This window comes from Talpa europaea, assembly GCF_964194135.1.
Source record: "Talpa europaea genome assembly, chromosome: 3".
In the NCBI taxonomy this organism is placed as follows: Eukaryota; Metazoa; Chordata; class Mammalia; order Eulipotyphla; family Talpidae; genus Talpa; species Talpa europaea.
This window is the reverse complement of record NC_140069.1, coordinates 108,665,823-108,737,911: the sequence shown is the minus strand read 5'-3', so window position 1 is coordinate 108,737,911 and position 72,089 is coordinate 108,665,823. Positions and strand designations below refer to the sequence as shown.

Genomic DNA, 72,089 nt, shown 5'->3' with positions numbered 1-72,089 from the left:
TTGTCAAATCACCTGCTATGTCAATGTCCAATATTTGTCTTTGGTATTCTAACATGCTTTGCAAAACATAATTCCCTTGAATTTCTTTGATTTTGTTGTAAATGGCAACATTTTATCTTTTCTAATGGCAGAACAGTATTTGTTATGTGGATATACCACATCTGCTTGATCCAGTCCTCAATAAGTGGGCAATTAGGCTGATTCCATGTTTTAGCCATTGTAAATAATGCTACTAACATTATAGAACATATAAATTTTTGATAGTTTCGTGTTCTTTGGATCCATGCCCCATAGTGGGGTTTCTGGATCATACAGTATTTCCATTTTTAATATATTAACATAAATCCAGGTCACTTTCTGAAGTGGCTGCACCAGTTTCCCACCAGCAGTGTATTGGGTTCCTCTTTCTCTATCCTTTTTAACACCTGTTGAAATCTTTTAAATCTGTGTCATTCTCAAAGGTGTGAGATCATACCTCATTGTGATCTTGACCTGCATCTCCCTTAGTAATAGCCATTTTTCCATGTATTTATTGGCATTTTCCCATGTATTTATTGGCCTCATGGATATTATCATTGGTGAATTGTCTGCTCAGATCTGCTGCCCATTTATTAATTGAATTGTTTGGGTTTCTTATTAAAAATTGTAATTATTATTACGATTCTTAATTATTCAGATTACTATTTTGTTCCTTTATGCCTTGGATATTAACACTTTATCACGATTTAAGTATTGATATATCTGTGGATTTACTTCTATTATTTTTTATTCCGTTCCATTGAGCCATGTGGCTATTTATGCAAGCATCATATTGCTTTAATTACTGTTGCCTTATAGTATAAAGTCAGTAGCATGGTTCCTCCATTTCTCTCATTTTTTCTCAGTATTGCTTTTGCTGTTTAAGTCCTTTTATGGTTCCATATAAATTTTAATAAATCTTGTTCAATTTTTTGAAGACTATTGTTGGTATTTTAACGTTGGTTGCACTAAACTTATATATCACTTTTGCCATAATAGTCATTTTTACTATATTGATTTCCCCATCCATGAGCATGGAATATATGTCCATCTTCTTATGTCATGATCTAAATCCTTTCAGAAAGTCTTATAATTTTCATTGCATAAGTCCTTTACTCTTTGATTAAACTGACTCTTAAGTATCTGAATCTTTTTGAAGCAATTATGAATGGAATTATTTCTTCATTTCTTTTTCTTGTTTATTGCTTGCATATGAAATATAATGGAATAAATTTTATTTACTTCAATTCATATAAAAAGAGGCTTAAGCCTTTCTTGCTTCCTATAACCATTTAGTTGTTCTCACACATATCCCTCATTTGTCTTCCATGCCTTAAGCCAACTCCTTATAATTGTGCAGCCTGAGTTCCAGTCTACATCAGCCTATGATTGATTATCAAAGGGACACAGGACCCAATTTAAATAGTGCCAAGTGACCAAGCTGGGATAATTTGAGCAACAAAGCAAAAAGTATTATTAGGTTATAACTCAAAGTATGCAATAAATGTCCATGCATCCATACTGACATTTTACATCATTGAAAAAGTTAGTATCTCCTATGTAAAATAATTCCAAATAACTTCTGTAGATAGTCCATCCTCAAGAAGGAGAATAACTCCCCACTCCTAAGTATAGTGACTTCTTTGTAAAGAGTATTGGGGGAGGGAAGGATGTTGGCAATTGGGTAACTTTACAGGAAGAAGCCTGACAGACAACCTCAGTCAAGGATCAAGATTCACACTAACAGCAGGAAATCATGTGGACAGCATGTATCTTTGCTATGATATAATGAAACTAGCACTTTAATTCTATGGTCTTCCTCCCCAAAATCCATGAACCAAGTATAATCATGACGGAAATTTTAAAAATTCTAATAGAGGGGCTTCCTCCAAAATATCTGACTGGTAATCCTCAAAACAGTCAAGAACACGAAGAGCAAGAAAAGATAGAGAAACTGTCACAACCAAGAAGAAACTAAGAAGACATGACAACTAAAAATAATAAGCTATCCTGAAACAGAAAAAAAAATTCAGAAAACATTAAAGACATCCCATTAAAATATGGATGTTAGATAGCAATATTGCATCAATATTGATCCATTAATTCTAACAAATATATTACATTAATAAGAAAGGATACTGAATGTGGTATATACAGAGACTCTGAATCATTTCCATTTTTCTGTAAATCTAAAACAGTCTAAAAAAGAACATCTATTTTTTTATAAGATAGTTTTTTGGCTATAACTAAGTTGGGCTCTTCCTCACTGTCAATTTAAAGTGTAGCTTTATTACCTTAGTATCAGGTATCTAATTGTCCCCTAATAATTTACAAATGTTTATATTAGAACATGAAATCTTCTAACTTATATAGTGGCTTGGTCAGTGACCTGATAGAATGAAACAATTAGAGGAACAGAAAGTCCTTGGGCATTGAGGCCTGCCTTCTTTGTTACTCTTGGAACTCTGCTGCCATATAAACAGGTTCAGGTCAGAAAACTGAAGTGACAGCATGGAGAACTGAGTCACACCAACCATCACCCTATCAACTAGACATGAGAATGAGCCCATCCCATCCCAGCTGGCCATCCAACTCACCTCGGTTGCTTGAATAAAGTCAGATGAAACAAAAAGAACTTTTTGCTGCCAGCCTCAACTACCAACCCATTCAGTAGTGAACTAATAATCACTTTTAAGACATTTAAAGCTGGAGTGTTTATTACACAACAAAGGCTAACTGAAATACCCCTCCAATACTTTATCCCACCCAAGTCATATTTACAACTTTGTTTTCCAGAATTCTCCTATATTCCTCTCATATTGCATGGCTTTTTACTACCTAGAAATGTTTTGCATTTTTCTGAATATTTCCTCATGAAATTTGCCTTTGCTGGAAATGCTTTCTCTTACATCTCTACCTAAGGAAAAGTCACTCATCTACCCCTTCTACAGAAAGTTTCACATATAAATATTAAAAGAGGGAGAAAACTTGATTCAGAAGAGCTCCTTTTAGAAAGAGCACAGTATGTGCTTCATAAATGTATTGGGGTGGGGCCTCCCCAGTGGCGTAGTGGTTAAGTGCTGGGTTGCGAAGCTGCCCACAGCCTTTGCAGCGCCGGTTCAATCCCCGGCCACCAGAGGAGGGTCCCACATGGTGCGCAGACCTCTCCTGCCACCCGCTGCTCCCCTCAGCAGTGTACTTCAGTCCTTCTGCCTGTTCTGCTCCCTGCTCTGGCTCTGGTGAATTCTCTCAACCTCCCGCGCTTCTGACTGTACCCAGTGCTTGTATAAATAAATAAATCTTTAAAAAAATAAAAAATAAATGTGTTGGGGTGAAAGTCTGAACAGCACTGTATGAATTAAGCTATCTATGAACTAAGAGGATATAATTTACCTCTCATATGTCACAGTCAGGGCATAATCAGGTAAGGACATGTATGGGTGCACCACTATGTCAGTTCACCTTGTTGCTCCACTATTTCTTGTTCCCTTTATCTCTACACCCCAAGATGACTCATTACCACCACATCCACATTCCAGACAGAAGGAAGAGGGAAAAGTGAGAAGGAAGGCAACCTTATTCCTTTAGGAAGAAAAACCCCTAAAAGTTGTACACATCAGTTCTGTTTATATAACATATTGGCCAGAGTAATAGTCATGCAACTATACCTGGCTGCAGAGGAGGCTAAAAAAAAAAAAAAAAATGCAATTATCACTATGACACTCAATTTTTCAACTATCCTGAAACCTTTAACTTTTCTATAAAGCCTCTAAATTCTTAGAATGAATAGTCCCATAGAAGAGATGATTCTGCAAGGTAAAACAGAGGATAAGCCTGGATGCAAGAAGTAAAGAAAAAGAGAGTCATGGTAGTGTAAAAATCCTGAAAGCCTGCAGAAGACTACAGAAAACTTCAAATGTAAATAGACTTTGAAGGCAATTTCACATTGATTTCATGATAATAAGTGAGAACCATCTCAGTTTCTCTTAAAATTCACAAGTTTTAAACAAATAAGCATGCTAGGAGCAGCATTTAGCATAGTTGAAAAAGACATGGCTTTTGAAAAAAGTCTGCGTAGAATTCCTAATTTTGCTACTTATAGCAACCATAAAGTCAGCAAGTTGACAGCTTTTAGATAGGTTTAGCATAGTGTTAGTTTTAGCTATGGAAACAGACATGAAGCATGAATCACTTCCTTAATTGAAATGTAGGCTAAATGTAACATTCACAGATTGTAAAAAATTTCACCTTAATTTCTTCTCAACTACATAGTATATACTGACACAGGACAAACTGGTCAGCTTCTGTTTTTCCAAAGGTCCAAATGGACTGTAATTTATAAAGTTAGTGGAGACAACAGAACAGATGGACAACTGTACACTTCTGACAGACGATAACATGCCTGATTACAAAACAATTTATTGCTGAAATCGGCCTCATCCCCAGCAGAAATGCTCACGGGGAGGGTCTATTTAGAACCAAATAAACACAGAGCAAGAGTCTTCAGGAAGCCCTGCGACCTACATGTGTCATTTTTTATAGAAAGTAATCTTTCAATGTTAACCAGATACAAGAAGGTTCTCTTAGGGCCTCCCTGGTGGTGCAAGGGGTTAAGCACCGCACTATGAAGCAATCCACAGCCTCTAGCAGTAAGAGTTCGATTCCCGGCTGCCCAGGGAGCAAACCACATGGCAAGGCAGACCTCTCCTGTCTCGCCTGCTTCTCCCCTCAGCAGTTTTTTTAAGACAGTCTGTCTGGTCTGTTCCTTGCTCTGTCTCTGGTGAATCCTCTTACCCCCCGCATCTCTGGCCTGTACCCCAGCTCTTGTATGCATAAATAAATAAATCTTAAAAAAAAAATTAAAAAAGAACATTCTCTTAGAAGAAATGCCTTGTTGAACAAGATAGTTCTGTCCTTCCTATGCAAGTTGTAGAACAACAGTTCAAACTCTCTAATCAACTACTAAGTTCAGAGCATCACTCCATCCTAACTGAGCTTCATAGGTGGGTACTTCAGTTTTTCGCCCAGATATTCAGGGAGCCTTTGCATCACTAATTACTGACATGCAGAATTGAGGTAATTTTTATGAATCTCTCACATTATTAGTAATATAATAAATAAGAATATCTAGTCTGCTCAGGCAATGTTCCTTCTGCACACACCATGGCTTGCCAGTGCTTATGTCAGTTATATTTGAAAATATGTTGAAAGTAATATGTAACAATTTTTTCATCTTCTAACATAAAATTTCCAAAAAATCCTAATCTTTTTAATGCCTTCATCTCCTGTGACAGGGTTCAAATTCTCTGAATTTTATCCTATTCCCACTTCTGGTTTCACCTTTCTAGTGCTGGAAAGAACTCAGATGGATACTCCAGTCTTTCTGGACTCAGGGACATCTCTGTAGTCTTTGGAATACCCTCAGCTGAGTTGTCTCCTGAAAAATACTTCCCAGATTATAAAAAAAGTGACTTCCAGCTACATGTTTCCTTCAACATTCATAACCTGTGGTACAAGGCTGTAAATTGGAATTACTGTCCTAGTTATTCATTTCAAACTTCCCAAATTCCAGAATCCATCAAAAAAAAAAAAAAAAGTGCGACATGAACTATAACATACATATTTTGTGCAACTTTCACTAATTATGTAAAACCAAATACCACTAATATAAAGCTGTATGTCAAATATCTTTTAGTATAATAATGCTTTTCACTATTAATTGGTCACTGTTCCTTCCTAGGTTTTCTTTTATCTGTTACCCTCCCCACCTATAAAGGCAATTTTGAGTCTGCTGTACACTGCATGAGAGGAAAAAACACACACAGGCGAGAACAAAGTAAAACTAAATTTTTTAATGTTCCTATAAATTTATATGAAACAATATTGATTCCAGAGTTTTTGATCTTTAAGAATCAAGAACGATAGAAAAAATGGGCATTAAGGGTTCTAAAACCTTTCATCTAAAAACTAAGAAAAGTGCCTAGACCTCCTAGATTAGTTTATATCATGAAGCAAACCATCAGGAGAATGCTTGTAAGAGTAGTTTTCTCAACCAAAGGAAAGGAAAATTTTTATAAGTTAACAAGTGTTAGCAGGTAACTGAGACAGAACCATCTGCTGCTCCCTTCTTAGAGCAAATCCTAAGAGAGAAAGGAATTAATAAACAAAATGTGGATAAGTATGTAGGAATTTCAGAGAGGAGACTTTTTCTGGTTTTCCAGAGTTTAGACCATAATATTCCATGTTCTGCTTAGCTAGTGCTAGAAAAAAATTACTCCAAAACATTAACAATGTTAAACAAAAATCATTTTATTTCTGCTCAGAGTTTCTGTGCATCGGGACTGGTGAAATGCAGGGAAAAGCAGTTCCAGTTTTCAGGTCTCTCATATCTCTGCAATCAGATAATAGCTTGAGTTTAACAATTAATGGAGGATGTCCATAAATTCTTTCGATATTGTAGCCTATCTCCATCCCCTTAAATGTAGGTTGGTCTTAGTGACATACTTCTACTGAATAAAATAAAAGTGACATATAAACCTGAAATTTCTGTGAAAGTAGGTCATAGAAGATACTGCTGCTTCCATTTTGCTCTCACTTGAATCACTTGCCCTTGGGGAATATTGTTGCCATATTGTGAGGACAGCCCATGGAAAGACCCACAAGACAGGAATTGATTTAATATATTAGAATGAAGCCTTTGGCTAACAGCCATGTGAGTGCCATCTTAGAACTAGTTCTAATGGTCTTAAGTCAAGCTGGGAAAGCTTGACTTAAGATGCAGCTCTGGATGCAACCTCTTGAGAGTACCGTAAGCAAATCATCCAGCTAACCACTCCTGAATTCTTGACTCATGGAAACTATAATAAATGTTTGCTTTTTAAACCACAACATCAGGATTATTTGTTATATAACAGTAGATGAATAATATGGAAGGTAGACTAGAGCAAGCTGAAGACTCTTTAGTCATCCCTCTTTTTCATATGGCTTTAGGGCCTTTCCATGTGGTTTTTCTGAATGGGCTTCATTGGGATTCCTCCAATATGGCATCTAGACTTGAATGGCTTAAATGGCAGCTGCTTACTTGGTGACTAATCAAGCTTTTATGACCAATCTTCAGAACTCACAAAACACAACTTCCTACATACTTAATTGATTAAAGCCATGAAAGTTGACTAGTTTCAAAGGGAGGAGCCATATTGCTCCACTCCTCTCGTATTGATGAGGGGAGTGTCAAAGTTACGCTGCATGAAGAACATGTTAGATGGGAAATGCCATTGTACCTATCTCTGGAAAACACAATAATCTGCACTGCAGTCTTCCACATTTAAGGCAAGTGCCACATCCAATATGACATCTGAATAGTAGATTGGCAGGGTTATAAATTGAAGAGTCATAGCGTATTACAAGCAAATAAAGCCATTGGAATGGATGGTATCTCTTAGAAAGACAAAATGAAAAAGAGATAGTAGGTCACCATTAAGAACCCTGAAATTTAAATGCCAGGCTAGCTAAGGTATTTAGAGAGGTAGGAGGAATTCTAGAGTAACTGATCATAAGATAGGGGGTAGGGGAGAGAATTCAAAGAAAGAAGAGGTGCTCATTTCTAGAGTAATTGATTCTAAAAATTAAAGTCTTAATATTGTTTCTTAGATTTAGCAATATGGAGGTCATTAATAATTTCTATTGACATTAGAGGCTAAAACTAGACAGTAGTTTTTGAAAATACAGATGAGGGTGTAAAGCATAGTCCTAGAAGAGGAGATAAAAAGAAAGGATTAACTTTGAATGAGGGAAGGGACATCTTTAGGATTGGAGGAAAGGACTTTAAGATAAGCACATAAGAGTGGGTTCACACTATTGAGGGAGTTTCTGCTTAAAAGTCTCTAGAAAAGTCATTAGTTAAAAGAAAGAAAAAATGGTCATTATGGTCTGGAGAGCACTTTAAAGGCTTGTCACCAAGCAATGGTAGACAAGCTCTTTACAAACTTATAATGTATGATCTCTGACTTTTAAGATTTCATTGGGATTGAATTTCATCTTTACTTGCTTAAACCATAAAAAAACATGAAATCAACCATTTTGCTTTCTATGTAAAATTCAGTAAAAAAAGGAACATTTAATTATACTTCCAAATGAATAAGGGAAAAGAATAGGGAATACAGAAAAACCCTAGTAACTTGTTATATTCCACCAGCAGGTATAAGGCACCTACCCTAGGGAAATCCAAATTTTAAATCCTTCATTCAATTTATTACCCAAAATGTAGTTGTGTTGAAAAAGGATAGAGAAGCCTAAAAGTAAAAGGCTTCAGGTTTGTTTTTATTTTTACCCATTGCAAGATACAGGTTGTTTATAGAGTACTATATTTACTATGACCTTTTCAAATAACATAGTTATTTATAACTTTATGCACAAAACATCGTTGTATCACATATCTTTCTGCAATTGGCCTGCAATGATAAAGCAGCATGGGTTCTTTCTCAGAGGAGATTCTTGCAAATATTTATTACAGGCTCAAGATCAAGAGTTCTCAATAGAAAATGATTCTACAGCAGATGGCTCTTTGGCAAAAGAAAAAGAAAAGAAAAAAGAAAAGACTAGTATCATGTGAAAATGGGCTTCTGCTCAACAGAAATAGAGTTTATCTAATTATAATGGAAAAAGAAAAAGGAGTTTCACCTTCAGATAATGGCCTTATATCTTGGTATTCCAGATTGAAACAACAGACCAAAGTTCAGCATAAATGTAAACTACTGATAAGAAACATGAACTCAGAAAAGACTTTAGCTATACTGTGACTGCAAGAGTCACAAACTTTCCTGACCTGAAGTTTGCTAATACCAATACTGCTACAATGGTTACAACAATAAATTATGAGCATATGCAGTAGTATTATTCTCAAGTCTTCACAGACGGTCCATAGAAACTGCTTTCCTAATCCCATTTTCCCCTTTTCCTAAAAATTGCATCTTACTTGTCTTCACTCTGTCTATCCATTTAAGATGCAGTAATTATGACAAAGGTATTATTATGCTCTGGAATTTAATTTGATGTGGCTACATTTAATACAATGTAGATATTCTTCAATTAGGTAGACATTAAAAGATTCGGTTGGTATTTCAGGTAATTTGGGGGGAGGAATAGCTTGCTTAATAACCAATATTTTCTGTTGACCTTACATTTTATTTCATTTTGTTAAGATTTATTTTTATTTATTTATGCATAGAAGAACTGGGGTGTAAGCCAGAGGTGCAGGGAGTAAGAGGGTTAAACAGAGACAGAGAAGGGAGCAGAACAGGCAGATCTACTCAATACACTGCTTAGTGGAGCAGCAGGTGGGGCAAGAGAGAAGGCTGCTGCGCCTTAAGTGGGTTAACTCCCTGGCCAGGGACAGAACTCATGCCATAAATGGGTTAACTCCCTGGCCAGTGACAGAACTCATGCCGGAGTGGCTGGCAATAGCTTGACAGCACTGGGACTTAACCCCTGCACCACCAGGAAAGCCCTGAACTTACATTTTAATTCTAACAATTTCAAGTCAAGAAAGACATCTAGCTTATGTGTGTTTACATGCATGTGTGCATTATATTAAGAGTATATATATTAAGAGTATCCACTGGATTCCAGTAAAAAAAGGATTCCTCAGTTAGAAGTCGTATCTCTTTCTCTAGAACTTAAAACAAATATGAAAGCAAGCTTATTTCCAAAGGGTTTCAGAGAAACAAACAAAAAAAAAAACTATATCTCTTTCCATCCCATCAGCAAGACTGCCATTTGAAAGGAAGCTTAAAATAAACTTAAAAAGATATCTAGAATTAGAGCACCTGCTAGCTATTGTTATTTGATATCTTTATACATTAAAAAAATTTATATTACTTGCTTGTTCATGAAATAGAATTGTTGTCCCTTACTAAAAAATAACCCATTCTTTTTTCCTGCTTGCATTCTTTATTGGTAGGATGGGTAAAAACAAATAATATCTGATATTTTGAGCACTTATTCAACAGTGTTCAAAGTGCTTTGACTAAACAAGACCAATTTATATTAATCTGATGAGACCAATTGATTTATGTTTTGTCTTAATCCCTCAGTAAGCTATTAATCATGAGCAAATTTATGGGTAGTTGCAACAATTTAGTAACTTGGTACTCTAACCAAGAGTTTTATACAAATGTATTGAAAAAACTATTATGATATGATCTCCTTCACCAGAATATGTTTCTTGATGGAAGGGTCTTGTCTTTCTTGATCGCTATCAGATTCCCTATGCCTGAAATTGTGCTCAGTACAAAGTATGTGTACAGGAAGGTCTGCAAAATGAAATGAATGTATCATGGATGTAAAAATTTCTAAAAGTTATGAAGGTTACACAAGTTCTTTGTTTCTCAGTCACTGCATTGTCTGTGCAAGGGAATATAATGTATTGATACACTGAATAAGAAAGATTAATTAATGGCAAGTCTTTAAGTGCCAGCAACCTTTCATATTTGGATTTCAAAGCATAATCCCTGATTTTATTATTGTTGAAACTTGTTCTTAGTCAGTCATAGTGTGTCACTGGCAAATTCAAACCACACAGAACTCCCATCTACTGTGAAAGCTACTACTTTGAAAGAAAAAAAAAAATCTTGCTGAACAATAGGGACATCTACTGGTTAAAATCTAATGCTTCCATCCTTAAAATATCACAGCTAGATGGACAAGATTTGGGCAATAAGCAACACAGAACATATGTTATTGTATTGAAATTACCTCCTTCTATTAAAGTAATAATAAAAGGTAACATCTGTTTTATTCCAAAGTTGCCCAAGTAGTATCACCATCTGAAAAATAACTGAGCGCTCCTGTAGTTAATAACTATTGCCAGATTTATGATTCTTCCTTATCTTTGATCTCAACAAAATATATGTCTATTAAGTTAGGTACTGTACCATATACTGGATAGCTGAAGCTGAAGCTGAAGCTGAGACAAGGCAGAGGTGGCACATGTTCAGCCATCTCTGCTAATGTGCTGAGTTCTAGTCTTGATGGAATAGGAGTTGAATGCAATTAACTTTTGATCACTGAGTATTATTCTACCGTGTGTATATAGCACATCTTCTCGATCCACTAATCTGTTTGTTTCCAATAATTTGACTATTGTAAATAGTGCTGTAATAAACATTGGAGTGCATAGATGGATCTGGAATGGATAATGCTAAGTGAAGTAAGTGAAAAGGAGAAAGAAAAATAGTAGATGGTGTAATTTATACATGCAATATAGAAAAACCAAAGCAGGGGTCCAGATAAAGACAAGGTTAACGACTATCCCTTGAAAGTTGACTACAGAACTGAAGTATCTGAGGCGGAACGTCAGCTAACACTTCAGAAACTCTCAGCAAGTGAGGAGAAAAGTTTCCATTCTGCCCTTGAATGGGATGAATGAGAACAAAGAAAGGAGCTCAGTGGACTACGGATGATTTGGAAGTAGGGATACCACCATGAAGATACCTGATTGGGAGGATGGGGGGATCCTATACGTCCAAAATGCCAATAATAATGCAAACCATTACTGCAATAAAAAATAAAATAAAATAAACACAATTAACATCTACAAGAGATACAGTCTACCATTGACCAGTGCTATGCTCTCACCATTTTACAAACATTATATAGGCCAGCTGCTTTATACAAATACACTCTTTCCCACAACAGCAGGGCAAATTCCCCTCTACGACTCCCTACTGTGGTGATCTCTTCACACCTTTCCATTCTCTGCTCAGATGTCTTCTCAGAAACTCCTGCTTTTTGAGCTTCCTTGTACAGCACACTTTCAGAGCAGCCAATTGATATCCTCCTTAGTACTTATAAATACTGGCAATTACTGACATGCATGCAATTTTTGTAAAGTAACCATTTATTTTGCATACCAAGGTTCCAAGGGCAGAATGGAAACTTTTATCTTCACTTGCTGAGAGTATCTGAAGGGTTAGCTGGCCATTCCCCTAATTCGAAGAGGAACCTATTTTTGTTACAGTTCCATTTGCCACTGTACTCAGAGATCTCAGTAAAGATCTATTGTAAAAGAAAAAGAAGTAAAGAGGGTATGGAGAGGTAGTGACCAAATTGAGGGATTAAGAGAAGTATGACAATAAGACAATGATACAAAATGGTGAACAAGGAAAGGGTTGTAAAATGGATTTGCCATTAGCCCATCAAGAAAGTCTAGAGTAGGAATCTGAAACAGAAGAGGACCAGGAGAAAGAGTGTGGTACATGCGCTGAACTAGGGACAGTTAATTCATTCTTCTGTTAGCATAAGAGTCCCCATTAGCTCTCCAAAAGTTATGGAAAATATACCCCCAAATATACTTATCAGCTCTATTAAGAGAACTCAGAGACTGCAGGATTATACACTACTCAGTAATTATATTTTTCTTTTACTTGGAGCAAAAAGCCTTTGCAAGCATACCTTTTTTTTCTGAATCATACCATCCAGACATAAGACAATCATGAAACAACAGAACCTGCTTCTCAGTATTTGAAATATTTTTATATTAATGTATCATCCTTTAATAAAAGAAGGCAATTATCAATAGCTAATCACTGATGAGGGTCATCAAAGTGTTATAAAAAATCTGGAGTCCAACAAAGTTAATCATAACTAGCAAATGCAGCAAACATCATGACTGTGGTATATATTCTTTTATAACTTCATTTTGGTATAGAAATATTTCTTATGATTCTTTACAAAATATTTAATTCATAATTAGGTAAATGCTAGGACAGCAGTAAATCTCACACATTTTCTAGGTACACATTGACTAAATAATGAGTAAGAATAACTTAGAAAGGTAATGTCAGAAAATTACTCTAGGATTCATATTGTCAAGGATAATCTCAAATTGATTATTCAAGTTTTAATTTTACCTCTGTATAAAGATGTTATTATAATAGATTTACATTCAAAATTAAATATTAAGTTAGTATTAAAATACATTGGCTTCCCCAAGTAAATACCAACTGACCTTGGAAAAGATAGTTGTCAAATTCACCCAAAAAAGGGAGAATTAATTATGAGGCTGCACTTGACTTTTTAATGGAATTAATAGCAGAATGCAGGCTGACCTAAGATATTGCAGAATAAGCAACCAGACTATAATTTAGCCATCACTACCTATGCCTTAGTGAAAAGAATCCTATATGGTTATGTTTTATGAAAAATGTGGCTAATTAGGAACCACCTCCTCATAAATGTTAACAATTTTATGTATGTAATTATTGTTTCATTACAACTGCTCTTTAAGTAGTTTAATTGCTTTTCTGGATCAGGGGTTTATTAGTTTCCATTTTTAAAGTGCTTATTACAAATGCGAGGCTCTAGGCAAAGGATATTACATTATTCTGCAAGGTAAATTTTATTAGCCCCATTTTTCTAAGGCAAATGAAGTTTAGTGAGGTGACGTGCCATACCTACTTCTCAGTAATAAAGCCAACACTCACACTCGGGTCTGACTTCAATGTCTATACTACAATACTATCCTGCCTCATGGATTTCCTTACATAATACTTACGTAGTAATTTATAATTTTTATGGTATGTTATAGCCACAACAGGAGGATACAGGGCCTCCCTGGTGGGGCAGGCAGTTGAGCGCATTGAGCGCAGCGCTGTGAAGTTGTCCACAGCCTCTGCAGCGCCGGTTCAATCCCTGCTGGCCTTGGAGCAACCCACATGGCGAGCAGACCTCTCCTGTCTCGCCTGCTACTCCCCTCAGCAGTGTATTTCGTCAGTCTGCCTGTTCTGTTCCCTGCTCTGTCTCTGCTGAATCCTCTCACCCCCACCCACTTCCACCCCGTGCATCTGGACTGCACCCCAGCTCTTGTATAAATAAATCTTAAAAAACAAAAACAAAACAAAACAAAACCAGGAGGATACAAAGTATCATAGTGATAATGTCAGATGTAATAAAATGCTATATATGGCATTTATTTTTGAAAATATCAAACATCTATCTTTAAGTTTCATAAAGAATCTGGGAACTGGTCGCAATAATCTCTCTCATCATAAAAAGACTTGTCAAAGTGTATTTTGTTAGCTGCAATAATTTTGCCTTTCCAAAAGAGGTAGTTCAGAGCATAGGTTCTGGAACTAACATTTCCATTCTGACTCTCCTACTTATTTGCTTGGACACATACCTTCATTTTGTTTTGCCTTAATGGTATTCATTTGTAATAAATGCACTAATGCATTTGTAAAGCATTTGACACAAAGCCCTCCCAAAATCTTTCTGCTTACATTGTCCAAATCCAAAGACTAATATTTAGCCCTTTCATGCTTTTTTTTTTTTAAAAAAAAAAAAATTTATTTATGCACACAGGAACTGGGGCACAGGCCAGAGATGCAGGGGATGAAAGGATTCACCAGAGACAGAGTGGGGAACAGAACAGGCAGACTGACTGAAATACACTGTTGAGGGGAGCAGCAGGCGAGACAGGAGAGGTCTGCCGTGCCATATGGGATTCTCGTGGGCCGCCAGGGATCAAATTTGTGCTGCAGAGGCTGTGGATTGCTTCATAGTGCGGTGCTTAAGCCCTTGTGCCACCAGGGAGGCCCCATGCTTTCTTTTTTTAAAGTAGATTTACTTTATCTTCTAGAGCAGTTTAAGATTCACTGCAAAACTGAAGAGAAGGCAGATTTCCCATATGTCCCCAGCTCCCCACAAGCATAGCATCTCCACTACCAGCATCTCCCACCAGACACTGACTCCCACAATTAATGAACCAACGTTGACATATTATTATCACCCAAAGTCTATAGTTTAGTGTTCACTCATAGGTTCCATGGGTTTTGATAAATGTATGGCATGTGTCTTCCGTTAGTGTCATACAGGAGAGTTACCACCTGAAAGTAAAGGGCTTTACCATTCCCTCCTATCCCTAGTCCTGACAACTACTGCTCTGTTTACTATCTACAGTCTTTCCCCTTTCCAGAATGTCATCCAGTTGGAATCACAAAGAATATAAGTTTCTCCATGTCTTTTCATGGCTTAATAGCCGGTTTGTTTGTTTGTTGTTTGTTTTTTTTTTAGTGCTGGCTAATATTCTATTGTATGAATGTAGAGTTTATCCATTCACCTACTGAAGGACATTGCAATTGCTTCCAAGTTTTGGCGATTATGAATAAAATTACCATAAGCAACTGTATACTGGTTTTTATGTGGACACAGCTTTCAACTCATTTGGGGAAATATCAAAGAGCAATTGCTGTATATGGAAAGAATGTTTGGTTTTGTAATTAAGAGCACCTAGGTCAGGAATGGTGTTTACAAACAGCTAAAGGGCAGGGTCTATTTCATTCATTTTCTTTTCCTCTCCTGACCTTCAAAAATGGTTTCAATTATTTTTTTAATAGTGGTAAATTTAAGCATGAGTATTTTTTTATTTTAATTTTTCAATCCTTTATATACATACAACTTCACACTTCCATATGTACACATACTTCACTTACACTCCACCAAAGATTCAGTGTCAATACCCAATCACTTTGCCTCCTTTTCCCAGTCCCATCCCCTCTGGCAAAGCTCTAGTTTTCAGAGTGTAGGAGTTACTTTTGTTGCACTTGCCAGTTTGTTTTGTTTTGGCTATTTATATTCTTCAAAGGAGTGAAACCATTACACCTAGCATAATTGCCTCAAGATCCATTCATTTTTTTCCCCTCAGAAACCACTATTTCGTCTTTTTTTAATAACTGAGGACTACACATCTAGTACACATTCTGTGATTTCTTATCCAGTCACCTGTCAGGCATTTAGGTAGGTTCCAAGTCTTAGCTGTTGTGAGTAATGTTGCTTATGAAAATAGGAGTGCAGAATTTTTTGGTATGTTTTCTTATTCTTCAAGTAAATAAGTAGAAGCAGTATTACTGGATCATACGGTATTTCCATTTTTATATTTTTGAGGACTCTCCATAGACTTTTCCATAGAGCCTACACCAATTGGGAGATACATAGTGATAGCCTTCAACTGACTTTGACAACTAATGCTGACTACATTCCCATTGTCACAATGTTGAGTCTCCTTGTCATTGGAAACAAGATTATTAATCAAGTGTAACCTTAAGCCTGCCATTCTAGTACAGAAAAAGTACAATGAATCTGGCTTTATAAGTAGGTAAAATGATATTGGAATCAAGAATTTTTTTTTTTTTTTTTTTTTAGCAAGGTTCAAATGACTCAGTCTTCTGAGTTTCAAGGTTTTGGAACTCTTCAAAAACAACATCTGTCACAGGGTCTTTGTTATGATTATGAAACAGTGGTCTGGGGACACGGCCCTAGTATTCATCTTCTCTCTAACGCTCACCAAGTAACTTCAAAGCAACCTACCTAGAAAACCAGTGCATTAGCATGAACAGCGGAGAAACATCGTCCTACACTCCAAGGAGATTCATTTCACCAGAATTGCAACACGGGCCCAAACAAGTAACATCTCAGTTTAAGCCTCTATTTCAAGGCAAACCAAAAGTGAAGGGTAACACTTGCAACTCCCTACTTTACTTTGCACTCAGACCCCACCTTTCAAGCTGCTGCACATCGCGATTCCCTCCGCTCCGGCCCCGCGAATAGAACAGGGCGGGCCCCAACTGACCCCGAGCCAGGAGGACCACCACTGCGCCAAAGCAAAAAGGTCCTCCTTTCTAAAATTCAGCAGCGGAGAGTCGACACAGAAATTTCTGTGGAGAAATTAGTCGACTACAACACCGCGGCACAGGGAAGGCACCAAACAACCTCGAACCTTTTTTGGCGCTCGGAATTAGCCGGAAGTGACGGCAGTAGCCGGCGCGCAGGGCCGCCCCAAGGGGGGAGGAGGGCGGGAGGGGGAGCGTGCGGGGGCTGGGGGCGGGGCGCGGCCACAGCTCCGTTTCCGGTGGCTCGTCGCGCTCGCTCACTCCAGCTGCAGCCACTCTTGCCCGTGGCTGCTTCCTCCATCCTGGTATTTTTTGGAGCCTCCATCCTGGTTCTTCCAAAGTGCCCGGACCCAAAACAGGAAGTAAGTGCGATGGAACCTTCAGGTCCCAACCGCCGCCAGGGCCGCTCCGCCCAGTGGAGCCTGACCGGCCCCCTTGCTGCCCGCTTGGTCTCGCCGGCCTTCGCAAGCTGTCGGCTCCCGGGCTCTGCGGGCGGGGTCGGAGCAAGGCTTCGTGACGCTGGAGCTGCCGTACTCGCACGCTCAGGCCAGGGCCTCCCTCTCGGGGCCGGGCCTGCGGCGGTGGCTCGGGCTACAGAACAGGGTAGCGAGTGGCCGCCGAGGAACAGCGGCAAACCGGCGGGGGCGGAAAATGGCGGCGGCTTCGGAGGAGCTAAATGGCGCCGGGACCCCTGGGGGTGGGGTGGGCCAGGAGCTTCGGTAAAGAATTGGGCCCGGGAATGTGGAGGGCAAGTAAGCCTCACTTGCTTTCTGGTGGTATTCTTTTTGTAAATATTTTGTTACCTTTCCGATTTTAATATGCTTGGGTGGGATTGAAAGAGTTGGGGTGAATATCGCCCCAGTCCCTCCCCCCTTTTCTCTTTTACCTTGTTTGCGTCTTAGTCTCTTTTCCCCATCTTTTGGGGTTGACTCTTAAGCCATTCATGGCCCAGGCAGAGGGAATCTGGATTACTGGTCGAACTATCTTCTGTTAGTCTGAATCTCTTCAAAAGGAGGGACGTGGGCTGGAGTGCGGGGACCGATCCTAGCATAGCCTGAGAACAGTAAACTGCATCTCAAAGTAGCAATTGTCATATTTTGCCGAGTTCTGAAGTTCAAAAAAAATCTGTCTCCTTTGTCCTACAAAATACTTTATTTTGAGAATCGCTTTAGGGGCGATAGAGTATGTTAACCCAGTCACCGGTGTGATTTGAGAGAAGGGGCCAAGAGTCGTTCTGTGCAGTTGAACGATACAGCTTGTGTTTTTACAATTAAAATATTGGGTGTAGCTAAGAGGAGGGCGATAATTCTATGAAATGTAAGTCAGGACTCCCCCTTTCCCCGAATGAATTTGGAAATTCAAATTCAGTGTGTGTCTGCTTTTCTCGGCACTTGATTTCATCGTCACGTAACTCCTTTTCTGACAGCGGAGGCTCTTAGTTGGGACATCTGACAAAATGCGTTTTCTCTAGGATTACTTTATAATATGCAATGTTTTAAGCTTAAGACTAATAAAACCTGGAAATATTGTTTCATTAATTATACTTTATATTTTTATATTTATAAACCATCGATAGCGTTTAAACTCCAAGTAAGAAAATATTCTTCCATTGTGTTCAAAATTGCACAGAGAACCGTTTTTTTTCCAGTCACGGATTTTCATTACTTCAGATTCTTTTTTTGGTTTTAAAAACTCTGGTTTAAATAACTTTGAATGTTACTGTATTTTAACTTTTTAAAAGTAATGAGTAATTTATCACCACTAAGTGTCAAAAGACTGGTGATTTATACGCCAAAAGTTTAGCTTTTATGATGGTGTAGTAGTGGTAAGACTTTCTCAGGTTAAGATTTAGGGGGGAAATTTAAATTACATTCCTGAACATTATCAAAATGGTCCGGCTGAATAAAATTTGGTGTGAGAATCAAGCTTTTTCCCTTCCATTCACAGGGTATAAATAAAAAGTAGCTTGATGCTGTCTAGGAAAAAAAAAATCATTACAGTTATGGAAAAAATGCTTGTTTTGTAATTTTAATTCCCATATACTAAGTGCTTTTATGTGCCACCAAACAAGCTATTTTTCTTTACTATTTTAGTTAAGACTCACCCAAAATATGCTTTTGGGGACTGAAAAGGACCTGCGTGTTGTGTTTGAATCTCTTTTAATTGACTGCAGTTGAGCTAGATGGTGGAGACAAAATGCTGTTTTCCTGTCTTCATCGTGAGTCGATCAGTAATATTTGTTTCGAACATTTTTGAAGTCCACACTTTTAACAGTTATATGAATAAGTATATGGTATATAGACATTTTTTCACTGGGTTTTGAGGTTTTCAAAGTATTTTGAGGAGAAGCAATCACCAAGAAAAATTTGGAGTTAGGATTTGAGCTTTGAAAGCAGAGCATGATCAGAAGTTATATCTGCAGAGAAATATATCAAAAGAAGGGGGTCTTCATTTTTTTAAGTCCTCTTCTTTTTGCTGGCTTTATTTTCTCTTTTAAGGTGAACAAACATCCCATTTCACCCCAAGGCATTGGGAGAAATAAGTGTAAGGTTAATTAGATGTTAGTATTTAAATTACAAGAATGAAACTGGTCCTTAATTTCCCCCCTGTAATGTTTATCTGTCTACTCCATTTATCTACAGACCCCAATTTTTTAAATAAATTTATATGTCCTGGAATATTACATCTCATTATTTTTAAAGAGTTGCATTTTTTTAATGCTCCATTAGTTATATTGGCTTAGGATAATGCCTGTGAGATTGAATAAAATAATGTGAAACAAGTGTCTTTGGGGATTTACACACACACACGTCATCAGGGAGGTCCTACTCTTAATTTTCTTTCACGATATCCCTGTATGTACTCATATTCAGGAATTTGTTCTCTTTTACTAAAACCTTGCGGTTTACAAAGAGCTTAATCTTTTCAAAATAAAAACCTTTTCAAGATCCTTATTATACAGTACCAAGCAAACCCATTTATGCATTTTCTAAGGCATTATTTAAATGCAATGCAATAAGTATGGTGGTAGTCAATATGGAGTCTATAAAAGCATGATCTCAACAGTAAATATTCAGTAATAGTTAATGGTTAGATAAATTTAGGTACATTCTATGTACTCCTGTAAAATAATGTGGAATAATAAGAAATATTGGAAAATGCTCTTGAAAAAATTATGTCAAAAGTTATAAAAGATGTGGCATCTTAATATTTAAAAAATACGGCTATTTTGATACATGGATTAAAAACTTGGAAGATCATAAAAAAGTAATGGTGGAATAAATGTAATTTTTCTTATTAAAATAGATTTAAAAAATTTGAAAACAATGTGTCCTTACTGCCTTATTAGTTTCTATGCCAAAAACTGCCTCTCAGCTAGTATTTCTCAATGTTTAACTCATCCCATAAAATTCTGGCACTGTATGTTCCTTCACTAGCTTGCTTGGTTTCTTCTTAGAAAAAGTGTCTTACAATACTGAATGTTTTCCATAGCACTCAGTCTCATCCAAGCTTCTAGGGTCTGCAAATATTAGCACTTAGGGTTTTCATCAAATAGAATCTACAATATAATACAATAATCTACAATAGAATCTACCCATCCTTACTTGTATTATACTGTGCTTGGGAACAAATAACAAATTTTGCTACAGAATTGATCCCCAAAACAGGAAGAAATGCCACTTCTCTTGGTTCTAGTTTTTAGAAATTTGATAATTGCCCAGGAAATTAGGAAAACCATGGACTTGGTTAAATGTAAGAAAATTCATAAAATCAGTACTGAAATAGAGTTAAAGAGCTCATTTCTTTAAAATCTGTGTTAACAATACAGGTTTTTCTATATTAAAGTCATGTTCACTGGAAAATATAAATGAAAACTGCATTTCTTATTTAAATATGAAATGTCAGTATATATAAATACTACATTATAATTCTTTCATACCACACTTAAGGTATTCTTGTAATTTTTTTTTAAGGCTGTTAGGTTTCAGCTATCCACCAAGTGGTGTAAACATGCCACAATCTGATTTCACCAGTTAAAATAGCTGTTAATTTTTTTCCCTTTAACTTCTCATTCTAGTTAGCTTAAAAGTAGTATATATAGTGTAACCCATTACAGAGAAGGGAAAAACTTTAAATGTGCTGATGTGTATTTATTTGCCTCATATAGGACAAAACATTTGATGGTACAATTGGAGAGCTTCCTGATAAATATCTCTGATAAACCAAATGGGGAATGGGTCCAGAAGTGAAGTATTATATTCATGTATAATGAATTAGAATTTATAAGGCACTAGAATATTCGGTTTTGTTCTTTACTATCGTGAATTGATTTACTCAACATTTCTTCGTCATATCAGAATACAGATGTGCTCTTTTAAATAACAACCCCAGTGTAGCCAGCATCCTCTCTACTTATCTTGAAAGCTAAATCTCATAAAAGACCTGTAGTCCAGGTCTCTAAGTATCCCAGTAGGACTTATACCCTTCTACTCTTCTCACTACTTTTGTTAAGGTTACCAATGACCTCATTACTGCCAAATCAAATAGTCATTTCATCATCTTAGCCTGTAGGCGGTATTTAATATGACTACTTAACACTCCATAAAAAACATTCTTGTGCCTTTTAGTTTTCTCCATCTTGTCTGTATCTGTCCCTTGCTTATTTATGTATCCCTTGACTTCCAAATCTTTAGAGTACTCTAAAACTGAAATTCAGACTGTTTTTAACCTTTTTCGGTGCTCTTATCTCTAAAAACAATTTGTATGCCACTAACTCAAATGTATATGTCAAATCCTTGCCCACTGATTTCCATCTTCCAAAGGTCCACTTGACCTTCACTTGGATACCTTGTATTTTTGGTTACTGAGAAAGATATGTAATAAATACATGTAAGTGCTCCAAAACTCAAAGCTGGTTAACTCAAAAGTCTAGCAATCATCTTGAGGTAGCTCCCCTTAATCTCCATCATATATCCTCTGTCTAGCTTCTTTCCTTTCCTTGACTGCTGCTTGCTGCCTATTTCAAAAGACAATCTTCTCTTGGACTGCAGTTTGTCTTTATAACTTAGTCTCATCCTTTCTCCACACTGCAGTCTGATCTTTTAAAAATGGCAATTCCCCAACTTAACATCTTGCAAGGATTTGCCTTGTGAGATTTGCCCATCCTCATCTCCAAACTTAACCTTACTTTGCTTTCTCAGAATTCTGCGGCAGTGCTTGCTGTTTTCCCTCTCTGAACAGGCCCAATATGTCTTACCTTAGGAATTTTTCTATTAACCACTTGACTAGCTCACAGTCTCATACTTGGGAGTGTTCTCTCATCTTGCCTTCAGACAGCTGTAAAGTTACCATTAAAGTGCAATTCATTGTTTGTAGTAGTACACTATTTCTGTAAAAAGTATCTGGAGAGATGCATTATATATATATAAATGCATGAAATAATGGGAAGCATGAGAAATTGCTAACATGTTTACTCCAGGGAGGGAGCCTGTGTGACTGGAGAACTGGAGTGGGAAGTAGACTCCATGATACAACTGGATTTATCTTTTGAATTTTGAACCATGTAAATGTTACCTATTAAAAGTAAATCAAAACTGAAACCAGGTCAGTTGGAAAATGAATTAAGAACATATCTAAGGTGTCGGAGTGATAAAAAAAAAGTGGCCATTAAGTCCCGAGTGTCTGACGTGGTATATATTTGTTAATTGAACAAATATTCCTGTTAATTTGCAAATTTACTTAATCTCTAACATGAGCTGCTGAACTTTAAAAAACGAATCCAGGTTTCCTGATGGAAAGGTAATACACTGTGTGGATCACCTCGAAGCAATACAGGTTGTCAGGAATGAAATACTTTAGCTTTTTCAGACTCCCCTTTTCCCCTTTTCTTTGACTATTATCTTTTTTTTTTTTAAGAGTTGCGAGTCTTTTTTTTTTTTTTTCCTAATTAATTAATTTATTTATACAAGCACTGGGTACAGTCAGAAGCGCGGGACGGTGAAAGAATTCACCAGAGCCATAGCAGAGAGCAGAACAGGGAGACTTACAAAATACACTGCTGAGGGGAGCAGTGGGCAGCAGGAGAGGTCTGTGTGCCATGTGGGACCCTCACCCAGCAGCTGGGGATCGAACCAGCACTGCAGAGGCTGGCGGGCTGCTTCGCAACCCAGCGTTCAACCGCTGCGCCACCAGGGAGGCCCTCCTTGACTATTATCTTAACTATATATCTTCTCAAGTCCACGTTTTTTTTCTTTTTCCTGAAGTTTTAGATTAACTTGGGTTCCAAGGTGACATATTAAAATATTAACCTAGTAATCATTTTTTAACTCTCAAATGAGTAGTTGTGGTATTTTTGTTTTTAATGGTTTCTTTTAAAATAAAAATACTGGCAAGGTTACTAGTAGAGTTTCTGTTTCAATGCTTAAAATATGAATTTGTACAACCTTTCTAAAAAATAGATTGTAATAATGACTTGAATTCTAAATTTTGTCATTTCTGTTATAATCTTCAATAATTGTAAATAATATTACTTAGAAAAATAAAGTATATAAATGGTTGAACAGATAGTAAAGAAATGAAAAATAACATAAATGCCCTAAAATAAGTAATTGTTAAATAATATATTTTTTATACAATATAAGTTTTAAACAATAAGAAAATTTTTGTTAAATTTCTAACTTGGTTTTCTTTACATTTTTCAATATGAATAAACTCTTAAAAAGCAGGCTATAAAACTGCTTATGCAAGACAGTCTCATACACACACCCCAAAGAGATTGAACTGATTGTCTTAACTTTGTAGATGATGTTAACTTTTTTGTTATATTTCTTGACATTTTATTTCTCCATCTTCTGCAGTAGATGTTAGACACCAACTTAAAATTTTTAATAGATTCAGAAATGAAAACAATCTGAAATCTAATAGCTGACTGGAGGTTTTCCTATACGATGTGTGCCTTTTCCAATGAGATGTATTATTTATATTAATACACTTTTATATATAAATATTTTTATGTCTTATATATACTTATTTTTATCTTTATAAATTTTTTATATTTTGTGTATATATAACGTGTGTGTGTGTGTGTGTGTGTGTGTAAAAAACCATTCTGGAGATGGGCGTTCTAATCCTTAGTTTTTGCTGAAATAAGCCTTTGAAGTTTGTGCTTTTTAAAATTTTGGCTAACGCTTTGGGATAGAGATGGGAAGGCTATTGAATGAAACCTTTAAAATTCAGTCACTTCAAATTTTGTGGTTTTACATTGCATTCAAAAACTTGCTTGTCATTTACCATTTCTGCTTGTCATTTACCATTTCTGGCTATTCTTTTTCACAGATCCCTAGGCAAGGTTATTCTACAGATGTTAGGTAATTTTTAGTGCTTTAAGATAAAATACAGTTTATCTAAAGGGAGGTATCAACAAAGCGAAAAAAAAATTTCTGGTAATATTTATGGTACTATGTTGATTGATGGGTCATATTACATAAGGTACCAAGAGCTACAGAACCTACAACTACTAATGTAGTTGAACATTTTTTTTCCCTAAGAGGGTTTGATTGTTTGATGAGGGACAGCTTGGGTTAAGAAACTGCTTATAAACTAAATGTATAGAATCTCATTGTTTCTGCACATCATTGGGAATACCTTTTAGAAGTGATGTCCAAAAGATATAATTAAAGAATAATTATGATTTTTGTCATTCTTCTAATTGAGACACCACAGAGACTTGAGGCTTAGAATGTGATCAACTTAGTGCTAGGACACAATTGTTCTGGTGAAGCCTTATATAATGCTGTTACTTTTTCAGAGTGTTACAGAGGTAGGAACATGGGGAAGAAGCAATCTGGATAACATGAGAGTAATGCTGGTGGCTAAGAGAAGGCGACGTGACTCTGTGGGAAGGGCTATAGCTGATCCATCTGTTTTCTAGGTAAGTTGTTCTAAGTTGTTCACCTCATTATTTGCCAGTTCTAATCATAACTGGATCATGATTTCCATTTATCTTTGGGAATGGCATCATTACACTGTAAGATGAAGGATGTCCTTTTAAAACTATAACTTGCATAGGAGAATTTAATGAATCACTGGATCTTTATCATATAAGTGCTAATAGATCTTAAGTTTTACTGCCAAGGGAAATGCCTTTGGGTAAATATATGAACAGGTTAATAAGTGACTAGGAGCCAAATAAATATTGAATGATAAGTACACATCAAGGCATGTGAGCTCTGTATTATTTAAGTGGTTAAAAAAATAAGTGGGCAAGAACAAAACTGAGTATTAAGAACTAGAACTTTACTGACTAATATTAGGTAAACCTGAAGATTTCAGTCAGGCCATGATTATAATTCAGTATATTTACCCAGCAACCATTATATATGTATATATTCTAAGAGTGATCTTTTAATCTTTCTAAATGAGAAGAAAATAATAGCAGGTTGAAGGCACTTTAAACAATCAGTTCTCTAATTCAAAAGAAGGTCTAGCTTCATATTTATTAGAAAAACAATTTGATCGATGATGGATCTATGTACTTGTTTAATAATATGAAATAAACAGCAAGATGAATTAGTATTTCCCCTTTTTAGATAATAGAATTCAAATACTTGTAATGAGTGTTTGGAGAAGCAATTCTTAGATTAAGATAAAAGTTTGGATGAATCTGCTAAAGAATCAGAGGGTAAAGATCTATTTGAATATATCACAAAGCTTCCAGTATAAAAAGAGCAACAAAAAGAATTTTGATGATATGACAGACAACTTGGAACAGATCCTTTCATTGGATGTGGTAAAAACAACTCTTTAAAAAAAGATATATGATAACAGATTCTAGGAAACTATTACATCTAATTCTAAATAATAGCTATAAACTTGACAAAAACCATTCTTGAAATCTGAACTGTCATAATTTCATGTAAAGAGCATTACACATTCCCAAATTTTGGCAGGTTTTTTTTGGAGGCGTGGGAAAGGCAGAATTTAGAGAACTACTTTGTTTATATTTGGAAATAACTTTTTGAATCCTAATCTGAAATTTGTTGTACAGATTTGAGTATGAGCACAGTTGAAGAGGATTCTGACACAGTAACAGTAGAAACTGTGAACTCAGTGACTTTGACTCAGGACACAGACGGGAACCTTATTCTTCATTGCCCTCAGAATGGTAGGAGAACTTGGTGACATATTATTATAAATCTCTTGAGATTTCTGACTTTATGACACTTGTGATCCCTATCAACCAGATGGTTTAACCTTAAAAGAGTAGAAAAAAGAGGTTATCTGTTTTGGATTATACATTAATGTTAATTCATGTTTTTATATTTTTTAAATATACCTTTGTATATTTTTTTAATTTGCCATAAGTTTTAACCTTTATGAATCTCATATCTATTTTATAAGTAGAATCTGTTGAGCCTCCAAAGAGGATAATGGATAACTATAATACACTTCCCCTTTGATACTATTGATACTATTGGTGTATGTAGTACATTAGAAAATGTAGAAATCCTGCCATAGTGAGTAGGTGAACTATTCAATAGTGAATAAGATTCAACAGCCTTGAGGCTTGTGATTATGTTGTTAATTTTCTACCTGTTATTTATATTTTACTTTTACGTTCATCTTTGCTTAACCTTAGTTCTGTCTTCTCCTTTCACTCAATACATAATCCCTGGGTTTATTTCATTCAAGCTTATGGTTTTAAGTGTATCTACCTATCAGAATGACTCATCCTTTTGTCTTTATTCTGAATTCCCTGTTTGTCATAGGCTCCTTAAATTTCACATGTCCCAAATTATATTCTTTCACAAAATTCCCAAATCTAGTTTTATTTTTTCTTTTCTTGGTCAGTTTCATTGTTTTGTGTCTCAGATCATAAGTAGGAATAGGAATAAATTCTTCTCTCACCTCCCACGTGAATTCCATCATGAGGACTTGATAGTATATATCTTGAATCCATTCCTTCCTCTCTGTCTGAAATCCATTCTTGGTTCAGAGTCTTACTTCTCACCTGGTTAGTTCTAGTAGCCTTTTGACAGTCTCCTTGTAATTCGTTTCAAACTTTGGATCACAATGGTCATGCTAATTAGTATTATATGAAGATTTTTTTTAAGTTTTCCATGTTTTATAGAATGTAATTTAGGATTTTTTTATTTGGCACATAAGCGTCTTAGCATTTCAGCTTTCCTTTCAGCCTCAATTCCCTGCCACATTTCCTATATCTGTTGCAACAGTCATGACTTTTTATTTTCCTAACTTAATGTTAGCCTTTCATACCTCACTTTCGCTGAACATACTACTCCTACTGCCAGTAATAATTATTTTCCCGTGGTTTCTGTTTCCCTTTCAAGTTTAAGACATCTTCTCCAGAAAAACTTCCTTCACCTCCAGTCTGAATCGAATACCTCTCCTCTCTGTTTGTATAACATCCCCTTCATTCCACTTTCACAGCTCTTATTACACTAGATATTACTTCAGTCATTTCCCGCCCTACAGTGTAAGTGCCTTGACAGACAGGGTACCTTTCATTGTTCTGTTACCAGTATTTAGCAGAGAGTAGACATTAAACAAATACTTGTGAACGAATAAATAACCAGCCTTTGTCTTTACATGTGAAATATTTGGCCAAGTAAATAACAGCTCAAAAGTGTGATATTTTTAAAAAAAATGGTACGGTTTGTTCATAGTCCTTTGTCATAAGAATAGAAACTAAGGTACTGCACTAGGTATACATACAGAATGCAATGTCTTTTTGAGTCCTGCTTACAAAAATGGATTTAGTTCACTGAACTAAATCAGTAGGAAGATTGTTTTGTAAGATTTTGTCTTTTCTCAATAAGTTTGGAAATTCTGAGATTTTTGTTACTTTATTTTCATTAGAAGCTGATGAAATAGACTCAGAAGATAGTACTGAACCTCCACATAAAAGACTTTGTCTCTCTTCTGAGGATGATCAGAGTATTGATGGTTCTACTCCTTGCATATCAGTTGTTGCACTTCCACGTAAGTTACTGTATATTATGAACTGAGAGCTCCCTTTTGAAAGAAAATTTTAGCTTAAAAGAGACCGAGTTGCATTTCAACGTAGGCTTGGACACATTATTTTTCTCTTCATTTAGTGGGGGAAAAAAACAACAACAACTTTTTAATTAATACCTAATGAATGCATATTTATATGCCAGACATAGCTCTAAATCTTTCTGCATATAATGTCTAATCTTCTCAATCTTTTCATTAATGAATTATATGTATGTCCTTGCTTTGTATTAAAGAGTATGATTTTTCCACCTGCCCTCAATAAGCATATGTGCCCTTAATGAGAAAGTTTGTTTTAGTATAGATATTAATATTACCTTACTGTAAAAATGAGGATATGAAGGTACAGAGAGGTCTAATAACTGTTCTAAAGTCATCTCAAGCCTTTTGAGTCTTGCAGTTCATACTATTAGCCATAGTGCTACCCTGCCTCTTTATATGGAATATGGCTAAATGAAGGTTAGAGAGAAGCCTGATTAGTTTATTCTCTTAAGAAAGTTTTTAACATGTTTATATTTCAAGATTATTGAAAATAAACCAGCTTCTAAGAAGATATAGTATTTTTACTATACTATTGACTGAATATTACATGGTGTGGAATACTATTGACTAAATACTACAGTGTGCCAGCTATAACACCAGATTTTATTTCTGATGTGTTTAGCAAGAATATGATATCTTGTTGAATTATAGTGACCCCCAAAAGGCTGGAATAAATGTTTCAGTCCCTGGCAATGGGGTTGGAACACAAAGCAATTGATGGCACTCTATGCAGAAGAGTCTTGTCATATCTAAGAACTTTCATTCTGTGCCCAGCATTCAGCAAAATCATATCCTCTTCCAGTGGGAAAAACTAAGACTAGTTTTCATCTTGGAAAATCATGTCTCTACAAGTAGATATGTGTTCTGTATTTACAGAATTAATTGCTTAGTAAATTGGAGAGAAAAGAAATTATACAGTTTGGGCCTCCCCGGTGGCGCAGTGGTTGAGCGCTGGGTTGCGAACCTGCCCGCAGCCTCTGCGGCGCCAGTTCGATCCCCGGCTGCTCCCCAGCCACCGGAGGAGGGTCCCACATGGTGCGCAGACCTCTCCTGCCGCCCGCTGCTCCCCTCAGCAGTGCACTTCGGTCCTTCTGCCTGCTCTGCTCCCCGCTCTGGCTCTGGTGAATTCTCTCACCCTCCGGCGCTTCTGACTGTACCCAGTGCATGTATAAAACAAAACAAACAAATAAATAAATAAACATGCCTCTATTAAAAAAAAAAAAAAAAAGAAAGAAATTATACAGTTTACTGACAATGTTAAATGTTAATAGTTTATTCATTTCATTTATGGCTTATATAATTTACTTCTAGTTAGATGATTTCCTTCTAATGAGGATTCATGTGATTTTTAAAACTCTCTCCTAAGTCAACTGGTATTATATTGTGATTCAGTTTTAAAATTATTGACCTATTTACAGAGATGGAATACAAAATGGAGATGGACTTGACATAACATTAGTTTTGGTCGTACAGTGAAGTGTGTGTGTGTGTGTCTGTGTACACATAGTTAACATCCATCACCACATATTTACAAATTCTTTTTCCTTTAATGAGAATTTTGAAAATCTCTCTTGGCAATTTTAAAATAGGCAATGTATTTTTATTTAGGATAGTAATATCCTGTATATCATATCTCTGAGACTTATTTAAGCTAGAATTTTTGAGTAATCATTGTAATATAAACAATGAGTGGTTAATTCATTTGGTTAGAGTGAAATTCAAAACTGCACCTGATAATTTGTTCTATTTAATGATGTTAGACTGAATTCTTCACACCCTCATTCATTTAACTGGATAAGATAATATGGAAGTATTGACATAACAGCAGAAGTACTGCATAGTATTAGATCAGCATCATTACATGGAAGATGTTCTCTGGAGCCTAATATTTACAATAAAACTGAATTTATGAAGAGCAGACTTGAACTTTTACATGTTTCCTGAATTTATAAAAAGTATGCTGATAAAATCAACATGGGATAGTTTATACATTTTAACAGTTACATTAAAGCATTAAATCTTATATTTATCACTATCATCTAGGACTGATGATGAATGGGCAAATCATTATTTGTGAGAATTTGTGGAGGTGAATTTTAGTTTTTAAAGATATACCTTTAAATTTAATATGCAGGTTTTCTTTATAAGCTTTATAAAACTGATGATAACATTTATCTGTATGGGGCTTAAAAATTCTCTTAATTCTCATATTAATCAGACAGGACCATTACCTGACCACTTCTTTTAATATTCATCTACTACCATAATTATTATATTCTGTATTCATAGTTACAACTCTAGATGACTGTTCATTTATATGATTTTTGCAGTACCTTAGCCTCTTACTTCTTCCACTCTCCACACTGCCTCATTTATCACTCCCATCCTGCCATTACCTATTGACTGGAGTCCATTTGTGATCTGCTTTAGGCATTGATTTCCTACTACTGCTTCCCGTCTTTCCAGTTTGCTTCCTCTAATACACTTTTAACTCCTGCAATCCTTTGCCCACTGGGGCCCATTAATCTTAATTTATTCATTGTTCCTTTCCCACTATATGCTGTAATTCTTACACACTTTCAGTTTCTTAATCATTATAATCAATATCTTGCATTTACTCTCAAACTGTATCTGTTCCTTCTCACTTCATTAATTTTTGGTGAAAACATAACTAATTAGGGGCCTCCCCGGTTGTGCAGCAGGTTGAGTGCTGCATTGTGGAGCTGTCTGCACCCTCTGTAACTCCGGTTCAATTCCCGACCGGCCAGGGAGATTCCCACATGGGTGGCAGACCTCTCCTGTCTCGCCTGCTGCTCCCCTCAGCAGCACTGTCAGTCCATCTGCCTGTTCTGCTCTCCACTCTTTCTCTGGCGAATCCGCTCACCCTCCCGTGCCTCTGGCCCGTACCCCAGTTCTTGTATAAAAATAAATATAGCTTCAAAAAAAAATAACTAATTAAATATATCTGCCTATTTATGTCTGTACCAGTACAGCTAATTGGAAGGGATCGAGGAAAACAGTACAAGCAAGCTGATTGGTCTCACTTTATAAAATCTATGATCATTTACTTAAGGTGCGCTTATAATGTTGTCTACCATTCATAGCATACTGAGTTCTTTCTCCCACTCTGAGATGACTATTTCATATATCCTAGGTACATTTTCTCTACCTTTCTTATTCTCAGTGGATAACCCTGCTTTCTACTTTACTGAGAAACTGAAGTAGCCAGAAAATAGTATTTACAAGTTTCAACTACCACACATTTTTACGTCCGTATATTTCATCTTTTCTCCTAGCTAAGGCCAGCCCTTCAGTTTACTAGATAATACCCTTTTTCCTATTCAAGGAATAGGAAATGGAATTCAAGGAATAGTACATTGTTGCAACAACTTTTTGATTATTCTTCTGAATCAATAATTTTTCGTTCTCTATTGGATCATCCCTATTAGCATTACTAGCATATCATATCTTAAGATAAGAAGTTCCATTGGGCCATTTTTGGCTCCCATACAGTTTCTGTCATGTTCTTTAGAGCAGAATACCTAAAAGAATTATCTATACTTGCCTTCATTTCTTTCTCCATCCTTCCTTAAACCACTCCATTCAGGCTTTCATCTCAAACATTTTACCAAAACTGCCCTTCCCAGATCTGTAGAAAACTTCTTGTTGCTAAAACCAATGATAATTTAGTTTTTTATTGTACTTTGATCTAACCAGTTTTTGATATTGCTTATCATCTCCTCCTCCCTGACACATTTTGTTGCTTGTCTTCCTGAGAAACATATTCCTCTAGTTTTCTTCTTCATTTTCCATCCATTTCTCTTCAGCCTCTCATGCTAGCTCCCAACCTCTAACTGTGGGGAGTACCCTAGGACTCAGATGAATTCCGTTTTCTGTTTTTACTTTCTGTAATTTGTGGTGTTAAATCCTATTTCTAGAGGTGATTCCCAGATTTATTCCAGTCCACATTTCCAGTAACTTTAGAGGTTTATTATGTTTCTCAAACTATTATGTTTAAAACTGAGCTCTCTCTCATCTGTTAGCTTCTTAACTGATTTCACACTGGCCCTTTTGGTTGTTTTCCCCATAGCAACTAGAGTGATCCTGTTAAAATAAAAGTCAGATTATATCACTCCTCTATATCTGCCAGTAGTTTCCCACAAGAAAATTAAAAAGCCAAAGTTTTTACAGTGGCTTGAGTTGCCACATGATATCTTTCTGACCTTCTTCAATCTGCTCTGGGCACATCATACTGCTGGGTATTTCTGTGAATAGTCCAAGCATGCTCCTATCTCAGAGCCTTTGTCCTTTGACTTTTCTTCTGCCTGAAGTGCTTTTTTCTCAAGATACTTGCATGTTCAACTCCCCTTCTTACTTTGTTCCAAGTCTTGGTTACTTTTGCTGGCCTCCTATCTAAAATTTCAAAACACCACCCCCACCCCCATTCTCTCAACACATTCTCTTTCCTGCTTTATTTTTTTTCCTTATCACCTTCCAACATGATGTTTTCATTATGTGTCTCCTCCACCACTGCAATTGCCATGAAGTCAGGGTTTTTGTTACTTTTGCTCTCTGCTGTCTCATCACCCAGAGCAATAATATAGTATGTATTAGCTGTACAATAAATATCTGTTAAGCATATAAATAAGCAGGTATATTGGAAAAGAATATTAAGAAATTAGATTGTCACTTGTGTTTTCATGAATTTTTTAAAAAAGAATTAGAACCTACCATTATTATTCTGGAGTTGGACTGTTCTTTTTTTCTTGAAGTTTCAGAAAATGATCAGAGCTTTGAGGTGACCATGACTGCAACCACAGAGGTGGCAGATGATGAGATTACTGAGGGAACAGTGACACAGATCCAGGTATAGTAAGTCTACTTGGAGTGAGAGAATTATCCTTTATGCATAGTTAAGCTGAAAAAATGATGAGAATATATTTTGTTTGACAAAGTAACCACAAAATTGAGGTAAGACTTACTATTACTACTTCATTTTAATTTCATATACAAGTTTCAAATTGTAAGCAAAGACAGTTTTAAAATTCATTCCCTGTGGAGTGGTTCACATCTGTTGAAACAGATGATGCATGGGCATTCTTTATTTACATGAAGTGATTTCACCTGAGTTACTGAATAACTTTACATTTTATCCTACAGTTGCATAAGATGCTTGTTAGGATATAAACCTTTTTAATTTAAGTTTTACCCACCAATTGCCTGTAGTGACTGATTTAGAAAGGTCCTGTGCATTGTTTGTTCTATTGTGAATGGAAGCTAGTCATTTTAAATATATTTTTAATAATAACAGTCATAGCTACATTAGTACCTCTCCTTTTGGTACTTATAGTGCTAGATACACTTTGCCATGTGTTAAGATTTTGGATAATTATTGTCTTACAGTTTTTTCCTTAATGTGTATTCTTTAATTGTCTCATATAACTAGCTAAGTTACTCCTGTCAAAAGTAAGCCAAATTCTTTGCTCTTTCTTTAAGGCTGCAACTTAAATCTATTTTATTTTAAAACTTTATCTCTGATTGATTGTGCCTTTCATCCTTTTTCCTTTATCTTTTATTTAATAAAATATTTTTGAAGTAGGCAGTAGAGACATTGTACCATTAGTTTTATTTTTTTTTTATGTGAAGCATCACAATGACCCTTATTCAGTTAAGAAGCATAATAGTTTCAAGTTGATGCATAACATCAAGAATGAGGACATCTTGCCATGGGTGCACAGTGACTCTTTTGCAACAGGGAGCTTCAGAGTTATTTCAGATTTGAGGATTTCCAGAGCACTGAGTCTCTGATGTGCTTCAAATAACTCTGAGCTAGGCTGGAGATCTTCATAATCTGCCCTTGAATTTCAGAGGGTGATTTGAACAAGAAGTTTTTCCAAGCCCTCTGAATAATTAGAACACATCTTTCAAATGGGACTTAACAGATTCAAAGTCTGTGTAGTCACTTCAGTTCTGTTTTTGATATAGTAAAAATAACTGTATACATATGTTTGATTTGATTTACAACCTGGTTATCTAAGATTGAGCAGTAGCAATGTTATAAGACAAATTATAGGATCATTTTGTTTGGGCTATATCCTAAATTAATGAGTTACAATTTAATATTAGTTTCTTGGTTTGTTATTACCGTTTTAATAAGTGGAAAACTTTTATAATTCCTAAGTTTGTTTAATTACATTAAGAAAGGTTGTGAATGAAGGTCAACATGTCATAAAATTCAGAAATAGTTTTGAACTTTGGCTATACCCTTTTTCACGAAACCAGTTACAGAAATTTTGCAGTTCAATAGTTAATATATGATGTCTTATTCCAGTGATGGGGATCTCTCTCTCTCACATATATATAGAACTTTGTGGTTGCAAGAAGGACTCATTGGGGGCCATTTTCAGGTTGTTTTTTTTAAGATTTCTAAGCCCTTATATGTTATAGACGAACAATTTTCAGACTTATTTTAAAAGCAGCATTATATCAAATAAAGCCTGAGTAATTTTAAGATTTCTGCATAGAGAAAGATCAATAAAATACCATGAAAGGTATAAATATCTATATACTAGGTATAGATAGACACTTTAAGGTCTTTAATTGTCCTGCTATTCTCATTTACTCATTTGTTATTGGCGGTGTTGAATATTTCTGCTAACCTTAATAATTATTTGCTTCATTTGATGACTGTCTAGTTGTTTAACATTATACAACTTAAGTAATAATTGTTATTCATCACAAAAATTTGAGCTATAAGACATTATTTACCTAAAGATAGCAATTAATCAGCATAATGGGTTTGTTCCTAAGGCACATAAAGTGGACATTGCTGTATATATAAACTCACTTTGGGAAATGCTGATTTTATTCTTTTGACCAACTGATTAAGAGAAGACCAACTCATTAATTTAGGATTCAGCATAAACAAAACGATGATAGCTTGTTAATTCTTTACTTTCTATATTACAGAACTTAAAAGAGGGTATTGTGTGTATTAAAGTCTTTTGATAGCTAGCTTCATCATCCTTATTGAATAACTTCTAATGAAATTCAATGCATTTGTGATCTTCAGAATACAAAAGACCCTAGACATCATCTGTCAGGCCTGTCTCAATTCTCAGCTTTATACAGAATATTTTAAATGTATGACACATAAGTATGGGTTTTAAAACTTTCCATATTTATTCCAGTGATTTCTAGCTTTTTGCCCATGGATTTAAAAAATTTAAAAAGGTATTTTCATAAATAGAGTATATTCATTATCACCAGATATAAAAATAAAGTAAATGACAATAGAGGTGTGACTTTTCTCATTAGGCTTTGGTTGCTCACTGACAGCTTCTCTTTTTCTCAGTGAAATTGGTTTCATTCCCTCTTGGAATTAGAAATTCATTTTCTGCTTAAACAAGAAATAGTCCAGGACTATTAGGACAGTCAGGATTTACCTCTATCCAGTGATAATGCTTCACAGTTGATTCATTTCAGAGAGTAAACTGGGTTGAGTGGTCACTAAGCATGTGACTCCCCTTACCAATTTGCCTGTGATAGGTTCATACCTGACTAAGGTGTTACTGTTACCAAATCTTCCTGTCTTATACTATAGCTCTCTTTAGCCCAAGGTCAACTCTCTGAAAGGTATCTTTGTTCCTGCATAATTTGTTAGATTAAGTATGTCTGTAATTTAAAATATACCTGTGACATTAGCATATATATACTGAAAACCACTGGTTTTGTATACTTGAAAGATTAATTTTATGGTATGTGACTTTTATCTCAGTAAAGATATTTTTTGAAATATGCATTTCTCAACAAAAACTGCTTTAACTGCAGTAATAAAAGAAATAGTACTATATAGCTAAGAAGAAGCCATATTAATGAGGGCAAATCAGCTCTAGTGGTTGGCTAAAACAAAATTGTCAGTAAACAATAAATCAAGATTTTGCATTAATGCCTTCTGATGGTCTGTTAATTCTTTAAATTTAGCAAGAGATTATATTACAGATATAGGCAGCGGATTACCTATGAAGACATTAACAATCATAACTCAATCCTAGCATTTCCATTTATTGTATATATGAGCTCATTTTACAAATATAAAGACATAAAGTTTTGGATAGCCTATATTGATTTAAATGCTTAATGGAATAGTCTGTAAAATTCAGCTCATCAGTACAGAGCTACTTGCGTAAATGAAGGTCGTATTTTATTTAATGTATATAATTTTGTTTTCACATTGCCACAATTATAAAGACTGTCTTTCTATAAATTTTAAATATATTTTTACTCTATGAATGAATTATAAACAAAGGTGAATTGAGTTGGTTATTAAATCATGTTGCCTTTTTTTTTTCCTTTCACTTTTGCCATTTTAAGATTCTACAGAATGAGCAACTAGATGAAATATCTCCCTTGGGTAATGAGGAAGTTTCAGCAGTTAGCCAAGCATGGTTTACAACTAAAGAAGATAAAGATTCTCTGACTAACAAAGGTACGACATACAGTGAATTTTAGTGTCCAGTGGAAAATAATGGAGGTAAAAAAGCTTATAGTCAACAGGATTATTCTGGATTAGACCTTCAAATAATTGTGATTGAGTAGTTACAAAAATTGAGCTTTTCTAATTGACTTAAATTTAGCTCTGAATGAGACCATGACACCAACATTTGTTTTTCAGTAATCGATTATTTTTTGATATGAAGTAGATTTTATCTTGTTAATTTTGAACACACGTACAGGGTGATGTTTAGAAGACAAAACACTTGTATATGGAAGTGTGAAGTCAAGTGAAGCCTTTTTAAAGATCATAGAGATTTAAAGTAGCATAGTGTTTAGTGTTGCTTTGCTCCTAAGGATTGCTAGGAAGTTGCCACAAGTATATGCCACTGTGAATTACAGAAAGGAAACAAAAGTAAGCTAAATAGACTGTTTTCCACCACTGTAAATACTCATTTGGAATGTATTACTCACTTATTATCCACTGCATTTTGTTTACCTCATCTTAAAATCTTTTGTACTTATTCTTTAGCCCATAAAATTTATTTTTCGTTAGAAAAACTTTTCAGAAAGTTTGAGTATGATTTGGCTTTTCTATATTTTTAAGTCCTTAGTTGTTCTGTACTGCCGAAAGTGTAAGAGAAATAAATAACTGAGGGGAAGTAATTTTTTTTCAAACTTTTACTTACTGTCTTTATTTAGTATGATCAAATATATAAAACTAGAGGTTATAAAAAGCAGCTTTCTCTGGAGATCTTTCAGTTTTCAGATGAATGAGAAATTGCATTAGCTATATTTTATTCTTACAGATAAATTACTATATAACAAAATAAATCTTTGGTATTTTATTCCTCTCAAGGAATAACATTTTCGTGACCTCACTTTTTTTCTTTTAAAGGACATAAATGGAAGCAGGGAATGTGGTCCAAGGAAGAAATTGATATTTTGATGAACAATATTGAACGCTATCTAAAGGTATCTTGCAGCATATATTTTTGTTTTTCTAATTTGTTTACTGCCAATTCCAAAACTCCCAAGGCAGCATATTATATATAAAGAGTTTTTTGTTAACTTTTGTAATGGATGATTGGTCAATATATTGTAATTTAATAATTGAATTTTCAGTTTAAAATAGCTTTATTGCTTTAGTCAACACCTGAAATTCAAACACAATTTTAATAGTCTCTCAGAATCATAATGCTTTGTCTTTTTAAGCAGCCAGTAATTAGCGTTTAAGCTTATATTTTCTAAAGCCTAAGATATGTATCCTCTTTGAATTAAATTATAATTAAGTCATTCCCTTGTTTTAAAAAATTTGGTTTATTTTCATATTTGGGCTGATTTCCTGTTAGCTTAATTGTTCTCTTGATTAGAATGTCTGTTGAACACATATTTTTGAGGTGCTGGAGATAAAATTATTTAACATGTAGTGTTTGCATTTTAAAAGGCCTGGCATTTCATTTGGGAATGCTGAAGATAGCTAAAGAATGCTATAAGGCTTTGTAGCATGTGAGAAATACATGTTGTGAATTCTGAATGAAATGAGAGAAGAGTATATTCTCACAATTGTACAATTATGGAAACATTTTTCAAGAACAAGGATGTGAGCTGAGTTTAACGGGGTAGAACTCACACTAGAATAAGACTGGAGGGAGCAGCATGAGTAAAATGTTAAGTACTAAGGAACCAGAGATCAAATCCAGAGAACATTTAATTAATCCCTTTAACTTGAACCAAGATAATTAGCTTCTGCAAACTAGTCTTTGGAGTCTAGCCCAAAGAATTAGAACTTTGTCCTATAAAAATGAAAAAAAAAAAGGTACCTTAATTAAATGAGACATCAGTGAGATAGTTCTGAGCTCTTCTCAACGACATCTTTCCAAGGACTTGCTGTTGGTCCCTGTAATGGAGTCAAGTAGTACATATTTGAAATATAGATCATTAGCATTATTTAAGAATGGAGGTGTACAGTATTTATTTAACCATTCTCATATTGCTTGGTACTTAGGTTATTTATAATATTTCTTAATCTTTCTTAAGCTTAATTTTAAGTTGCACTCTTCCTAAACAAAACTTTGTATACTGTAGTTAAAAACTTTAATCCTTTCTTCATGAATATTCTCTTCACCAAACTAATTGTTTGAGAAGAAACAAATACAGTGACCATCAAAAATGTAGTGAAGTTGTCCACTGGTCACATACGCTTTAGTTAAGACTGGAGAAAGGCTGTGGATTTAGATAAATCAGTAGCAAGTCGTAAGAATACCAAACTTTAGGAAGTAAGCCTGTTTCTTGTCTAGGGATTAGAGTAGATAATCTCCAAGGACCCTTCCAACTGTATGATTAGAGGACAGGATCATGACTAAACTTTGAAACAATTAAGATGACCATCACTTGACCAGGTGTGGGTAGTAAGAACTTGGAACTACATGGTGGAAATAGAATTGGCTGGGAAAGAGCAAATAATTAAGCCTTTATCTAAGGAAGGTTGATGACTGGATATTAGGGCAGAAGGAAAATGAGTAATGTTTGTTTTGGATGACTGGAAGAATGCTAATGGGATAGTAGGAAAAAACAAATGTCCAAGAAGATATACTGATCTTAGGAAAAGATCATTTGTTTGAATTTGATTTTTGACCATTGTTTTTATTATGGGATATTTTTAATAACATAGTAAAACCATTTTTAAACCAATTAGTAGACATCATATATTCCATAATTTGGGTAAAAGGATAAATAAAAGTCACTGACAAACCAAAAAAAGGGGGGCGAGAATCATTTATCTCACTGTATGGTCATCCTGCAACAGTGCTTTGTATATAGGTGCTTGGTAAATAATTAGGTTTAATCATTTATAGAATTGAAATTGCATAGAATTTTAGAAAAGATTATAAAACTCAAACATTTTACTGAGACTTTTACATTAAGTCTTATACACTCAGGAGAGTATACAATGTATATACCACTGTAATTTTATTTTACCTGTTTTGAACTTTTTGTAGAGTGCCCTATAACTGGCTCCTTTTGTGGTTTGAGATCCATCCTCTTGATTTAAAACTGTACTTCATTGTGCAAGTATATTTATTATAAATTATCCATTCCACAGTTATTGGTCTTTTGGGTCCTTTCTAGTTACTTGATTTTTTAATTTGTATAAATTTGAATGGTGTGAGTGACATTGTTTTAATTTGTGTTTCTCTGACCACATATTTTTATGCTAATTGACCATTTGTGTTTCTTCTTTGAAATGCCTGTTTCTTTCACCAATTTTTCTACGGGATTGTTTCTTTTTTTGCACATCCTTAATATATGTAGCATACCAATAGCTTTTTGGTTATTTGTGTCACAGATCACTTGTCTCAATTAAATGCCGTATCTTTTCCTTCTCATGAAGTATCATTTGATTACAAAGTATTCTTAATTTCAGTATCAAAATCATCTTTTTACTTTTATGATTTGCATTCTTATTTAAGAAATCCTCTTTTACCTCAAGGGCTTAAAGATCTTATATATTGTCTTGATAGTTTTGCCTTTCATACTGATTTTTTTCCCTGCAGGCGTGATAATAGGGTTTCATTGCTCTGGGTCTTTTGCATGAATGACAATTGTTCCATCATTATTATGGAATGATATTTTTTCCATCTCCATATTGTCCCAAATCAAGCCTCTAGAGACTTGTATTCTTCAAGCTTTCAAATGTATTCCCAGGTTCTGTTTGTTGATACCTACACTACTAGCACTGACTTGAGAAATCCTGGTTTCTTATAGGGCAAGTCTCTTCATAAATGTCTTGACTGTTCTTAATTATCTCTTTGCTCTTCAATTATAAATTTAGAATTGATTTGTAAGAATGAAAGACTTGTGGGATTTTTTCTTGGCATTGCACTGAAGTTTTGCATTATTTTGAAGGGAATGCGCATCCTTACAATATTCCATCTTCCTGTTGAATGTTGTATAGTGCGTGCCCTATTTTAGTTCTTTAATGTTTTTTGAAAGTTTATTAAATATGGATATTGAATTTTATGAATGTTCTTTTAACATCTATTGAGACTACATTTTTCTTCATAAATCTACATATGATTAATAATAATTTTTGATTATTAACCTTTTTATACATTGCTAGATTCAGTGTGATAAAATATTTTAAGAATTTGGGAATCTATGTTAATAAATGATCTTGATCTGAGAATTCTTCTCTGAAACTTGTCTGGTTTAGCTATTCAGATTAGGCTAGCCTAATAAAATAAAAGGTAGAGAGCCCCCCTCATTTTTTTTTTTTATTCTTGAATAGTTTAAAATCGGAATTATGTTTCTTTGACTGATTCATTGGTAGGATTTAGCTGTAAAATCGTCTGGGCGTATTTTTCATTGTGGGAAAATTACTAATTGATAAAATTTTGTTAATGGTCTGTACTTAATAGACTTTTTCTCTTTTCCTGAGTCAGTTTTGGTAAGTTGCCTTTTTCTAGGAATTTATTCTTAAATTTATTCAAGTTTATTGTTTTTGTAAGTTTTCAAATTATTGCCATAAAATTTTCATAATGTTTGACTAATGTCTATAGCATATCATACTTATTAATACCCCATTTTTCATTTCTATTGTTCGTTTTCCCGTTTATCTTTTTGTATTTTATAAATCTTGATGGAGATTTTTCAGAGAATCAATTTTTATTGCATTGTTTTATTTTTCCTGTTTTTTATTTGATTTGTATCCATTAATTTTCTTTCTGATTTTTTTTTCGTTCTATTTAGATTTTAAATTTTTATGATTTTTAAAAGGGGGTGGCAGGACTTTATGGATTTAAGACAGTATTTTGGGAGCATTTGAGTATCACTTTATTTCCTTTGCCACATTTTAAAGTTTATATTTGACTTATTAATGAATTAGCAGTGCATTATTTTTCTAAATGCCATTGATGATTTTTGACATAGAAAAACAACTTTTAAAAAGCATTTTATCAGAAATCCCTAAATCAAAGAAATGTAACCCATTTAGGCTCGCGGAATAAAAGATGCTACAGAAATCATCTTTGAGATGTCAAAAGACGAAAGAAAAGATTTCTACAGGACTATAGCATGGGGTCTGAACCGGCCTTTGTTTGCAGTTTATAGAAGAGTTCTTCGCATGTATGATGACAGAAACCATGTGGGAAAGTATGAAAACTTGTAATGCTGCATGTTTTCATGTAATTAAGGGAAATATTTTAGGAACTGTCTTTTTTAATGTAGTTATAATCAAGACTTTAATTAGAGACAGCTATGGATTACTGTTGAATTATGTTAATATTTTTATTCTCCAGGTCTATAGTGTGAATATGGTGAAACTTTAGTGTAATAAAGCCCCTTTTAGAAATTAGAATATAAAAAACCTGTAAGCTAGTTTTAATTAACTGACTATATACATCAAAGTCTGCTTTTGTAGTAAAAAGTAACATAAAAATTATAGTGTTGAAGATTTGGGAGATAATGGGAAGAGCTCTAAAATTCTTCAGTAACATTTTTCCTGTTCATCCTTATAGTATAGCAGTTCCTTGGTTAGTCGCTTTTTAAAATAAAACCAGAGTGGATAGTAACTAAATATCTGGAAATGATGCATGGATTTTTATTATACATAATATTTACTGGCAGGCAATAGTGGAAAAATTTATATGGTGTTATTAACATTTTTAATTTCTCTTTGGGAATTATAGGTGTTGGTAGTATGGCTTCCTAGATATTGCTTTTTTAAAGAACAATACATTGACTGTATTGAGTTCTTCTCCACTTTAAAAAAAGACCTGTTCCATTGGCATAAGAGTGTGTCATACATCCATGCATGAGTTAAAAAAAAAAGAAACAGTTTAAATTAAGTGCTTTGTGAAAATTCACTGTAGATTTCTCTTTAGCTCTGGTTTATAGTGTCATCCATGAATTTTGAAATAATTGTGCTATTTTAGTGCCTGAGCTTAATTTTGAAATAAAGGAAGAATCAGGCAGCATAGGAGAAACACATGATTTAAGTGTTGAGTTTTCCTAGAGAAATTGTACTGTGCTCACTTTATTATACTAAAAGTATTTGTTTTTTAAAAAGGAAAATAGAAACATTAATTTTAATAATTATTAATCTAGTTTGAAATTGACTACTTTAAATTTAAAAATTAATTTTCAGTATTCCAAGTGACTTAACATTCAACTCCCTAAGTAAAATTTTTATTGTGGCTTTTGGCATTCTTTATTTTAATTGATTTTTTTAAATTTCTTTAAATTTTCAGATATACACCTGAGGAAATTGAAAAGCTCAAGGAGTAAGTTTTTAATTTTTTTCATTGATCCTGATAGTTGGGTGGGGAGGATAAGTCTTGGTTTTGTTTTGTTTTTTTTTTTTTTTAGTCTTAGTTTTCACTTTAAAATGTCAGATTTTTGTTAGATTAGTATAATTTAATCCTGCTGTTGAGCATGTTTGACCATTAAAAGAGTTTATAAAATACAAACCTGCACCAAATAGTCATACTCTTAAATTTAGTCTCTTCCTGTTGCTAGTCATCAAACAAATGTGTCTTTAGACCACTAATGGGATTTACAGAGGAGATCAGAAGCCATTCTTGGTAGACTGAGGACTAAATTTGGAGAACTTACAAACCAGATCAAAATCAGGGTTATACTATATGGCTTAGTTTAGAGTGATTTTTTTCCAAATATTTTGCTGGATTTCTGGGCTAACCATTCTGTTTAGAAAGGCTATTTCACAGGAAACATAATTTTGTACATTGAGTTAGGTATTAATGGATTATGTGTGTGGATCATGAAAAACAATTGAAAGTTGATCCTGTTCATGGTGATAAGGACTTGTGGAACTTTTTCAGCTATCCAAGAAGAGCTTATTAGGATTACTCAAACGGGAAAAATCTGGGGATTGCCTGGGAGATTGTATCAATAACCTGAGGGGAAATTTGGTCTTTTTTGAACACATATCCAAGTTACTTATTTCTTCTCTGACCCAGGAAAAAGGCAATTGCTGCCTGTTTTTTTTTCACCCACAGACAACTGTGGACCCCAAAAAAAGGCCACACTTTCAAACTTTGGCTCTCAAAGTATTGCTGCCCACAACTTCCAAACCAGTCAAATGGGAAGAAGAAGAATGAAGAATAAATGATGAAATTAAAAGGGAGAAAACAGTTGAACCCAATGCTGATTGGCAGACTCTTGTTTTAGGCTCCGGATAAAGCATGGCAATGACTGGGCAACAATAGGGGCGGCGCTAGGAAGAAGTGCATCTTCCGTCAAAGATCGGTGCAGACTGATGAAGGATACTTGCAACACAGGTACTGTGAGTGCCATGGGTGACATTTTTTGGCTGCCATTTGAGCATCTTACCTCTGTCAGATACTGCTTTATTCTTTTGTTCTGAAAAGAAATGTCATTCACATTAAATTTTATTTTCTAAATTTCCTTTTTTCCCTGAAGCTTAATAGACCCATTAACCTTTCATTGTTGTGCTTTTGTGTAAAGTGACATTGCTCATGGGGATCCAGTATCATCTCAGTTTCTAAAGATTTGGATCTATCATGTTGAAATTTTGTAGCAATTCAAAATTCTAGTTGGAAAAGTATTTTTAAGACTATTGTATACAGGTATTTTTTAAGGCATATATACTGCAAGTAATTTTACTTTAGTCCCACCTAACTGTTGAACTTATATTAACGGTTTCTTAATCAATTCACGTTTATGAAAACACTTAGTTCCAGGAATTCCCAATTTAGGAAGAAGCTGTGTTCCAAAGGTTTGTGTATTTTCCTTACTTCAAACTTACATTTTTCTGTAGGAAAAAAAAAATGTGGCTGGTGTTTCACTACCCAGCCTAGAGCATAAATGGCTTTTCAGTTCTTAATGTATAGAAATATACTAGTGACGCCATTAAACCTACCCTTTGTAACCAATAACAGTATTTAATGGTCTACCACTAACTGTCATTTAACCTATCTGAATCTCAGTTCCCTCTGTAAAGTGAAGAAGTCAGAATAGGCGATCTCATAGTTGCCCTTTAGCCCTGATGTTCCCCAAAGAATCCAGAATGCATGTTCAGTCTTTCAATAAGAACAGTACTCAAGTTAAGCTTGAACTTCCAGGAACTAGTGTTTCCTATCCTCACTCCCTCTACATTGCCAGAGTGGAATCAAGAATGATTCCTGCTTAAATAGTCCACCAGCATTATTAACTGCAAGGCAGTGAGAACATAAATTCCACCAACTTTGTCTTCTGTGGAGGATGACAGCATAAGTGAATAAAGCAGGAATGGCAGCTTAGATTTAGGATGGGACCCACCCAGAGATTCATATAAGATAACTGAATACAGAACACCTTTTGTTAGCATAATTTGGGGAAACGTGCCATTCCCTGACTGCCAGTCTGAGGGATTCACCTACCATCTTCCTTTCCAACTGCTAGGCATTATTTCTGACTAGGCATTCTCTTCTATCGCACCATGAAACAATACAGACTGAGTTTTCCCTTCCTTTCATATCATGCTAAAATGGGAGAGCAGAACTTATTCTTGAATCCATGGTGGGCATATAACATAATAGACATTTAATAAATATTTGTTGAATGTATGATCGATGAAGCAAGCACATCACCTTGTAGAAGTTTTCTAAAAGTTATTATCTGCTCAAGCTCCTTAGGAAATGGACTAAGTAAAACATTTGATGTCCTTAGTGGCTTTACAGGTTCAGAAAAACCTGGAATAAAAGTATGCTTAAATAGCAGTCTCACACTTTACTGATATTCCATCAAAGTAGCCTGGAGCTGGGGAAAGTGGATGGTATAAACCTAGTTTTCATTTTCACTGGTGAAAAGTCATGGGTATTTCCTTGGCCATCATCATTTAATCTTGTAAGCAGTGGTCTCCAGTGAACTTGCTTACTCCACTTCTATAGCGCAGGGAGTCTTAAATGAGACTTAAAGAAAGTATGAATTTCTATGTCCGTCATGCCATTGATGAAGTTCTTCCCATTAAGGCTTAAACTAACTTGAGAGTACATACTCCTTTTTAATTATGTTTTGTGTAGTTTTTCTTTCCTTAAAGAGTCAGTTGACACTTTCTACTAAGACTATTTTTTTGTACTAAGAATCAGCTGTGCTAGTAAAATGCAGCTATCTTGGTAGGTATGTGTATACTTCCCCATCAGTCCTTAGAAAGATGGTGCTAGATCTGATTTGCCAAAAAAAGGGAAAAGGTAGCAGTAGTTGTTTGGATGATTTCCTTCTTTCAGGGAAATGGACGGAGGAAGAAGAAAAGAGACTTGCAGAGGTGGTTCATGAATTGACAAGCACTGAACCAGGTGACATAGTCACCCAGGGTGTGTCATGGGCAGCTGTGGCCGAACGAGTGGGTACCCGCTCAGAAAAGCAATGTCGTTCTAAATGGCTAAACTACCTGAACTGGAAACAGAGTGGAGGTACTGAGTGGACCAAGGAAGATGAAATCAATCTCGTCCTCAGGTTTGTGTCCTAAATCTTTTAATAATAGAATCTCCTTAGTGGCTGTAGATGTCTTAACTGATTTTCCTCTTTGGGTTTTCCTAGATGCCTAATACCTAAAAAGCATCCTTCCCATAGGGAGCCATTATTTAATATCCTAAGTATTTCATATTGAGCTCTTTTTCTTTTGTGTTTGTTCCTTTGTAGTGGATTTAGTGCTCCTGCAAGGTACCAGATTGAAGGCGTGGAGACTGAAGTCCTCCCTATATCCACAGAACAGGTATGGCACAGGCAGCGGCAGTGCAGCTTTTCCACTGTCCCACCAATGTGCCTTAGGCCTAGCCTAGTGGGAGCATGTTAAGGGTAAGAGGGCTATTCAGTCTCCATGCCCTTCAATCTTTGGCTACTATGCTAAAAAAGGCAACAAGGTCCAATCTATAGTTACCCCATCCCTTCAAACTGGACCAAATCAGACATTTCCATTTTATACATTTCATATCCCAAAATAGCTTTAAGATAATAACACTAAGCTTATCTTTTTTAATTAATTGATCTAATGAGTGAAAATATTTAAGACTCTAGTGGAAGCTCTCACTGTGGCTACTCCCTACTGAAAATCAAAATCACTACCACAGTTAAAGCAAGAAAACAAACAAATCATAAAGCCCCAAATTTAGTTGTATTCTTGTGTTGGGCAGGGTTTTTGGTAATTCCTGGCTATTTTTTTGTCTAAAACTTTTTGGTGTAGATTTTTGTTTTTAGTAGATTTTTTTTTTCAAATTCATCTTTAAAAACAGCTCATTTCTAAATGTTTTTGTTTATAAATAGAATAGCTCCAATCCAGGAAATAACTTACTACATACTGGAAAACAAATACAGCTACTGTTCTAACTTTAGATTATTCCTTTTCCTTTATAGTACTTCATATGATTCTGATCATTTATGGGTCAGCCCATTGGTTATAACCTTAACATGATGATGTTGCTGGTGATACTTCATAGCTCTTACCTCTGGAAGCACGTCTTCGCTCCTGGAACCCTTTCCCATGCAACTTAAGAGCATCTCAATGACATAACCTGCCATCTGCTTTATTGCCAGTTTTGTCATGTGTAGTCAGAGGAGGGTTTTTACAGAGAACGAAATTAACATCTAACATGCTTATTTTGTAACCTGTAGGATAGCAGAGCTTGATGTAGCTGATGAAAATGACATAAACTGGGATCTGTTAGCAGAGGGATGGAGCAGTGTCCGTTCACCACAGTGGCTTCGAAGTAAATGGTGGACCATCAAAAGGCAAATTGCAAACCATAAGGATGTTTCATTCCCTGGTAATGTATTACTTCCTAAATCCGTCCCTTTCTCGTACCAAATTTACTCCTAAAATTAGAAGTTCAAAATATGTTGCCTCAGCTTGAGATACTAGTCAAAGTAGGTTTTTACTTTAACCTCTGTTTTATGTCTTTGGGTAACTCTTGAGAAAAGTGAGTGTGATTTATGAGTCTCAGAGCACCTACGATGAAAATATACACATTTCTATAGTCTTGTTCTCTGACATAATTATTGGGAGAAAATACATTTTACATATAGAGAGTTATATTTAGATAATATGTTTTTATTATCCCTTGCCCGTTAGCCCTCCCAATACCTTCCAGGAATCCCCGGTGGATGCCTAGAATCATGGATAATAACAAACCCTATCTATACTTTTTTGCTTATATACCTAGCTATGATAAAATTTAATTTATAAATTAGGCACAAAGATTTACAATGATATAATGAAAAAAATATTTTCTATAATGAAAGTTGTGTGAATGAGGGCTCTCTCAAAATATTTTAGTAGGTGAAGGGTAACTGAAACCACAGAAAGCAAAATTGTGAATAGGAGGTAACTGTATTTTCACTGTGTACAAAGAGGTATTTTCAAAAACATACTTAAATCAACTTTTATGAGTTCATTAATTTTAAATATCTTAACTGCTTTTTAGAGAATTTCTTTGATTTGTTTTATAGAGCAGAGGCTCTATAAATTTCTTAATTTTATATAAATCTGAAAGTCTTAAATTGGGTTTGCTTAAAAGTGAGACACATACTTCTTCATTGCCTAGCACTTAGGCACAAACTAAGTTATATGGCCTGAAATTAAGGTGTATAGCCTGTTCAAATCAGGTAATTAAATTCATTCCTTCAAATTCAACCCCATTAGTGTTGTGCTCCAGTTTTCCAAATGAAAAATAAGTGCTATGAACATAGACTTGATGAAAATTTGATTTTTATATTAAATACCCAACTGTAAATTTATATATTTGATACTAAAATCAGAAGCGTGAATGAATAGTAATGTATCATGAACCTAGCCAGATTGCAACCTCACCTGAGTGGATAATGTAGTTTATCTTGACGAGTGGAGGAAGATACCTTCAGAGTTGGCGTCCCCATTCAGGAACTCAGGATGCTTTCGTATTACTGTGTGGAAAAGATCAGCTGCTACCTCTGGAGTTGAGTTAGATTCACAGCCAACAGTCAAGTACCCTTAAATTCTTGGGGATAAAAAAGTACACTATTCATTTAAAAATGAAAACAAGCTACTTAGCATTAATAATATTCTTTTAAAATAACAAGAATTTCATTAAGAAATACAAGGACACAGAAAATGTCTTATTTGCATGATATTCAGTTTTTTTTAATGTGTCTTAGATGGCAAGACTATATTAAGATATGCATTTTTAAAGTCTGTTATAATAGATAACATTTCCAAAAATTTTCAGACAAGTAATAGTTTTAAGATATATTTATTGTTATTTTGGTAAGCTCTGGCATCCAGTACACAATTATTTATTCCAAATACTTTCCCTCCTTACCCCCCACCTCCCCTGCTGCTTAGATGGTGGTCTGTCGGAGAATCAATGTTCTTTTTGTCTACCCATCTCCCTTCAGTCTTAATAAAAGGTCTTAAACAGTTACATGAGAATCAAAAAAACAACCCTACGCTTTTGGAGAATAAATCAGGATCTGGAGTTCCAAACAGTAATTCCAATTCCAGTGTGCAGCATGTCCAGATCAGAGTTGCCCACTTGGAAGATAATGCAGCCATCTCTCCAAGCCCCATGACAGCCTTGCAGATTCCAGTCCAGATCACCCACGTTTGTAAGTATTTGATTAAGACTTCTTGCTGTTTGACTGATATGATTTGGTTAATGACTGATACCTGTCAGTCTTCTGGAACATTGATAGAAATTTATCCAAGTTGATGAAGTAAAGGACATCTAAGGCCTTTTAAGTTTATATCGTCAATATTTCCACAAAAGATGAATATGTTACTCCATAATGGCAAGTTATCATGTGATAACCAACTGCCCAGCCATTAAAAACCATTTTAAATCATCTTTCCATATGTTATAAAGAATTGGATTAATTGGAAACTATATAAAATAGTTTCACAAGTTCATAAGGTTGCATGTCATAATTCACCAGTAGACAAATCTGGTGTTTTAGGGAAGGGAAATTCCAGTGTGCAGCATGTCCAGATCACAGTCTAAGCCAGATAAGATCTTATTCAGGTTGATCTGTCTCTCTGCCTTTCCATTATGAAGGCAAAAAGAATGAATAAGAATGAAATTCTTAGAACCGTAATTATTCACTTTTTTACCTTACTTTTCCTCCCCTATATAATCCTGTTTGTCTTTCATTGGCAAGGTCATTGGCAAAAGTGTACCAATCATTGTGTTCTTCTCAACTGAGGGGCTATTGACATTAAAGTGAGAGTTCTTTGCAGAGCTGTTCCACACATTGTAGGGCACTTGGTGCCCTTGGACCCCACCCAGAAATGTTAGTAGTACTTTCCAATCATTGTGACAAATAGAAATACCTAGTAGATTTTCAGATGTACCTTATAATCCTGTTTCAGAATCCCTGGGCCACATATTGGTGTTATTAATAGTATATATCTTTAATATGCAAGAGTGTCAAGAGTTATCCTTAGAGACATTTAAACTAGTCATGCCTAATTTAATTTTCTAATTTAAATGTGATTATTTGTTCTAGCTTTCTACCAGTGTAGTAAAACATGGAGAATTTCTTTGGCTCTACTTGTTTTGTTTTATAGTCTGTAGATTGCAAAGCAAATGAAATTACTAGGCCACCATAAATATGAGAGCTACTATTGACTATAAATTGTGCATGCAGATAGTTAAAATTTTCCCTGGCTCTTAGGTTATTAATACTTACTGGGAACTCAGCAAACATATAAATGGTATATACCTTAATATTCATTTACAGTGTGGCTTTTTTTAAAGTATGTAGAATTTATTTTTTCTAGCTAAAAAAGTGATTATAGTTAAGGGTTTTACAATGTACCTGTTACTTTTGGTATTCTAGCTAAAATCTCATGGTTGTTTCTTCCTTCACGTTAGGGTTTAGGAATCAGCAAACTTTAGGGCCAGAATAGTAAATGTGAATATGTTAGACTTTACGGGCCACAGTTCTCTGAGTTGCATATGTGAGTAGCCATAGTTTGTTTACCCTTGATTTAGGTTATTTATGTGGAATCACTTCAAGTTCTATCAGGTATAATCCTAAGAATACATTAGATAGTAAGAGAAAGAACATGAATCAAGTGAAGGTTTTTTGGAAAGGGTATAACAATTTTTTCAAACCAGAATAAAATAAACAATAAATGCTACATGTTCAAAATCAATCCCAAATCACCTTTCTACCTACAGATATGACTGAAAGCAATCACATTTCTTCTAGTGTTAGAGCTATATAAACATGAGCTGACACTGATCAAATCTGAGCCTTAGTAGATACACCTATAAAGAGATTATACTATCAGATTTTTCAAGTGCTGTTCATGCTCCCAAAGTGGTTTTCTGATTAATACTGTCTTACATTTATTTCATGTTTTTGACCTAACTGAAGTAGGACAGATAAAATCTCTTAATATATACATTATGTAATTTACCCAGGTTTACAAAGCTAGCAAGTGTTAGTGTTAGAAACTAAAGACTTGGGTTTTGGGACTACCAAAACATACAATATTGCTTACCACAATGTTCAGAAAAAATTGTTTTTACCAAGTTCCTATCTTTTTGTAGGTTAGCCTTAGTGTATTCCTCTTACTGTCATCAGAAACATTCTATGATCTATACTAGGGATTAGCAAATACTGTCTCTGCCACAGCTACTCAACTCTGCCCTTGTAGTACAGAAACCACCATAGAAAATACATCAATGAATAGGTATGCCTGTGTTCTGATAATACGTTAGTTACAAGAACCGTAGTGCTCTGGATTTGACTGTGGGCCATAGTTTGTCATCGCCAACAAATCTGTTAGATTTCTTATTTAAGAAATTTGAATGACTTCAGGTTACCAGGAAAATTATTCAGTATGTGATGGCCTTCATAATTATAAGGATACTAAGGGAAATTTAAATTTACAAAGTCAATTTATTTGTTGTCTTTATTCTCACCACAGCTTCAACAGACTCCCCTGCTCCTACTGTTGACTCGGAAACAATAACACTAAACAGTGGAACACTACAGACATTTGAGATTCTTCCAGTGAGTAATACTTCACAAATTAGATATTGGCCATTTTAATAAGAAAGAAGGAACAGTTAGTGTCAGTTTTAGAAATGTTGCCATATAAGAACATGAAATATAAAAGTTAACATGATTGGCATCACATGCAAATATGTCCATGATTCTAAGGATAAATGGCTATAACATAGTCAGACCTTATAATTTTTCTTCATCTGTATATAAACTAATAATATGCTCTTTTATATAAATGATTGTGCCAGTGAGTAGGGTGCATTCAATGGGCTTGTACTTAACATGATTTAACAACATTCATTCATTAAATACTGCACTAGTCATTGGGGATACAGAAATTAAAAATCCCAATCTTAAATGAAATAGCCATTTTAGAAAATAATCTTGTAATCTCTAAAAAGGCTAGACATAGGACCCAATTCTAATCCCAGGTATGCCTAAAGGAATGAAATAATTTGTCCACACAAAAACTTGTACATCTTCATATTCGTAATAACTCAGAAGTAGAAACAACCCAAATATCTATTCACTGATAAATGGGTAGTGTGTGCAAGAGCCATACAAACAACCTTTTGGCAGTAAAAGAGAACTAATTACTGAGACATACTACTGCAAGAATGAACCTGGAAAACATTATGCTATTTCTTTCACTTACATTGTTTATGATTCCCATTTATTTGAAATGTCCAGAACAGGTAAATCTAGAGACAAAAAGTAGATCAGTATTTGCCTGTTCTCAGAGGTTTTGGTTTGAGAACATACAGGGTGTGGCTGATCATTTGTAAGAGGTTTCTTTTGGGAATAATGGGGAAAAAATTTTTAAGATCTAGTTCTTATCCCACTTCCTAAATAGGTAAACCCCAAATTAGCTTATATTTCCTTAAGGAAACACAAAGATTTTATTAAATTGTAAGATTTACTTGCTGCGGAGATTGTAAAAAGTATTAGTACAAGAGTTTATCCTCTACACAAATATCACAAGTATGGCTAACACAGCAGAAGGTTCTCTTTTTGAACAATTGTGGAGCTTCTATTAGCAACTTACTTACCTAGCTTCACTTTCCTAATCCAGTGGTCTCCAAAATAGGGATGTATAAAGATAACTATTTGTCACAGGTAGATAACAAAACTTCATTTTTCTCTTCTCCTCTCCCCCCTTTCTCTCTGTCCCACTGGTGGCCGCATAAGCAAATGCACATATATTTGGGGTATGTGTTCAGGTTTTTACTTATGGGATCACAAATATTTAGAAACTTCACTCCTAATTAATAGAGGGTGCTAATAGTGCCTCAGCTTAAAAAAAAAAAAAAGTGAGCATTATGTATATAAACTATTTACTGTACTGCCTGACCATGTGAATAATAATTACAACTTTAGGGAAAACTTTCACTTTCATGAAGGAGGAGGGAGTAAAGATAATGAAGTCCCGCTGTGCTGGATGCCATCATAGTAATTTCTAATCCTTACACCCTTTCCATCAGAGACAGTTATTATACCCACTTTAGCTGAAAAGGAAACTGGAATAAGTGAGTCAGGACCCCAGAGCTGGGGGGTGTATCTTAAGTTCATAAGACTACCTCAGCTTTCTAACTCCCAGCTCTAAGTGTAAAGTACTTTTCCTTTAGACTACTTGGGTAAAAAGAACTCAGCTTTTAAACAGCTTTTAAAATAGGAATTCTCTTTTTCCTTAGAAATTTTGCTAATTGCTATTTTTGTACATATCCTCTAATATAAAAGATATTTTCTAAAGTTGTCTATTTAAGGAAGTTCTGCTATAGTGCCTTTTCAAAAACGTGAAACTTGTTTATTTTTAACTGGGAGATTTCCAGTATGTGCTCCAGAGAAAGGATAAAGATTGAGTATGCTGGGTTACTGCATTGAAATCAGTAGTTTATGGACTAAGTCATGGTGCTCTACAACAAGTGGCCGAGACCAAACATAGAAATACACAGACATGAAGAATAGGGTAAAGGCCTTACCTCACTTTCTGTTAAATCTCCAGACTAATGGCTGGTGACAGTCAAGAATATGGTACCATTCATACATCTGAAGAGGTGTGATCCGGCACCTCTAAAACATATAGGGCTGTAAACCAATGTTACCACAATATATTTTAAAAAATTAAAGAAATACAATTTTATAAATAGTTTGCATTTATCATGATTGTGTTTGTGGGACCCTTTGGATGGAAAACTAGATTTAGTAAGGCTACTACTCAGCGTTCTGCTGCACCTGTGCTCATCTTATTTTTCTTTTTCTTTTAGTCTTTCCACTTACAGCCAACTGGCACTCCAGGCACCTACCTACTCCAAACAAGCTCGAGCCAAGGCCTCCCCCTAACTCTGACAGCCAGTCCCACAGTAACCCTGACAGCTGCTGCTCCTGCTTCTCCCGAACAGATCATCGTTCATGCTTTATCTGTATGTTATCTTCCATTTTCTAGTTTCTGTAGAGAAGATTGGCTAATTGATGTATGTCACAATACCAGGGGTTTTTTTTTTTTTTTTATTGTTTTTAATACTATGATAGAACCTATATACCTGTTAGGGATCAGGATTAGTTGGTACAAAAATAAGAGCCCAAAGTAATGTATATCTTTAAACAATTTTTCCTAATGCTTTTGTCCCAAGAACAGTGTTTCACACCATCACCCAGCCTTGACTATTGGGATAGATCCTGTATCCCCTGTGTCTCTTTACATGACATGGACTTACAGTAAGGGAATAAAGACATCAGGAGATCAAAGGTTCCAGTGGGTAAAGAACAGGGGTTTTAGAAAAATAGTGATAAGAATACTGCCATTCAGAGGTGAGAGGTATGAAAGGTAACAGGGTACCACTATACATGTCATTTGTTGCCATTAAATCTGGTAGCTTAAATCTGGTAGGTACTTTTTCATTTTGCCATTGATTGTTTTCTTTAATATTTTATAGCCAGAACATTTGTTGAACACAAGTGACAATGTCACCGTGCAGTGTCACACCCCAAGAGTCATCATTCAGACTGTTGCCACAGAGGACATCACTTCTTCCATATCCCAGGCAGAACTGACAGTAGATGGGGATATTCACTCCTCTGATTTTCCTGAGCCTCCAGATGCACTAGAAGCAGACACTTTCCCGGATGAAATTCATCAGCCTAAGATGACTGTAGAGCCTTCATTTAATGATGCTCATGTATCCAAATTCAGTGACCAAAACAGCACAGAATTGATGAATAATGTTATGGTCAGAACAGAAGAAGAAATTTCTGACACCGACCTTAAACAAGAAGTGGAATCACCCTCTCATTTAGCCCATGCTTATGTTACTGAGGTAAACTGCGCTTGAACATGGCCTAATGATTTCTTGCCTTAAGCCTCAAACCTGCAGTTTGGAAAGAGCCGAGAAATGATTTATGATAGTATATGCTCCTGTACCTTCCTTTTTTCTTTTATTAGACACACTAAGCACAAAACCCTACATTTGGCCTGCACAAAACCCAACAGAGCTGCTCTATGTTAAACACCAGTTCCTCATTAAAACCTTTCCTTGGCCACCTCCAGTAGATTAAGAAAAGTTTGGTAGAATCAATGGAAGCATTTTCCCTAGGGTGGTTAGGAACAGATCATTGTGGTTCATTTAGGAAACTCACTTCACAGTATAATAGCAGTTTCTTATATATTTATATGAGCTATGACTGAATTGGTTCTTTTTAGTTCTTATATGTTGATACTTTGTATGTGAGTATGGGGTTATTACCTTTGTCAACTTTTTAAGACCTTAACTTTCTTTATATTCTAATTTTTATAGGAGCTATGTTTGAAAGTTAAGTCCTTTCAAACCTATACATGCATGAGACCTTAAGGAAAGCTTATGCGGACTTTGAAATGAAATTCTCATTTCTTAATTATTTTTAGGATTTAGAGTCTCCTACCATAGAACGGGTCGATCAAACAACAATTGATGATGAAACTATACTGATTGTTCCTTCACCACATGGCTTTATCCAGGCATCTGATGTTATAGATACTGTATCTGTCTTGCCTTTGACAACACTAACAGGTATGTAATACAGCCCCTTCATGAGTCTGATAGATTTTAGGGGGGAAAACAAGCAGCCAGACATTTAATTCAGTTGTTTTAGTCTTGCTTGATCAAACAATAGAGATATGTTACCTTGTTAAGTTTTGCACTTTGGAAGGGGAATACTTTCTCTTATATTGACATGAATTAGAGAATATATACATTTAATACTAATTTAAAACTTAACTCATTACAGATCCCATACTCCAACATCATCAGGAAGAATCAAATATCATTGGTTCATCTTTGGGCAGTCCTGTTTCAGAAGACTCTAAGGATGTTGAGGATTTGGTAAACTGTCATTAGGTACTTCTTAGAAACGGGTAGTTCAGGCAGAGAAACCACACTGTTAATTATATCTCCAAAGAAATAGGAGCAACCCCAAAAGGCTTAATTTACCATTCCTCTGGCTTTTAAATAGCTACAAAGCCACATACATTGTTGCTGCTATGACTTTTTACCTCCTTAAATATATCATCTGAGGTCTAGTCTTATGACAGTGTATAGTTGAGTGTAAAATGTGGGGTCTTACCTGCATAAATCCCTATGATTAGTGTTATTTGTCCACAGGAAATTTCATTTACTTCAGCTACTAAGAAAAGTTTAAAATCACCAAAGCTTAATTACTCTGCTCTAAAAGTAGTACTTCATCCCTAAAGAACGGACATGGCTTCCTAGTCAGTCTCAAGTAGACCTGTTTATATTTCAGAGAAGTCAGATCAGCAAGGTCCACAGCTTACCAGTAAACCTCTCCAAAGAGATTAAATATCATTAGTTTGGGATTTGACCATCATACAGTACAGAGACCTAGGAGGTGATTGTGTGACAGTTCCTTTTGGTTTACCCATTGCTGGCAGTGGGAGCACATTTAGCCTAGGTAGAAAGAAAAGCATTAAAGGAGTTAAGAAAATTCACTACAGGTTTTTTTTTATTATTACTTTAAAAGGGAGCGAGTGAAAATAGTAACAGTGAGAGTAGTAACAGAAAGAATTCACCAGAAGCTAAGTAGAGTTATAACCCCTTTCCCCCACCCAGAACCACTGTCATCAGTTTACAAAGTTAGCACTTTGAAGTAAAATTAACCTAAATGAAAAAGGAGGTAATGGTGCCTGTACCACGACCATTTCTTACATGTTTTGCTATATAAATTGCCCAGAAAACAGTTGAGGAGGGTATCAAAGTTTGTTGTTCACTTAGTGCATTAGCTGGTGGGGATTGGATGTAACTTCTCCCTCTCAGGCAATTTTAAAAAAATAAACAAAATTTACTTGTTATGAAAGGAAACAAATCAAGAGTCATTCCTATACTAGAAAAGGTTAAGCCAAAACTAGCCTCTAGGGCTTTAATGAATATGATCCCTATAGAAAGTCACAAAAAAACCCCTTGTATAAATTATTTTATTTATTATTGTAATTAGGTATTCACAATCAAAGTTGTCTTTTCACCGTCTGTGTTTTGTTAACGTGAGATTAAATTGTAGTAATAAGCAAAAGTTGGTTGCCTAGGGAACAATAATTGTATATTCAGTTTAACAGAAATAAAAGATTATTTGTCTTAAAATGCAAGATTGTTACATAGCCTTTCGCCATGCAGTAATAACATTATAAAAAATTTTCATTTCAAAAGTGAAAATTACTTGTGCTCTTGGAATATTTGAGTGCAGCATCAGGTCCTCAAAGAAAAGCAAAGTGATATGTCTCCCCCCGAAAAAGGGAATTGAGATTTACAATTAACATGAAAATCATGTATTAGACTTCTGTGGGAGCTTGTTCGGCATACCTTATCCAGCTCTTATTCACAGTCCTAATATTATCGTGTTGAAGAGATCTGATAAGTATTTCTCCTTGGCCGCCTCATTTTCCCACATCATGGAAGTACAGGTTTGCACATATACATAACATGATGATAGAAAATAAGATATAGTAAATTAGATTTCTAAATTTCGGTTCTAAGTCTCCTTGTCGGTACCAGTAGATCTAAAAAATAAATAAATAAATAAAAGTTTAAGTAATAGCCACTGGACAGATGTTAAAAAATTAAAAATTTAAATACAACTAATTTTTCCACTGTGACCAATTTCATCAGCATATGCTTTTCCTCCTAAATGAGGCAGGCTTTATATTCCTGAGACTAACACAGCCAGAATTTCTTTTTCTTCATAACTGAAGTATCAACTGAGTTTTCACATCCAAAGTCATACTAATTCTTGCTTTCTCAATTAACTTTTTCTATGTTTAAACCTATAGAATCCACCAATTCACTGGAAAAGCCATGGAGGAATATATACTTTCTAAGCTTATTTTAAATATATTTGGGTAAAAGGTACAACTCTTTCAGGTCTAAGAAGTTAATCAACTGATATTCATATTGCCAATACAAAACAGGGCTTACATAATGCATATATCACTGTTGGGTCACTTCTGGCGATGGGGCTGGAGGTGGAGGGCATCTCCATTGCTCCATTCCAATGGCTCCCAAAGTGGGATGAGCCCATTCTTTCTTAGGTCATAGGAGTATAGCAAAATCAGAAGCTTGGAGATATCCCTTAGTTTAATATTAGATAAGCACTTTACTGTTATGATTTAAGCTCTATGTAAAGCAAAACAGCTGTTTTTAAGGGTTTACTGTTTTAGATTCTGCCTTTCCTTGAGGGAAATGGAAAAAACACCAACTAATGAATTGGCTAAACACTTGGCAATCATCCAACTGAGCCTCCACCACCATGTTTCTTTCTTTACCCTATAAGAAAGGCTTCTGTATAAGTAAAATTGAATATTCTATATAAGGATATAACTGCAGCTTGAGGTTTCACAGGAAATCTTGCTATTAATTACTTTCATTTTGGGAAATAAGAGCAAAGATTAGCTTTTACCTTTTCCCTAAAGAGAACAGCATGTCTTAATGTCTACTGGTCCCTGTATGTGGTCCTCAAAGGAAGAGGAGTTAGGTAAACTATATGGAATTTTTGACTACCTAAGTCTTTTCTTCCATTTTTCAACTGTCAAGGGAATAGTTTTCACGTAGGTTTACCACTTTAGGATTGGGGGTGGAGGTGTGGTGGAAACTCATATTTTGTTTTTCTTTAAATGCCCTACAATCACTATTGAGAATTATGACATGGTAGAGGGGGTATGTTCTATAGACCCAGGCCTAGTAACCATTCTAGGCACTGCAACCCTTAGCCCTCAGGATACTCCATTTAAATTCTAAATAGTACTCACAAGTATGCAGGCAGTAATACTACTCAAAGAGATGCAGACAGCAAAAAATATATTGAGTGGTTTTGGAGGTAGTTGAGGGAAAACAAAAGCACTGATCAGCGTTACCTGTACAAAGAGAAATTATGTCAGGCCTCGTGAGTAATTCTAAGATGGTTAGCCTGTAGTCCGGGCAATGTAATATTACAAAATGTGTCATATTATAAAATGATATCTAACACAAGATTTGTCTTCTGGAACATTCATGTAACAAAAGTTGTAAATATGTTCAACTGTAGGTTTTGTGCTTTTCCTAACCTTTCATACATACTTAGAAAAGAGGCCAAAATATCATAGTGGAGTAAAATTAACCTCAAAATAACCTCTCCATTAACAGCTTAAAAATCATTTAGGCATCATTCCCAGGATTGATGATTATTTTGGGAAACATTTTAACCTTTTTGTTATTTTGAATACTCCAATTAGAAATGCCCAAACTTGTTTTGCTTAACATTATGAAAAATACTGAGAAACTGGGTTGTAATATCCTATAATTCTCTTTCTACCATAGAAATATCCATTCTTTTCATAAACTCATTGAAACAAACTTGACTAACATTCTTTTAATCAGATGTGCCACAGAATTGTCATTCTTGGGATACACAGCTAGGTTTTTATTTAACTGTAATATCACTAAGCTATAAAAAACAAGATGAAAAGTCACTATATGTTGACCAAGTAATCTTTTTAAACCAGAGGATAATGAATCTGGTTTAGGAACAAAGTTAACTTAAGGTACTAGCAGAAATCAGGCATTAGGTAAACTATAAGAAAAGAAAGTTGCTGGTAACCACTGACATATTTACAAATGTATTAGGGAACAAACATGACAAACTCAGAGAACCTAGTTGTTGATTTCATATAATAAATTGGGGGTGGGGTAGAAATCATTTTAGCTACTACAATTTTGTTTCAGTGTTAACATGGCATCTAAAGTGTTAACAGAACAAACCAATACTTCACATACTGGTATACTGGCACATTTAGATGGTGGTGTTTTGCTTTGTTTTTTGTTTTTTAAAGATTTATTTATTTATTTATACAAGAACCGGGGTACAGGCCAGATGCGCGGGAGGGTGAGAGGATTCACCAGAGACAGAGAGGGGACCAGAACAGGCAGACTGACAAAACACACTGCTGAGGGGAGCAGCGGGCGAGACCCTTGCTGGCCGGCAGGGGTTGAACCGGCGCTGCTGAGGCTGCAGACAGCTTCACAGCGTGGCGCTCAACCCCCTGCGCCACCAGGGGAGGCCCTAGAAGGTGGAGTTTTATTGATGTTTTGTTTGTTTTTTTGAGAAATAACTGAACCACAATAAAGTTTTCAGAGCTTTGGTTAAAAGCCTGGGTGAGATACAAAATAAAGATACTTACTAGAATCAGTAAGGATGTTAAGCCACCAACAACTAAATTGATAATTCGATCCTGAAAGAAAGAAAAAAAGAGTTTTTTGAGCCAAGTGGTAGAAGTGTGGCACTTTCAGAGTATAGTGCTAGGCTTTGGGGTGATTTAGAATGAAGAAACCAAAAACCCTGCCCTTTTCTAAGCTTGACACATACAACCACCAGACGAAGCAAATATATATATATAATGTTACTAGAGTGGAAAAGATACTTTGGGAACACTCGGACAACTAACTGGAGGCTTCTTGAAGAGACCGCATATTTTGTACACAAGATTGGGGAGGAATGAATGGGGACAGGAGACTCACAACCATATGTGTGCTGTTCAGGACCATATGACCAGAAGCAAAGGGACGAGGCACTAAGACGGCCAGCACAGAGGCTTGGTGAAAATTCTCAGGAATCAGAATGTAGATGATATCAGGTGTCATGAGTTTGGACAGTTTGTGACACGGCTTATGTGTCTTTGTCCATTGTAATCTAGAACTAGATGGTACTGCTAAGAAAGAATCATGCCAAAGGTAGGAACAATCCTAGAACATCTAGTCAAGTGGTTTTCCACCTTATTTAATAACAAAAGTCTTCAAAGCATAAAAGAGTATATTTTGATTCAATGGGACCCTAGGATCCTACCCATTGAGCTGCTTGTCATTTCCACCCCACCCCACCAATTTTACAGAATGTTTTGAAAAACTACAACCTAATTAGTACTGATTTTACAAGATTTGGGTTTATAGGAGCTTAAAGAATAAAGCCACAGGAGTTGAGACCTAAGTAGAAACACTAAAGCCATGTGAATACCAAGTAGTCTTATTTCTGAGAAGTCAAAGATGAGTCTTAAATCAATCTGTGGTCATAAAGGTTGTCTCAGTAAATCTCAGCAGGGTAACAGACTACGGAATATGAGCACCAAGAAACCAAGGTCCAGAAGTGGGAAGGACACTGAACAAGCACAGAGCAGCACTGAACACTCATTCCAAGTGATCTGCTGTTAAAGATAAAAACCCAAAGAAGTTTAAGAGGCAGGCAAAGCTGGGAGGAAGGGTGAAGGAAGGCCAAGTATAATGTCAGTGTGCCTGGTCTTCCGAGGACAAACCACAAATTACAATTCAACAGTTACACAGGACAAAGGAAACAACTCCAGCCACACCCTTACTAAACTTGGAGGACTCAGATCTTACTACTACCTCAGTAAGGAAGCTTACACAGCGCACAGTAGTCTGCAATTAAGACCAACTGTTAAGGAAGAGACCCAGGGCAAATCACTTATTCATACATGACAAATGAGTGTATTTAAAATACGTATATAAGACAACCTGTGGAGCCTCATTATTTCCACTTTATGAAAAAGGTTCAACTAAAATCTGGTCTATTCTGAGAAATCAAGACTATCTGCTCCCATCCATGAGCTCCAGGGAATTGCAGAAGTTTGGAAAGGTTAGTGTGCCTCTCACAATAGGAAGAAGCCAGTGAAAAGGTTCAGGTGAGCGGTAGCCAGAAAAAATATCATAACTTCCTAACAGCAAAGCAAGTTTGCCAGGGAGAATTAAAGGTGGGGGCCAGGGAATGGTGTGGGGTTGGAGGGAAGGGGAATAATAATAGAGAAAGGACAGTAACTATGCCAAGAGCTTTAGTGTATCTTCTAAAAACTCCAGGAACTATAGACCATCACACATAATGGAAAGCAGCTCAAGAAAACTGAGAATTTGCCCATGGTCTCAATACCAATAAATGAAGAAAGCCAACATACTAGACTTGTACTCCTCATTGGAAGAGCACCCTAAAAAGCTACTGTTGAACTAGATAAAAATAAGGCAGATTTCAAAAACTCTATTTGCAAAATACTACATTAAAGTGTATATATTTCAGAAGTGAAGGTTTCTCATGATTTTCCCTATTGTTGAACTTAGCCATGCAAGCATGATTTTAATTATTCCAGTGGAAAGAAATCTAAATTTAAGATACTTCCCTGGCCCTTTCTGCCTTCCAGACAGTTCACTGAACACAAGAAGGGAAGAGCTCTTCAGGATATGAATGAGGGGTTTTTCACAGGGTTTTCTTTCTTCAAGACAAGGTCTTGGCTTTCAGGTCTTCTATCAAAGTAACCATGAATCCAGGCCAAAGAAACAAGCATTAACCTTGGAAGACTCCCCATTCTCAGGCTCCCTGTTCTCAATTCTTACAACACAAAGTGTTGGTCTGTGGCCCTAGGAAGCAGAGGCCTCAGCTGAGAGCCTGCAAGAAGTGCAAAACCAAGGAAGACCCCTTGCCCCAGAGCCTCAGGTCATTGTGTGCACATCTAAATGAACTCAATGGTTAATTTAGTAAACTCACTTAAAAGTTTAGAATCTCAACTATACCACTTTAAATATTGATTAAGTTCAAATCAGAGTGAAGACTCTTCCCAGGCCCAGAGGTTATTTTTCAGGTTTTAGCGGCTCTCCCATTTCCCAGTCTCTAAAGATAGGACAACAATAAAGAATAAGACACTACTTAGCATTTCAAAGGGCAGTATTAGAAGTAATATGCTCCAAATCAATTACAAGGAGAAAGAATACAGCATTTAAACTTTGCTGTTTATGGAATGAGCTGAAAATCCATGTTATTTCCACTTCTACAGCTAGTCTCCAACTATTATCTCACAGGAAAAAGGTTTGTCTCCTCCCATTCTATTACCCTATTTCTATGTACCAAAATTATTCTCTTCCAGAGCTTTCCACCCTCTATTGTTGCTTACTTTTACTCCCCAAGGAAGGGCACCAGGATCAGAATCAGCCCTGATCCTCACCAGCAGAGAAAACAGGACTGGGAAGCAGGGTGTCCTTCCCAAAGAAATAACAACCATATGAAAAAGTTTTAACCCACGTGCTTGTGTGTGTGTACTTATATACCATACACACACCAACATGTGAACATTCATACACAGTACAGTTCTGAGAGAGAGTCTGCATATATTGCCTAATGTCATTTATTCACTTAAACACCTCAATTCTATCTCAGAGTTTACTCATCTATCTCCTCCTCCACACTAGGCACAGCACCCTTTTCTAATACTGACAATTAGTTCTGGGAACTGCCACTATCCAACACAGAGGTAACCTGATAACCTGACCGACCACATTAGAGAAGTCACTGTACCAGCAGGTGGTGGCAGTGGTGGTATCCCTCTGGCTACCATGGTGCCCGGCAAGTTACAAGCTCAACTCAGTTGAAAGAACAAACTAATTGGGTTTACCACAAATACATGCTGGCGGCTAAACTTGTGTTGTCAACTTAAGTAACAAGTGTGAATTAATTTTGTTTAGAACACCATCCTTCAAATGTAGAGAAAGGGGATACAAAAAAGCAAATGTAGAAGACAATATTCCAGACATTTGTACAAAATCTCACAAGGGTTTCTGTCTCCTAGTCATTAAGTGGGACTTTTAATGGAATCTTTAAATTGAAAAGTATTAGCCTTTACATTTCCTTAAAACACAGAAGCGGCAAGAATGAAAAGGCAGCTGCCCCTAATGGCCAGCAGCACTTCATGGCCTCTCCATGCATCTCCGGAAAGTGGTTTGACACTCCAATTCAACTCAGGTTCCCAATCCCACTCTTAAAGCAAGTCAGCAAACAACCTTATAAAAATAAAATGTAAAGAAAAAAAAGGAAAATTCATCCTCCCCATTTCCGTCCCTTCAGCCTGAAGAGTACCGGAATGTGACCTACTTCTCCGCCAGTTCTGCACCCATCCTCTGACTTGATTAATTATCTCTGTCCTCATCCCACCTCTCTCCTGAAGTCCATCTCTGGCCCCAAAATCTCAACTCCTTCCAATATCAAAAGAGCCTTCCATCATCCTGCTTCCCACTTTGATGTTAAGCATGCAGTGCCTCCTCTTTTTCACATGATTAATGTTATGAAGAAAATCTAACAGGACAGGAAGAATGACCAGGGTGGAGATGGGTGACTGTTTTTCAATATAAGTTCTAGGAATCCTCTCTAAGGGCATGCCATTTAAGCAGGGCCTTTAAAAGAAAAGGGAATAAGATATACAAGATATACTAGCCAGCACATTTCCTGGGATGTAGTATGCACTTGATTAGCAACTAAATAAAAGACATACATGCACACTTATGACCTAAGTTATAGGATACATGCCTAACTTACAGAATACATACTATAAAGAATATATAATGTAAATTAAAGAATACATGCACATTTCTAACCCAGGCTCCACAAGTAAATTATATTCCTTAGCACAGCAATTGAAGGTCTTTACCTAGCCCAGCCTTTCTGCTGACCTTTCCTTCCAAGTTCTGGAGTCCAGGCACAATGAAACACTCGGAGGTCCCTCTCCGATACCTGTACTTTTCCTGCTCCAACCCCTTTGACACAAGCAGGCGCTCTTGCTTGGGATTCCCAGTTACCTCCTTCAAATATTGTCTGCTGTTTTTTAGGTTTAAGGCTTAAAAATCCTGTATCCCAATGCCTCCTATAGCATTATTCTCTTCTTCCATGCTCCCTGGCACTTTGTTCATCCCTCTAGTAAAGGGTTCAATCCCTCTTTTTTTTAAAAGATTTATTTTTTTATTTATTTATACAAGCACTGGGTACAGTCAGAAGCACGGGAGGGTGAGAGAATTCACCAGAGGCAGAGTGGGGAGCAGAGCAGGCAAAAGGACCGAAGTACACTGCTGAGGGGAGTAGCGGGTGGCAGGAGAGGTCTGCGCACCTTGTGGGACCCTCCTCCAGTGGCCGGGGAGCAGCTGGGGATCGAACCAGCTGGGGATCGAACCGGTGCTGCAGAGGCTGCGGGCAGCTTCGCAACCCAGGGCTCAACCACTGCACCACCGGGGAGGCCCCAATCCCATTTTTTATTCAGTGCTTATCCTCCTCTCCCCTCTCTCAGGCAGTGATTCTCTGTTCTTGCGAGGGAGAGTCAAGAAAGGCAATCCATTCAGCAAGTATTAGAAATGTCCAAAGGCACTACTTCCTACAATTGTTAACCTGGACAGTGATTCAGACCCTTGAGCCACATCCTACAATTTTGCAACCCAAGTTTTGCCTTTCTCAAACTTAAGGGTTCTAATACCATAAATAAAAGCCCAGTTCTCAGAAATGAATTTTCCTTTTCTTCTTCTAAACCACAGGGGAAAACCATTCAGGGGAGCTTGGAAATGGCCCAGTCAGAAGCCTGTGCAGCAACCCTCTAGGAATAAACACACCAAGAGGATGTGAGAAGTGGGGGAAGGTTTGGTCTCAGCTGACGCAAAAAACCAGACTTTAAAAGTGGGTTTTTCTTGGTCCCCCTGGCTTCCGCTCCCACTATTGACAGAAACAGTCCTGGGAACAGCATCCATCATGGGGACATTCACCTTGGGCAAAGCAAGGGGATCTGATCACAGGCACTATTGTTTGGAGACTTCCCAAAAAACACCAAACTTCACAAAGTGCCAGGAACAGAGGATGCATGAGAAAGCATTTATGGGAACACAGACACACCCACACTTTACAACTCACACTCTCCAACACACCGTGACCTTCACTGCTAAGTGCAGATCCTAACACCAACTTTTTCCTCATGTCCATTTGGAGAAGAAAGTAAACGTGTAGATATATTAAAATGGTGCCCTTATTTTTCAGATTCATATTTTGAAGCATTGTTCAGTTGTGAATATTTTTGTATATCCCTTCTAACAGATTCTCCTTCTCGGGAGAATCTCATTGAAGTACCACTTACAAAAACCAGCTCACAGTAAGACAAACCTACTCCACATGTTTAAGGGATAAAAATGAGCCCTAGACTTAGAACCTACAGGGAAGTACCTGTCTGTATTTGTGCTGGGCATAGTTCAAGGTCTGGGAGGAGTCTCACAGACCTTTAATTAATTCTCTTGCCCTATGCCTGCATGTGGTCAAGGCCAACTCACTTTATATTTAACCCTAGATTCCTTATCAGTGCAATGACGAAAATGTAAATCCCCCAGAACAGAGTCACATTTAGCGGAGGGTCAGTAAGCAGTAGCTAACATGGTATTAGTGTCACTGCTACTACACTTAATGAGGCATCTTACCAATGAGAGATGAGGTCCTCAGAGATGACAGGGGCCTGAGTGAGCCCTATGCCCTGGCCCCAATTTCTAGGGCTGCTCTAATTTCAAATGCACTCTTATTACTCCCATAAGAACACGTCAACCCACATATCCCTTGGAAAATAAAAGTAATTCTACCTTAATGTGACCTGTGGACTAAGGAAAAAAAGACATTCCCGGCCTATTACTGCAAAAACTATGTCCACAGAGAGGTAAACCCAGAAGGCCACCAGCTTCTGCGAGGCCAGGCCTTGGCTTAAGTTTTTTATATAATATTGTATTACCCCTTTCTATGGCTTCTGTGCTGTGGCTCATGCAGGGAGAGAGGGATGACTTCAACGGTCTGAGAGATGGAGGTACCTCTGGGTGTCTGGCATTCTATGTTTCTGAAGACAGTCCCCACCTCATGTGGGTTCAAATGTCCCAAGAATACAGGTTACTTTTGATGATGTTAAATCTTCTTACCTTAAAATTTAATATAAATAAAATCAAGAATTGGGTAGGCATTGTGTCTAGCACTAGAAAGGCCAAAGAAATGAGACAACAGGCTCCTATCCTCAAGGATCTGGTACTGAGTCAGGGAGCCATATCTAAACATATTTCTCACAGCACAAGGAGAGAAGTCCTAGGACTTTTCTGACCCCCAGGCTCTTAGGAAGGAGCACAGATGCAGGCTGAGTTGTGAGGAAGATTCTAAAGCAGGGAGTTAAGAGTGAGCTTTGCAGCTAAAGGGGTCCATAGGAAGATGTGAGGCTGGACTGGGCTTACTTAGCTTCTAGGGGATCCCACCCCTCCCCATGTACCAGCATCCTCTTAGGAGCTTTTTCAAAATACCAACATCTGAGCCCAACCCCAGACAGCCCTGGTCTGGGGGTAAGTAAAAAAACACTTAATGAAAGTAAAGAATAAGTCACCAGGTCTAGCATCCAAAACTGTCCAGCAAGAGAAATGGCAGCTTTTTTAAAGTGGTGTGTCAGGATGGAAGAGAGGCAAAGGGAAAACAGATCTGATCCCTGGGACGGGACAAGGGGTTGAGCTCAGAGTATCACCTAAAAGTTGTCAAGGGGAATGGAAACAAGCGCCCCACACTCCTCAGAGGACCGTCCTTAGGGCTTTGAGGAGGCAGGTTTAGAAACAACAATTTTAACCACAATTTTGTTCTTTATTAAGCAGCAATTGCCCACTTAAAAAGGGTTTTAAGTGGTGCTCTAACCTTATCCTACTATTAATATTTTCAGGAGCCAATTGCTCCAAGTTTGGGTTGCCTGAATTGGATAAACATCATAAAAGACCCTAGTTTTCATTTTCATTGTTTTTGTTTGCTTTTCCCTCCCTCAGTAGGGAGAGGAAGGGAAGATGAGGTAAATAAAGTTTTAGCACACGGGAATTTTTTTGGCTTTGGAACCAAAAAGATGTAACCTATTCAGGGTTGACTAACTTATTCCCTATACAGAGGTGCCCACACCCTTGCTAGCTGCTGAATTGAGTGCATTTCCCCCAAAGTCACTTACTTTTCTTGTATCACATCCAAATAGAAATATAAAGGAGAGGATGCTGGTACATCTTAAAGGATGAACCACTTCCTCTGTGATCAGTGAAAAAAGTCAATAGAATAGGCTTGTCCAGAAAGAAGTTTGCACTGCCTTCTACCATGCGCTGCAATCCTCCTCTTCACGTCTGCACAAGCTCTGGACCACGAGTGTGCTTTCTCTTAAAGACATTACCATCCTCCCACTCCCCTCTGAGGTGCCCCAATCCATACTGGGCTGGAACTGATTTCAGATCGTTGGGCAGCCAGCTGGCAATCAAGAAATCTAGATGGGCTCATAAGCCCCAGGACAACTTAATGCCTTTCCAGCACGACAGAAGAAGCCCCAACAGTGTGCTATCCTAGGGCAAACTTTGAAGGAAGGCTGGGTGAGAGAGAGGGGAGTATCTCCAGGTTTTAGTTCACAAGGGGTGAGAGAAGGGAGGGGCAGGGGAAGGAGATCCCTAGACATTTCCCAAAGGATTCTCTGGAAGCTTGGTTCAGTAATGCTCCTGTGCAGGGGAGCTAAGAACTGGGTAGGGCACTGTGCTTAATTAAAGGCTGGACCCCAAATAGTTCTAAAAGTACTACTTGCCCACTAACTAGAGTCCCTGTGAAAAGTAGCACAATATAGGCTATAAGAAGTCCCAGAATATAAAAAAATGTTTCCCAAACATGAGTGTGGAGCCACCAGAACTAATAACTGGCTTTAGAACTATGCCATTCAATAAGGTAGTGCTAGCTAGGTGGTTCATGAGCACCTGAAATACGCTTGTGCAACTAAGAGGGGTTTTAAGCAAAAAATAAATGTAAAAATATCTGTACCTTTCATGTTGATTGTACACAGAAATTATAGTGTTTTGATTATATACTGAAATGACACTACTTTGGATGTATGGTGTTAAAGAAAATACATTATTAAAATTAGCTTCATCTGTTTATACTTTAACATGGCTACTGAGACATTTAAAACTACCTATGCAACTCATTATATTTCTACTAGTCTGTACTCCTTTTGAAAGTGCTAAACTATAGCACAGGTTTAAAAACCTTAGATGTATATTGTCACAGCATCTGTGCCACACTTGTTTTTGCACCACAGAACTTAGGAATGGATAAAACAGAAGGAAAAAAGAAAAAGGGGGGAAAAAAAAAAAAAAGAGCATCTGGACTTTCTGACTATGACTCTGGAGAAGGCCCACACAGCAATATGTAACTCCAAAGCTATCAAGGAATGAAAAATATGTTTCTATAAAAGATGAATATCCTTCCTTTTCCTTATTTATGTAATGATAAAAGAACTGTTTCCTCTCACCTTTTGCTCCATGGCTCCATTTATAAAGTCATTCCTATGGAGCATTATAAAGACTGAATAAAATTTGGGGCTGGGTGGCCAAAATCACCACCTGCATCCAGTACAGGTGAAGACAGTCCCCTTCAGGGACTGCCCTCAAGGGTGCTGCTCAAGGCCCACTGGATTACATAGGTATTGTTCTAAAGTGGATTCCAGACCTTTCATCACTTCACCACTTCTTCCAGAAACCACTTCACCCATTTCCTGTGAAAGGGCAGCAGGTATGTGGATGCACATTGTGAAACATTACAAAAGGAGTTGTGGGGCTGAACAAGTAGTCTGCTTTAAGGTTCAACTCCCCTAGTTGTAAAATAGGAACAACAAGGCCAGTCTTACAAACGAATTTGAGGTCAAACAAGGAAATGCTGAAAACAGCTGAAAGTCTTCCGTGGTACCTGGCACTGAGGAAACACAAACTTCCCTCCAGATCCTACTCTGTGGGCTGAAGTAATTTTTGCTTAACAATTAGGGACTGTCCTTAAAGGCTCTGGTCTGCTCTACTGATTTAAAATTAAGAAGCTATATATGGCCAGTTGTTTTAAGGCATTATACTATTACTAAAAGTTCCAAAGAACTGTAGAAGTATGACAGGAATAGGTTTTCCTTTTTCTGGATATTTTCCTCCAAAGTGGTAGTTCACTAAGACTGGCTGTTGTGTCCAGTTTCCAGGCATCTGAAAGAGAGCCAGCTGGGAACATCCACATCCTGGAGCCAGCAAAGGTTCCTCAGGGATCTCCGGAACCCATCCTGTTCAACCAGTGACTCCACTATGGCAAAGCCTCCCCTGTCATGTGTCCTAACCCTTCATTATTAAGATCCACTACTGTGCCTTGCCCTCCACCTTGGGTCTCAAATAAAATCGTTCGCTGTCAAGACCTCTCCTTCAGACCTGGCATCTCAATTTATGATAAATATACTTTCTCCCATCCTCAGACCAGAGATATATCTTTTCTTCATTCTAAACAATTCCTCCATGTGTAATCATCCTGTCGTCCTCACAGGGAGATAAAGGGAGCAATTTTGTGAGATCTGGAATTATGTGTTACTCTTAACTTTTTCTCCGAGTAACTGAATCTATCCTTATAATGCCATAGTTGCCTAAGTAACAATATATACTCTTGGACTAAATAAGTGTGCAATAAACAGAGATACATTTGGAGAATGTATAGGTTTCAAATAGATCACAGAAACTTACAGTCATTGAATTTTTCAGCCCAAGCTAGTCAGAAAACATCAATATTTCTAAGTATCTATAAAAATCAATAAGTCCATTACCAAGTCATCTTCTCTGCAGTCGGCAACAAAAGGGATCAGAAGTCTATACCACCTGGAACCCCAATTTGTGTCCCAAGGCATGTGGGAGCAAAAGTGAACCTCTTAGCTCTGGGGCAGTAGAGCAGCCAGTTGCCCTGGATGTGACCTCTTCAGGCGGCAAAGCTACCTTCTACTCCCCAAATCCTCTTCCAGTAAAACTCCAATTTAGGGACACTCACATCTGAAAGTCTAAAGCACCACAGACCAAATGGAAAAGCTATCCTGTAAGGTCTTTCCCAAACTTCTCATAGGAAAGTTACTAGTTTCTCTGCTGTATCCTGAGATGCCCCTTTAAACTCCTGTGGTGGCACAGATACAAGGGCACCCGTTTACATATTTCTGCTGGGCTCCTCAGACTCCCCAGATCTACCACATAATGCTCTGAACCAGAGCCATGTTTCTCAAACCAAGTGTCCTCTGGAGTGGGATAATGCCAAGCCATTAGATAACATGGTCCATCTTAGAGCTCAAGCTTAAAACATTTTCTTAGTAAGACACTTTAAGAAGATGAAAGGCAAGTTAAAAAAAAAAAAAAAAAGCAGCAGTTTGTCACAGACCTGCAGGCTACAAGTTCAAGGCTATGCCCCAAAGTACTAGGTGTACAAGTGCCCTATACTTTTTCTGTTAGAGGGCCCTGTCAAAGTGGAGAAACTCAGGCAGCTCAGGAACCCATTTACACCTGACTTTGTGAAAAGCTGAAAGCACTTTCAGGTGTCAAAGATCACCAATGTCACTTTCTAGGTGGGGAAACAACAAAACAACCGAAGAGTCTAAATCTTGTGCAAACTACTTCAAGTTAATGTTGAGGACAGGAAAGGGATGCTCTTCAACTGTTGGCTCAGGACATCACATGATTAAGTTTGTAAAAAGAAGTTATACTTTTAAAAAGCCGAAAATAATGTACTAGAGCTTATCTGGGTCCAGAGTGTCTCTGATCACTTCCTGGACTGGGGCACCATCAAGGCAGCCCTCACTTCATGTCTCTCTCCTTTTTCTCTGCTTGGCTGCCTCAGCAGTAAACTCTTCACGGCCCTAAATAAACAGCGATCAGCAGTACAGCTCTATGGTTCCCAAGGAGGCCTCTAGCACCCAAGTGAAGCCTCTTGAACCTGAGCACTCCAGCTCCACCGGTGCTTGTACCACCTGACCATAGTACACCTTCCCTCCAAAGAGAGGCCTCTGCTCTTCCCTGTAAATCCCCAACAGCCCAGAACTTTCTGAACTTTTCTACACCACCGGTGTTCAAGGCTTTGGGCCAGCCCGGCCCCAAAGAAGGTGACGAGTGGTAGGGCAAATATCTTGAGTGGGAAGCGGAGTTGAAGAACCGGCTCTTTCTTCCACCAAGTGCCTCAGGAAACACAGACGGGCCCGGCGGGGACTCCAGGCCATAGGGCAGACAAGCAGAGAAACAGACAAATAAACACACCCAGGGCCCGGAATCCCGGCGCACTCACCTTTGCCGACGTCTCTCCAAACAGAGGTCTGTTGTCCAGGCCACTGGTGCCGTAGGTCCTGGTTGAAAAGTCCTCCATTTTGGGGGGTGGGGGGGTTCTTCACTTTCCCCAGGCCACTCAAAACCGAGCCAGCATTACCTCCCGCGGTCTCAGGTCCGCGACTCCCAACGCCGCCGGTTTATTCACCAAGCACTCATGGCTGAAACCCAGGTGGGGCTGGGAAGTCCCGGCGGCGGCCGGGGGCGGGGGGGGGGGGGTGAGCGCTCAGATCCAGGAGACGAGGCCGCTGCGCCCCAGCCCCGCGCTCTTCATCTTGAGCAGCTGCCGCAGGAAGTGAAAGGAAACAAACAGCGCGTGGCGGGCTCTCCGCGGGCCGCCCGG

At 36.6% G+C, this 72,089-nt stretch overlaps 2 protein-coding genes across 5 annotated transcripts; one reads left to right on the top strand and one right to left on the bottom strand.

Moving 5' to 3' along the window:
• Window positions 1–25,676: 25,676 nt before the first annotated feature.
• On the top strand, window positions 25,677–55,630 carry DMTF1 (cyclin D binding myb like transcription factor 1; the record flags this gene model as incomplete). 4 transcript variants are annotated; one of them, XM_084230261.1, is made up of 16 exons in its annotated part: window positions 25,677–25,845; window positions 27,561–27,683; window positions 32,531–32,625; window positions 36,132–36,246; window positions 37,150–37,226; window positions 41,248–41,405; window positions 42,503–42,535; window positions 43,443–43,552; window positions 45,500–45,728; window positions 46,884–47,035; window positions 48,642–48,851; window positions 51,181–51,266; window positions 53,525–53,680; window positions 54,194–54,574; window positions 55,159–55,303; window positions 55,521–55,630. In XM_084230261.1, the coding sequence occupies exons 1-16, from the start codon at window positions 25,737–25,739 to the stop codon at window positions 55,628–55,630; spliced, it is 2,289 nt and encodes a 762-aa protein (XP_084086387.1). In that variant the 5' UTR covers window positions 25,677–25,736. The 4 variants fall into 4 exon arrangements, with proteins under 4 accessions (XP_084086387.1, XP_084086388.1, XP_084086389.1 ...); XM_084230262.1 differs by lacking the exon at window positions 27,561–27,683; XM_084230263.1 differs by lacking the exon at window positions 48,642–48,851.
• A 1,547-nt stretch (window positions 55,631–57,177) lies between these two features.
• TMEM243 (transmembrane protein 243) lies at window positions 57,178–71,786 on the bottom strand (the record flags this gene model as incomplete). The annotated part of the gene is made up of 4 exons (XM_084230828.1): window positions 57,178–57,300; window positions 58,546–58,650; window positions 59,953–60,003; window positions 71,709–71,786. The coding sequence occupies 4 exons, from the start codon at window positions 71,784–71,786 to the stop codon at window positions 57,178–57,180; spliced, it is 357 nt and encodes a 118-aa protein (XP_084086954.1).
• Between the last annotated feature and the right edge of the window lie 303 nt (window positions 71,787–72,089).